Source organism: Telmatherina bonti, assembly GCF_933228915.1.
Source record: "Telmatherina bonti genome assembly, chromosome: 2".
In the NCBI taxonomy this organism is placed as follows: domain Eukaryota; kingdom Metazoa; phylum Chordata; class Actinopteri; order Atheriniformes; family Telmatherinidae; genus Telmatherina; species Telmatherina bonti.
This window is the reverse complement of record NC_136620.1, coordinates 39,093,568-39,165,656: the sequence shown is the minus strand read 5'-3', so window position 1 is coordinate 39,165,656 and position 72,089 is coordinate 39,093,568. Positions and strand designations below refer to the sequence as shown.

Below are 72,089 nucleotides of genomic sequence, written 5' to 3'. Positions count from 1 at the left end.
ATAATGTAGGTTCTCCACTGGAACCCATCTGAATCCAAAACGTATGGCTGACATTTTCAAGAAGAGATGAATCTTCCTCATAAACCAACAGTCTTTGCTGGTTTATTAAGTACTCATTATTTATTTATCTATTTGTAATACAGATCAAACATGTAATACCAAAGTTAAAATACTTGTGCGAATAATTAACTGAGCTGAACTGTTTTTAAATGAACATAAATCGCTTTGGATAAAAGCATCTGCTAAATGACTGTAGAATAGAATAAATAATACACAGGCGATGCGGCAACAATATACATACAGCAATAACAACAAATATGTTTTTTATTGCAAAAGAGCTTCTGCAATAGCAGAAATGCCAAATGTAAAGTTCACTACAATAATTTGCTGAATGTATAAATGTTATAAAACAGAGTCACCCTCAGATGTCAGTCTGAGCCAAATCAGTGACCCAGATCTGATGAAGAAAAGTGTGCCACCATCTGCCAGCTCCTGGATAACATTTTGTGTAATAAGCAGGAGACTGGCTTGCTAAAGATCCAGCAGGGCAGGAGGGAGACCGCTTCAGGGCTTTTCGATAGCAACACAAGAGCAAAACTACCAGGATGAAAAGGAAATGCTTATTCTTCTGACAGAAGGCTTCTGGGGAAACCTGGTCGTATTAGGAGAGACGGGATTCATCCCACAGTGGAGCATCTCTAATTTCTAGGAACATGGATCATTTTATTAGTCAATTAAACCCATGACTGTTCAGGACTGAGACCAGGAAGCAGAGTTGTAGTCTCACATGCTTTTCTGTAATCTCACCCCTGTCGCCACCCTCTCCAAAACCCATAATGATTGTGTCTGCCCCCCCCCCCCCGATTGTATCTGGTTTATTGAATATCAGATCTCTTGTGTCTAAGTCTCTGTTAATCAATAATCTGATTACTGATCATTATATGGATCTATTTTGTCTTATGGAAACATGGCTGCAGCATGTCAGTATTAATAAATTGATGATAAAAAATAAAAAAATATAAAATAAATGATCAATTTTTATGTTCCTAGAACTACAGGCTGAGGAGGAGGTGTGGCAGCTATCTTTAAATCAGAGCTATTGATTAGTCATAGACATAAAAATAGTTACAATAGCTTTGAACACCAACTCTTAGTCTATCGCCGCCAAGATGGAAATCAGAGAAGCCACTTCTCCTAGTAGTAGTCTACCGTCCACCTGGATCTTCCTCACAGTTCCTAACTGACTTCTCAGACCTCTTATCAGATTTAGTCTAAGTACCCCTTCTTCAATGAAGTGTGGAAAAATTCACTTTAAGGGGTGTGTAGCCCTCACCCTTCCCCCTTAGCCTTTGTCCAAAGGAGAATTGGGATACCCCTTCCCCCCACATGATTGCACAATACGGAGGGATAGGGCTAAGTGGAAGGGGGAAGGGGGAGAATTGAGAATGACGCTTAGTGCTGAATACTGATAAAGTTGGGGGATTTTAACATTCACGTTGGTTATGAATATGACAGTTTAAACCATAGATCGTATAAGAAAGATGGACGGAGCCTTCGGCTGTAAAAAGTGAAGCCCATGCAGAAGTGCATAAAACTGCAGTTCCCCCTTCATCCACTAGGGGCTGCAAAACAGAGCAAATCCCCATAGACTCCCATGTTAAAAAGACCAACTTCACGGCAGAAATAAACATGTTTACATCCTGGTTGTTATCTTCAGGCCTGAAAAACAACACAAAATGATGCAATAATTTAATTAATCTGATGGCATTAATCTGGCCTCCAGCACCACTGTGAGAAATCTTGGAGTCATTATTGACCAGGACTTGTCTTTTAGCTCACATTTCAAACAGGTTTCTAGAACCGCCTTCTTCCACCTGCGTAATATTGCAAAAATCAGGAGCATCTTGTCTCAGAAAGATGCAGAAAAATTAGTTCATGCCTTTATTACTTCCAGACTGGATTACTGCAATTCCTTATTTATGGGTTGTCCCAAATATGCCCTGAAAAGTCTCCAGCTGATCCAAAATGCTGCAGCGAGGGTTCTGATGAGGACTAGCAGGAGAGATCATATTTCACCAGTTTTAGCCTCTCTACACTGGCTCCCTGTTAAATCCGGGATAAAGTTTCAAATTCTTCTCCTCACATATAAAGCTCTCCATGACCAAGCTCCATTGTACATAAAAGATCTTATAGTTCCATATATTCCAAATAGAGGACTTCGCTCTCAGACTGCAGGTTTACTGGTGGTTCCCAGAGTCTCAGAGAGTCCTATGGGAGGAAGAGCCTTTATCTATCAGGCCCCTCTCTTATGGAACCAGCTCCCACCGTGGGTTCGGGAGGCAGACTCCCTCCACACCTTTAAGATGGAGCTGAAAACCTTCCTTTTCCATGATTCTTATAGTTAGGATATGAGCATCTCCTGAGTTGGAGTCTGCATGTACGGGACCCAACTGTCCAGGTTATGCTTTTAGAGTTAGGGGTAGTCTGGACATCCATTTCTCATGTTGGCATCGCTAATATATTTCTCCTTTTTTCCACAGGTCTTGGTCTGAATAAGTGCAATTGTACATGTTGATCTGGCTTTCCTGTCCTCTTCACCCCAACCAGTCGAGGCAGATGGCTGCCCTCCCTGAGCCGGGTTCTGCTGGAGGCTGTCTTCCTGTTAAAGGGGAGTTTTTTCCTTCCCACTGTCGCCTTGTGCAGCTCAGGATGGGGGATTGGATCCAAGTCATGATTCGATGCAGTCAGTTGGTTTCTATTATGAGCTATGCATGAATTGGCTTAAAATGATGTGGATGTAAAGTACCCTGCGACAACAGTGTTGTGAAGTGGTGCTATACAAATAAAGCTGAATTAAATGGAATTGACTTCACCTCTAAAATACTGTACATGCTGTTCTTGCCAAGCTCATCCAGAAAATATCTTTGAGTTATGGCTCGCAGGTTAACATTTACAGTTATAATCTTAAGCCAGAAGTTCATCTGCTTCCCAACTGTCTTAAATCATCTTTCATGCTCTCGGTTGGACCAATGGACAGCATCCTAAATCATGACTTGCATGGATAAGAGAATGTTTTTGGTATAAAGTACTGTGGAAAATGGACTGACCTCATGGAACGCCTTGCTGCCATCTATTCCAGACATCTGAGTGGGAAATCTATCAGCTATGCTCTACAGCGATGGGACGTATGAGGGATTACATTAGTAAAACACACACCATTCTACATTAGGAAGAACTTCCATGAACAACAATATTAAAGGGCAACACTTGTTTGAGTCCAAATGAAAATCATCCTGAAGTATTTCCTCCAGCCGCAGAGAGGATATAATGACAACCTGCTGCGAGTTAGCCTTGGGCGAGGTTGTGAAAGCTTCCTTCTTCAGTCTGACTGATGCCGTGGCCTTCAGAGAGCCTGGCCAGACACATGGCAGCACCGCTGTGCTATTTCACTTCTGGTCTGCTGACGTTTTACTGGTCTGCCACCCAGTAAGAGCACAGTGCCCATTCAGCACAGTGATTATCTCTGGGAGGTCCCGTCTCTCTCTCTCTCATTACCTCTCTTAATTTACATAAATTATGATATTGTGATTGAAAAAAGCTACCAAACTGGTTTTTAGTTATTTATTTATTTATTTTTCATGGGTGTGTTACTGTGTCTTTGTGTTTATGTGCCTTAAAAACTGAGCATGTTTGTGGGGGAAATGCACTTATGAACACGAAACATTACGGCAGACATTATTCCTCCTCTCAGGACATTTTCTTTCTTTTTTTGTGCGTGCCAACTGATATTCTTAAGGAATTTAATACCTCATGTCGTTATTGGCACTTGATACTTTTTTGTAAACACTGTTAAAACTGGAAAACAATAAATAAACAAGGTAAAAAAAAAAAAAAAAAAGAAAAGCTACCAAACTGGACACTGGACAACCTGTGAGCTCCTAACCTTTCTGCATGCCGTTCTCTGCGTTTTTCACCATGTGAACACGTCTTTTGGCTGGACTGCCAGCAGAACACCAGGATGGAAAGTATCAGGAGGATTCTGGCCGGCGAAGAGGAGGTGTCGCTCCCAACCGAAGGCTCCTGATTGCTTTAGGAAAATGCAGCTTTTGCCATTTTGTTGATTTGCTGAACTTTAGGATATTAAATTTTGTTATTCAGAAATTTATAATCTGCCTTTGTAGCCACATTTAAAGAAACGTCGGGAATAAATGATTAGCTTTCAGATACACATGGTGCGATGATTATAATACCACAAACTGCTGGAAAACTCAGTGACATGTTAATGCATCCAGTGTGCAGTTTATCTGAAATGATGACATTTATGTTAAGATCTTTTCACATATGAAGAGGAAATAACAAGTAAAATGTCACACATTATGCCTTACATGCTCATCAAATTATATTTTTTTCTTCTTTTGAACAATTACCAGACACCTGGAAAAATCTAAAACCACACAGAAAAGAAAGAAATTAGTAACATTTACAGCAGAAAATTACATCTATACACTATGAATAATCACAAGCCAGGGGAAAATAAGAATAAAAGAGATTAAATTTAAGTGCTTATTGTGTTTAAAAGTTTTCTGCTTTAACAGCTGAATGTATGAAGCCATTAATGGATCATCAATACAAATAACCAGATTTATATACAAACAGCTGGTAATAAAAGCTGCTAGTTATGAGTTATTAATACATCAAGACGTCTGCAGATAATGCGTACTGACCACCATCCGCCCCCCATCCTCTATAAAAGTTGATGAAAATAGTGTCAGTCGTTTGTGCTGAAAAAATGGTTGTTTTTAGATATGTAAACATTCTTCATATGGTTACTCTGACGTCACGCTTCATTCGGACGACAACGGGGGCTGCATGCGCTCATATTAACCATAAACCACAAATGTTTTAATATCTCAACAGCGCAAACAGATGAGACCATTTTTATACATTTTATTTTTATTAACTTCACGCAGGTCGTTTCCCTGAAGTTTTTTTCTTTATCTTGCTTCTGTGTCATTTTGTTCATCCAATCATGTGAATTTTGGGCCTTTTTCTGTCATTAACACATCCTCAGATAGGATGAAGGTGTTATACTGTAAAAAAAAAAAAAAAAAAGGATGTGGTCAACATGACTAAACCTAGAGGAGGTAACTGAACGTGATCCGGGCAGCAGGAAGATATTTACTGCAGGTCTGGAAGTTTACGTTTGCACATAAACATCACATGTTCTGCGGTTCAGGTGTTTATTAGAAAAGCTCAGAACATCCAGAGCTCTTTAGTAGAAGAGAAAACACCTTGATGCATATTGTGCTTTTATCAGAGGAGGCAATTCCTGGTCCAGAAAGTAAATATACCTCACGAATATGAGGTATTGGCTGCTCTTGCTTGAAATGTTGCTGCAGCTTAAAAAAAAACAAACAAAAAAAAAACCTCATATCAGAAAATAATTTAGTTTGTGGTGAATTAAATTTAAGTACCTGTGCTTTTTGCCACATTTTTTTTTGATGACCTCTCCCAGCTTAAATTTACTTTAACCTTTTATTTTCTTTCTAATGATGACATGCATGCAAAGTAGCTGGTTAGATACTCTGAGTTCTTCAGTTTGCATTGGGTCAGAATCAAAAACATGGATGCTTCTGCAAAAATAAGATGACAATCTAAACTACCAAACAATTATGCAGCCTGTGCAAAAAGTTTTTTTTTTATTTGCAAAAGCTTAAGCATCCTAATGTGCAATCATACCTGCAGTTTTCAGATGGAATTTTGAGCCTTTAATATGAATGAAAAGGTTTATAGTACTTAGCTGAAGGAACGTTTGAAGTACTAAAACAACAAATATTTTAAAACCATAAAAACAGTGTAACTGAAGGCTGTTATATGTGAATTTTACATCTTATTATTGTTGGGGTGTTTTAAAGCAGAACATTGACTGTATCTAAATCACTTCTCACACACAACCAAGCGACGCATCACCTCAGATTATTCCTTTTTTTCCTCTTTTCCACCAGACTGAGAAATAAATCCAATAACACAAGACGCTTTGCATGAACAGAATGACACGTTTTAAAGATGTGAAAAAGGTTCATCAAGCTATTTTTCCGTAAAAATTCTGTTAACTTTCCTTCAGCATGGGTGGAGTTCACACTCTGCAGTGTGAGCTACACCGTTTTACAAACTTACTTGTCTCTCTTTTCTGTTTAGACAACAACAAGAATCTGCGCTCAGCTCCCTTTAACACAGATTCCAGTTCATTCTAACAGATCCATGGCACGATTGAAAGGATACCTACAATTCCTTTTCACCAGTAGCATTTATCCCGAAGTGGTGTGGGCCAGAAGTTTGGCCTTTTTCTTCCTTTGGGCACCGAATTCAACTCTTGTGGGTTGTAAAATGTGTAAAAGCCCAAGCCAATAAAAGATGAAAAAAGATGTTTTCACGTGGGCCGGTTATGAAAGCCAGTCAGCAGCGACACGTTTGCATCACATTCAGTCAGGAATGATTTTGCAAGGCTCAAGTTTTCTTTTTTAATATGAAAAGATTTTTTATTATGGGACTAAAAATCCAGTTTCTTCTTTCAAATCATATTTCAGTCTCAGCAGTGACAGTAAGTCCACTTGAGTGGAAGATTATGGGGTTTAAACAGCTAGTTTGCTGACATGTTTTATGAGGAGATTCATATCTCGCCCTTTTCTAGACAACAAAACTTGTCTTGTTCAAAACTTTTAAAAATGTCCCCAGAATGCACTTCCATATTTTACTGAAACCAGAAACAGAATTAGTTAAAGGACGAAGTGGTCGGGTCAGGCAGACACCGTATGGAGCAGCGATGCTGAAAGAACTGCTGGGACAAAAGCTAACGCACAAAACCCAAAGCTGAATGAAAACAAAATAGGAAAAGTTCAAAGTAAATTCATAGAAATAAAAATAAAAACTTGGTGATTTTAACACTTAACTGAGCAGGAAAAGTTAAAAGTTTGCAGATTTCATGTATGAAAACGTTTTAACCTGATTTACAGTGTCTGGATGAGAGTTTCTGGTCTGGACTCTGGTCTGGTTCCTGGTCTGGACTCTGGTCTGGACTGTGGTCTGGACTCTGGTCTGGACTCTGGTCTGGATTCTGGTCTGAACTCTGGTCTGGACTCTGGTCTGGTCTGTGGTCTGGACTCTGATCTGGTCTCTGGTCTGGTCTCTGGTCTGGACTCTGGTCTGGTCTCTGGTCTGGACTCCGGTCTAGATTCTGCTCTGAAATCTGGTCTGGATTCTGGTCTGAACTCTGGTCTGGACTCTGGTCTGGTCTCTGGTCTGGACTCTGTTCTGGACTCTGGTCTGGTCTGTGGTCTGGACTCTGATCTGGTCTCTGGTCTGGTCTCTGGTCTGGACTCTGGTCTGGACTCTGATCTGGACTCTGATCTGGTCTCTGGTCTGGACTCTGGTCTGGTCTCTGGTCTGGATTCTGGTCTGGACTCTGGTCTGGTCTCTGGTCTGGACTCTGGTCTGGACTCTGATCTGGTCTCTGGTCTGGACTCTGGTCTGGACTCTGGTCTGGACTCTGGTCTGGACTCTGGCATGGTCTGTGGTCTGGACTCTGGTCTGGTCTCTGGTCTGGATTCTGGTCTGGTCTCTGGTCTGGTCTCTGGTCTGGACTCTGGCATGGTCTGTGGTCTGGACTCTGGTCTGGTCTCTGGTCTGGATTCTGGTCTGGTCTCTGGTCTGGACTCTGGCATGGTCTGTGGTCTGGACTCTGGTCTGGTCTCCGGTCTGGATTCTGGTCTGGTCTCTGGTCTGGACTCTGGCATGGTCTGTGGTCTGGACTCTGGTCTGGTCTCTGGTCTGGATTCTGGTCTGGTCTCTGGTCTGGACTCTGGTCTGGTCTCTGGTCTGGACTCTGGCATGGTCTGTGGTCTGGACTCTGGTCTGGACTCTGGTCTGGTCTCTGGTCTGGACTCTGGCATGGTCTGTGGTCTGGACTCTGGTCTGGTCTCTGGTCTGGATTCTGGTCTGGTCTCTGGTCTGGACTCTGGTCTGGTCTCTGGTCTGGACTCTGGCATGGTCTGTGGTCTGGACTCTGGTCTGGTCTCTGGTCTGGACTCTGGCATGGTCTGTGGTCTGGACTCTGGTCTGGTCTCTGGTCTGGATTCTGGTCTGGTCTCTGGTCTGGACTCTGGTCTGGACTCTGGTCTGGACTCTGGCATGGTCTGTGGTCTGGACTCTGGTCTGGTCTCTGGTCTGGACTCTGGCATGGTCTGTGGTCTGGACTCTGGTCTGGACTCTGGCATGGTCTGTGGTCTGGACTCTGGTCTGGACTCTGGTCTGGTCTCTGGTCTGGACTCTGGCATGGTCTGTGGTCTGGACTCTGGTCTGGTCTCTGGTCTGGATTCTGGTCTGGTCTCTGGTCTGGACTCTGGTCTGGTCTCTGGTCTGGACTCTGGCATGGTCTGTGGTCTGGACTCTGGTCTGGTCTCTGGTCTGGACTCTGGCATGGTCTGTGGTCTGGACTCTGGTCTGGTCTCTGGTCTGGATTCTGGTCTGGTCTCTGGTCTGGACTCTGGTCTGGTCTCTGGTCTGGACTCTGGCATGGTCTGTGGTCTGGACTCTGGTCTGGTCTCTGGTCTGGACTCTGGCATGGTCTGTGGTCTGGACTCTGGTCTGGACTCTGGCATGGTCTGTGGTCTGGACTCTGGCATGGTCTGTGGTCTGGACTCTGGTCTGGTCTCTGGTCTGGACTCTGGTCTGGACTCTGGTCTGGTCTCTGGTCTGGACTCTGGCATGGTCTGTGGTCTGGACTCTGGTCTGGTCTCTGGTCTGGACTCTGGTCTGGACTCTGGTCTGGTCTGTGGTCTGGACTCTGGTCTGGTCTCTGGTCTGGACTCTGGTCTGAACTCTGGTCCTGTCTTGGATCTAGCCCCTCTGCTTGGTTTACATCCTCTAAAAAACCTAAACTGGTTTCTGTAAAACCATCAGCAGGGTTTTAAAACCCGTCCTGTGACTGACTGGGAACCAGTGTGAAGACTTAAACTGGTGTGATGTGTTCTCACCAGTCCCAGTACAGCTCCAGCAGCAGAGGTCTGGACGAGCTGGTCTTAGTGCCAAGCTGCACAGTTGGACCGGCAAGACCCCGGAAGGTCCTAAAACAGGAGGGACTGGTTTGACTGGTTGTTCTGGTTTTGAACACAGCAAACCAAACAGACTAGCTGGTGGAAACTGGGCTGACAGAAACCAGTTCAGCAAAGCAAACATTTCCATGTATTCCTGAGGCAGCCGAGCTGCAGGAGGACAGAAAACCTGCATTTTTCATGAGGAAAGACCGGACCGGTCCTGGGAGGGAATGGGAACCCAAACTGGTTTCTCCAAGCTTTAAGCACCAGCAGCTGCTCTGCAAATGGAGCACGTAATGGCTTGTCTTGCACAATAAGCCTCCGTGTGATAAGCAGCGATACCATCGGCATGCTTGCTTTGCATGCACACCATGTGCTTCCAACTCTGCAACAGTCTGAGGCCAGCTCTGCCACATGACGACACGCCAACCGCCATAAAACCAGTCCCACTGGTCAGCTCTTTCACCACTGGAATTTCAGAATACACCGGAATCACAGGGGACGTGAGGAGATCATGAAGAAAAAAAGGTTGTTTGTGACAGAATTGTGCACAACGAGGTGTTTTGCTGCAACGGTAATTAACTTGGCTGGAGCTCCCAGACAACAACACATTAAAAACAAATCAACTTTTCCACTTTGCTCATTGCATAATGTACCTCCAGTGTGTGCAACATGAGCTCCTCTCTGCTCAGGTTACCAGGTCTAAAAATAGCACCTGTTCCTTTTTCTTTTTCACTCATTAAATTAGCTGATTATAAACCGACCATTGAGTCATTTAGAAGATAAACCATCCATAAATTCGATAGTAAAAGGTTTTTCCAGCAAAATAAGCCTACACGGATCGAACTGGATGCTTTCAGCACATGTAGACATGTGTTAACGTAGCGCCACCTAGAGGTTCTCATACACACGCAAACTCAAGCAGAGGCAAGTGCTGAATACAATACTGCACCTTAGATTAAAAAAAATAATAAAAATTCAGGTAACATTTCTTAAAAACCTAGAATTTCTGGCACCAGTTCACAGGTAACACTTCATGCAAAGACAACTATTTAATTACAACAAAAATAAGTGTCTGCGATGGCCTGGCGAGCTGTCTAGGGTGTACCCCGCCTTTAGCCCAAGGACTGCTGGGATAGGCTCCAGCTTCCCCACGACCCTTCATCGGACTAAACAGTTAGGATGATGAACGAATGAATGAAAAATAAGGAGTTTAAAGTCACAAAGAGGTAAATGAAGCCTGGTGGAAGAAAATACAAGCAGACACGCTGCAATAATGATCTAACTTAAGACTCTTTGAAGAGGACTTTAAACTGGATCCGTCCAGTCTGAATATCTCTGATAAAAGTTTAAAAAGTGTCAATAAATTTCCTCTTGAGACAAAATCTCAGACAGGATGCATAAAAAGACCCAGAAAGTCTCAGCAGAGGATTTAAATGTCCACACGCAGAGCTGCATCCAGGCAGACACATCGCTGATCATAACCGCGTAGCACAGTCCCAGAAACAGCAAAAGCCCACTAAAGCAGTGGCACACATGACTCCAAGCCCCCCGGCCACACACACTCCCTCGTGCTCTGAGATGCAGAGCAGAATGAAGCTCTCCAAGTGTGATGTCAGTCCTTCCAAGGCCTGGAACCAGAGCAGTGTGGTGACACTGGCTGCACGAGCCTCTGAACTTTAGTTTTATCTCTCCACTGCTGAAAATGACTGCAAGAAATCATTAAGATGCAAAACTTTGCTGCAGCTTCAGAGCTTGTGCATAGTCTTGTATATCTCCAAGCACACATGGACGAATGAGAAGAAAGAACCGCTTCACCCTGATTAGAAATTATGTATTTTTATATTTATCCAGCAGAAAAAATACAAAAGATTAGGAGAAACTATTTCTGTTGCACAAGCAGTGTGTGTGGTGTTAATGCTCATCACTCCACCCTCCCCAGTGTAAACACATCTGGCTCAGAAATCTCAACTGGAACATCTCCTCATGCACATCTGTTTGCTGCAAATCAGCCTTTCAAAAAGCAACTTGAAAAAGCTCGAGGGTCCTCATCGCTGCCACACATGTGGAACATTCATGTAGTTTCTGTCTGAAATGGGGAAGTGTGACAAAAGTGGCCTGCATAGGAGAGCGCTTTCACACCTGCTCGGCTGCTCTGCAATTATGGTTTGATGGCAGATTATGAGACTCTTCCCCGGCATGTTAAACCTGGTGTAGCCAAACTCATCTGCAGCATTTAAAGACTATAACAGGCCAGATGAAGAGTAAAAAACTTCAGAATATTTAATAGTCAATAAGTGGAATAATTACTTCTATAAAAGCAGATTATTAAACAAGTCTCCTGGTTTATGATGGAAAAATGTGTTTTTTTCCCCCCCAGTTTATGTAAGTGAATCCATAACAGGTCCTATACTGCCCTCCTCTGTGCAACGGTGGTATTACATGTGTGTAACCGCAAAGCCTCCGTTTTATATATATATATATATATATATATATGTATATATATATATATATATATATATATATATATATATATATATATATATATATATATATATATATATATATGTATATATATATATATATATATATATATATATATATATATATATATATATATATATATATATATGTATATATATATATATATATATATATATATATATATATATATATGTATATATATATATATATATATATATATATATATATATATATATATATATATATATATATATATATATATATATATATGTGTGTGTAACCGCAAAGCCTCCGTTTTATATATATATATATATATATATATATATATATATATATATAAAACGGAGGCTTTGCGGTTACACACATGTAATTTTTTTTTTTTGGGAAAACACCCATATATATATATATATATATATATATATATATATATATATATATATATATATATATATATATATATATATATATGGGTGTTTTCCAAAAAAATCCAAAAATGAGGAATTCCCATTTTTTTGGCTTGAGCTGATTATGTTTTCATTTTATATTATTTCATTTATACTTTATTACACCTTAGGCAGCATGCTACTTGACAGAGTCTTTTCAAAACTCTAGTTGCAACTTTGTTTAAGGGTGAAAATTTGTTCTTGTAAACAGAAAAAACAAACAAAAATCCTTTTTCTGCTCATTGTTATATACTTATAAACAGAGACGTATAAAGTAGAAGCAGAAAATAGAAGTCTTGCTGGCAGCTCTTTCCAGTTTACAATGTTGATGTTAATGTTTTTTTAAAGGTGTGTTAAAAAAGAAAAAAGAAAAAAAAAGATACTGTCACAACAGTTTTCCAATATGAAATGAATTATAAATTATTTGTCAGGACCAGAGGCTGGAAGATGGAGCAGGATTAGTTACATTAAGTAGATTTATTAGAAACACATGTCGTTTTTCTGCAGTAACACATGAGATTAAAGCTACTGACAAGTGCAGACAATCCTGGTCAAACAGGGATGGCCACCTCCGGTCCTCGAGACTCGGTGTGCTGCAGGTTCTGAAAGTTTCCCTGCTGCAGAGGCGCCATATGGGGGGGAAGTTAGGAAGATTCTAAGGGTCCCATGACTTGATAGGGGCCCAAAAAGATGTACAAACTAAATAAAAAAAATAATTAAACCTTCATTAAAAATAATAAATACTTATTTTTCAAAGGTTGTAATAAAATATAGCAGTAATATAAACTGACGGCCCATTTATATTAAAATAAACTAGTTAGTAAGTCAAGTAAGAAGAACGTAGAACAACCACGGTTTTTAGCCAGTTAACAACGTGACTTAGCTTTAGTCTGCTTACCTCTGTTAGCTGGTTAGCTCCCGTTATCTCGGGGTTAGCTCAGTTAGTTTTTTAGCTACAGAAAGCTCGGAGTTCGCTCGATGTCAATCATCCACCATGACGCTCACAGCCCCCCTCTCAGCTCCACCTCTTTGCCCATATTTGCATTTTCCAGGAGAGACGACACGCATGCCCCTGCCAACATGGTGATGGTAGGAACCGCCCACTGAGCTTCAATTCAGCTCCTCAGAAATCTATGGGTGACGTCACGGAGGCTCCGTCCATCTCTTTATGTACAGTCTATGGTTGCAGCAGAGAAACTTCTAGAGCCTGCAGGCCACTCGTGGACCACAGTTGCCCACCAGCCCATCATTTATTGAGACGAGTCATTCTTTAAGTTACAGATCAACTCACTGACCACATCACACAGACACACACACACACAGACACACACACACACACACACACACACACACACACAGATCACATTAGGTATCAGTGCACGGCCCTATATACCAGAAGGGGGTGGAGACTGAAGGGGGGGCCGAGACACACATAATATAATAATTCTGCTGCCAGTTTAGCAAACGCATTTTAATCAAAAACAGTTTTTGTTGGTAATAAGTAAGTGAGTAATAAATAACCATAAGTGTATGACAAGTTTTATGGGGCCCTGCAGAAATGGGGTCCCTAGTTTTTCCTAATGGTAAGTCCGCCCCTGCCTGCTTTAAAATGTCCTTTAAAAATAGTTACGTCACCAGTTGCACGCGCTCCTTTGTTATCTTACGAGGAACAACTTAGCATTTACATCTTAGCTTGTAACTTTTTCCTCATACTTCATGACAGAGGTGTAACCAGAGGGTTTTCCACGGCAGCGCACGCGCCTGTGGGGGGTTTACCGTGCGCGGCGACGCGGCGCGTCGCGGCACGGCAGACTTCCTTGTTAGCGTCGCCATGGCGACCGCTGTTGACCCGGCTGGAGTCCCTCCCTCCGTGTTCGCCTGGCAGCGCTGCTGCTGGTGAAATTCCTGCGCTCTCTCAGACCAGTAAAGAGAGAAGAAGACAAGAAGCGGCTGGTCCATGTTTCCCTCCAACTTCAGCAGGTGCGTACCTGACTTTTAACCCCTCTCGTGCACTTTCAGCTCAGCATCTGCCACGAAATACTCACAAGGAAGTACTTTGAGCTACCTTAGAAAGTAAAAGTTAAGGTTTATCTCAGTTTCAGGGCAATGACGAGGTGGTTTTATTGCTGACAGGAAGTTTCCAAACAGTAGAGGAAGCTGGTGTTTTTATTTAAAGTTGCTTTAAACTAGAACCTGTGCCTGGATGTAGAGTTCTGTTTTTACCCTTTTCCTTGTCTTCTGAACACGTGTCAGGTAATGGGACGCTTCTTCATGTCACATATGTTGACATAACGCTTCATTGTTGTGGCTTTTCTTGTTTTACCAGATCTAAATGAGCTTTTGAGTCTTCAGCAGATGCTTGCAGGATAATAAATGTGCACGTAACTCCACGCAAACACGAGATATGAAGATACAGGTGCAAAAGAAAAACACTGCAACATGAACATGGACACAGTTCATTCATCTAAGTGGGCAAGTTTAAAAGAGTTTTAGGAGAGAAAATGCAAACAAAAAACACATGGAAATCTTTTAACTGTGTCTTTTTCTTGAGTTGATCTTTGCCAGGTTTTATAATAATGTGGAAAGGTGACTTTGCACATGAATTTTGTGGTTTGTTAGTCTGCAAAATAATCAAGAAAGCCCCCTGTTGTGGTCAGGAAGCTAGAAGTGGGTTGTCTTCTCATGCTCCAAACCACAATGCTGCGACTGCAATCAGCAGCATTGTGGTCTGGACCCAACAGCTGTTATGTGTCAAACCCTGAAACAGATAAGCTGAATGCAAAGCAGGCCACCCCTGCAGTTAAACCCAGGATCTTTGGGCAATTATGGATCGTTGGGTTCATTTAAAAAAAAAAAAAAAAAAACCCAAACTAAAATATAGAAATAAAGATAAGCTGTAGTATTTGGACAAAGTGTTTCAAATGCAAATTAAAAAGCCTTCTGTTACAGTCTGGTCCAAGGTCACCGATGCACCTGCACACTTCCCACATTTCCACAGAGGAGTCATTAACCTCTCTGCTTTGAGTCAGTTAGGAAGTGTGATGGGGAATTTGGGAACTTTGATTAGAACAACTTTGCAACAGGATCTCCTAGCTGGAAGTTTAGCAGTTTGTGAGAGTTTCCTTTAAAATGAAGCCACCAATGAAATGTAAAAGTTTTTGTTTGTTAGTTTAGACTGGATATGTTTCCCATTTTCAGCAACAAACACCTTCTGTGCTAAATAATAAAATGCATAGTTAGTCCCGGAGGCTTTAAAACCCTGAATCACTCTGTATAAACAGCCGTTCATCAAAGTTCCCTTTCCTGTTCCCTCCCCGGTACACGCCGCCTCGTGTCTTCTTGGTCACTCTGTTGCAGTCTTTCCTCGTGAGGCTCGTCATGCTTTTAAACCTTGACGAACTTCATCGTGTGATGCATTTACATAGAGGAAATAATTAACAAAAAAGCAGAAACTGTCACCTTTTTTGACAAAAAATAGCTGAGAGGAAAAAGTTAAGGTGTTTAAAGACATCTGGAATTTCTGACACCAGTTTAGGTGAAATGTTCCCGATAAAAAGCTTAATGAAGGGAGGAGATGGATTCTACTTAGATCCTTGTCCACCTGCCAGTTATGTCCTCATGTTTGTCCACCGTCTCCATTTGGGTCACACACACACACACACACACACACACATACACACGTCACGAATCAACCAAGCAAAGCTTCGATGCACAAGTGGGAGCCGCTCTTCCAAACCAGTAGCTGCAGGTCTGTGGTCTGCATAGAGTCATTTTAATCAATAGCATCCTGGTCATATTATGACTTTCTTTGGGTTTGCTTGTCAGCTGACGTTAGTCTCAGGGAATGACGGGGAAAGATGAGCAACGGTTGTTTGAGGTGTGAAACTGACTGCTTATATCCACATGAAGTATGTTGCGTTCACTGACCTTTTATTCCTTTTAAACCAGCAGAGTTTTCTCTGACAAGTCTCCTTTTTTAATGCGTTGATATTAAACATGCAGCAGTGTTGTGATTATTTCTATTCAGCGGACAAGTTGCGGTAACTGAGGACTCTCCTGTGTCTCTCATAGGTTTCATCTCCTAATTAAAGAGGTGGTTGCTAAGAGATGAAAATCAGTGACATTGGTGAAAGCCTCGGATGCACGACAGCCTGAAGCTCGACTTGTCTGAGCTCACTTTCCTCCAGCTCTCTTCCTGCGCCTGCCTCATGTGAAGGACGTTGGAAACGGTCTCATATCAACACACACGTCGCAGAGAAGATGGCAGCTTCTGCTGCTCCATGTGGCGCCGCTGTGACCCAGACCGCATGGCAGAGGCACGGGAGCTGCACAGAGGTGCGCTCACAGAAGCGGGGAGTGGGACAAAGCACCATCCTGGAGAAAACCCGCGACTTCTTCCAGATGTGTGACATCGAGAGCAAAGGCTTCATCACCCAGCAGGACATGCAGGTGACAGAAATGACTAACTTTAGATGTTTTAAAACAAGTGTGCTGAATATTTTATTGTTGTAATTTACTTTAAACATCTCTGATTTCCTGTTAGATTAGGTTTAGATGTGTTTTATACTGCAGATAAAAACCAAATGCATGATTCCCACCAACTCTAAGAACTCCTAATCTGTCGTTTCTGCTCTTTCTGGAGTGTTTCCCCACTTTGTACCTTCACATTGTTGTTGCTTTGTAGAGATGAAGGCTTTTTCTTCATCAGAGCACAATGCGGTGCTTCTCTACGTGCTCATTAATGATGTGGAACAGGAGACGGACGCCGTGGTCAGAGCGGCTCAGAAGAGGCTGAGACACATGGGAGCTTTGTCATGCTGCATTGTTAAGCAGATTCACCGGCCCTCACATATTCATCTGATCCTTTTGATGAGGCACTTCTAGGCTCTCGCTCTGAGCATAAAAACATGCAGGACGAGCTTTGATCCGGTGTTTATGATAATGGTTGGAAATTAGACGGCTGTCCAGTTCCTCTCATCGCCGTGTGTCCATCTGTACCGGAGTGTACAAACCGGACTTAAACGTGGGCCGCCGTACCTGATACGTCTTCCTCTATCTCTGATATTCCAGCTTAAAACAGCAGGTTTAATGTGAATCTAGTCTGATGAGGAACAGCTGAAAGTCCGTTTCACACCACGACCAACAACAGGATCGCTTTACAGTTCCTCTGTTTGCTGACATTATAACATATGTTGGGTCTAGATAACACATTTAATAAGAACAGCTGATGGTGTGAAGCAGATGACAGCCTTTCTGGATTGTCAGGCTGCCTTCTGTCAACATTTACTGCAGTGTAAACAGTGTATGGAAACCAGTCTGCTTACAGAGGTGTGAGGATCTCACTTTGTCATGTTTATTTGGACAAAACGTCTTGGTTAAGAATCCGTCACACCTGAAACGTTGTGTCCAGTCAGACTCTGCTTATCAGACACTGGAACTGCACCCGTGGACTAAATGTCTTACTTTGACCAGTGAGGTTTAAATGTGTGGAAATATTTGGTTTATGTTGTTTTTATTGTGATTTTAACCTATGTCTGCCTGATTTATTATTTATTTTTAATACGCACTTGTGAGAGGTGGAAGTGTGTTTTTATTGAGTTTCCCTTTTAGGGATGAATAAAGTCCTATCTATCTTATCTATCTTATCTATGCGAAGCAACTTTCCTGAAGCCCACCGTGGCCACTGTGCCGAGGCGGCTTCACGTGCCAGTTGTTATAGCTACAGCTGTTGTCCTTGAAAGTTGCTTCTTTCCAAGCTGTGTTTTGTGTTTGTAAAGCAGAGACTGAATGGTGAGCTTCCTCTCAGCGCGGAGGAGCTGGAGAACGTATTTTCCACCCTCGATTCAGATGGAAACGGGTACCTGACCCTCGACGAGTTCTCCTCAGGGTTCAGTATGTTTTCACTCTGTTTCAGCTCTAAACGTTACCGGTAAATCATTATATGCTCGTTTTATTAAAGCCTGCCGTCTCCGCTTGTAGGCGCGTTTCTGTTTGGCCAGAGTGTTTCTGTGGTAGACGACGTAGGGGGGAGGGCGCCCGCCAGCCTGCCGGAAGTCCTGTACCAGTCGCAGTGGGGGGAAATCCCAGCTAAAGGAGACGAGGATGAAGAGGAGAAGCACTTCTCGATGCTCATGGAGAGCCTCGGAGCCAACAGCGTATTGGAAGAGTGAGTATTTAATGTGTTCACATCTCAACACACTTTGTGTCTTACTTCCAGTTAGAGCCTGGGACTGCCGTCAGCTGTGCAAAGTAAACACCAGCTGCAAGTTTCCACTTGTTCCTGTCCTCCTCCTGGACACTTTAAAGTTCCACATACTGCTTTCCAAGCATGGCAATTAACTTTTAGAATACCAATATATCATTAAAATGCTCTGTATTAGTCGTTTTTACACGATTACCTGGCCCTCCGTGTTGGTCAGACTTTTCTTAGACTGAAACGTAGAAAGTAACGATGTCGTATGAAATCATGAGTTGACTCACCTTTAACGGGAAACTCGGTGAAAGTGAAGCGTAATGGAGGTGGATGCCGTATGAACAGTCGGTTGGCTTCCTCCTGCCTGGCCACGCTGACATTTTGAAACGCATCAGCTTGTGCGGCACAAACTGGCATCGATTTGGCCAGAGCTGCAGGACGTAATGGATTTCCTAACATTTACCTCACACGCACTTCCACTTCTTACGATTAAAAACTTTCATTTGTGATGAAATGTTCATAATCATTGTTACAACACTTAATCTATTTACTTTAATTATTTACTTATGTTTTTTCCATTAGTAATGAGAAAACACTTATTTTAGAAGTAAATAATATAAAATCTTGTCACTACCGTCTTTACCTGTCTTATAGCCACATTATTTTTAAGCTTCACTGGGTCAGTTTTCCTGCATTCTGAACTTTTTTCTGTTTGCTTTGTAGGAAAATTGATCTGCAAGTCTGACTTTCACATTCCAGTTTGTGTCTTTATAATACCTGGCAGCATTCGCCAGTGTTATATCTGCAGGATTTTACCATGTTATGTGGCAAACTCCCACTCAGAGACATATTTGTTGAAGGGCTCCATGTTAGCGGACGAAAGGTAAATGACAGCAGAACACTTTAAAGAGATTATTTAGTCTGCCTCTCTCTCAACATTTACTGCAATGTAAACAGTGTATGGAAACCAGTCTGCTTACAGAGGTGTGGCTGTGTGAGGATCTCACTTTGTCATGTTTATTTGGACATGACAAAGTGTCCAAATAAATAAATATCTCAGTCCTCTGAGATAAGTTCACGTTTTTATGATTGATATTTTTGCTCTAGATGTTTCTGCACGTCTTACGAGCTCCAGGCTTTTCTTCAAGAAGAAACTGTAGAATAACTTCCTCATACTTTATATTCTGTGTGTTTGGTGACGGTAGACGTGGGGAACCACGTTGTGTGGGATTGTAACACGTTCATGAGTGGGCCGAGTGTCCAGCAGCCTTACAGGAACTATGACCGACTGAACAGCTGCAGATGTTTCCTAGAAAAGCCACGAGTGGGATGAGTGCATGAAACTAAGGGCCTTACGTGTCTTTTAGTTGTAGTAGGTGATAATTATTTGGTTTGCGTAACAGGAGAGGTAAGAACGCTGCAAGAGAGAAAGAATGGCCAGGGAATAAATGCATCATTATTTCATTTCTTCTGTTTAAAGTCTGCATCTGCTCCTTACTTCTGTCCCATCAGCCCTGCGGAGGTGCGGACTCTGTGGGCCCAGCTACGCCGCGACGAACCACATCTCCTGTCTAATTTTGAGGACTTCCTGGCGAGAGTGACATCGCAGATTATTGAAGCCAACAAAGAGAAGAAGGAGATGGAAAGTGCTCTCATTAGGTGCATGAACATAATATTCAGTCGATGTGGAGGTTGCAACATGTCCTGGTCTCTCCGACGGGTTCCCGTCGCCACAGATGTCCTGTTCTCACCGTGGTTTTGTGTTAATCAGCTGTTTCTGCCAGGATGTCTCTACTTCTAAGGCTTTTTGTTACATCTCCATATCATCAACACAGGAAAGCAGCGACACATGATGATGAGATCCAGCGCCTGTATGAGGAAATGGAGCAGCAAATAAAAAGTGAGAAGGACCGGATTGTGCTGCAGGTACTCTCCCACACCCGCTTCTGCTCAATTAGCCAGGAAAGTATTTTCATTCTTGATTTTATTTCCTCGTGTGTCGTCTCATTGCATCTTTTAAAACCCGTGCTGAAGGACTACGAGCGGTTTCTGTTCCGCAGTCAGGAGCTGGAGCTGCAGCTCTCCAGTAAGGAGAAGGAATTGGAGCAGCTCTTCCGAAAGCAGAGGAAGGTAAGCAGGAATACAGAGACGTGCTTCCCTCACAGCGCACGTTTAAAGCACCACAGATAAACTCCAGCAGGATAGGAGAACATCCTACAGGATAACTGATAACAGAAGCAGTGAAAAGTGAATAAAGTGATTAAGCAGCGCTTTGCTAACAACTCACCCATTTAAATATCTCTAATAAACTCATAAAAGTCAGCTGAGTTTTCTTCTATATAAATACATTCACCGTACCTTCCTGAAGTCCTGAGCCACTCCTCACTGCTTGTGATGACTGAAAGTGGCGATGAGAGATGATTCCCAGGTTTTCTGAAGCTGTTTTCAGCTTTTCTCAGGAGACTGACCTGTAGAAAGGACACAACTGTTCCATGTGAGCTGCTTTTTCCTTTGACACTCTATTTATAGATGCTCTGACGTTGCCACATGTGGTCTTATCAATGTTTCCCCAGTGAGAAGCAAAGCTTGTATTAATAAAATCACCACATATGTGATAATAGGCTTTATCACACTTCCATGTAGAGACTTGCACCTTTTCTCTCAAAAGCTGTATTAAAGTCTTTTCCTTCTGGTGGTCTTTAGCTGAGATGTCAGCAGTTTGCTGAGGGTTTGTGCAGAGCCAGCAGCCATGCAGTGACACCAGGCCTGCAGCAGCTTTACAGTCAGACCATGCTGATTTCTGCAACTTGCTGACCACAGTGTCAGATGTCTGGGTATTTAGTGTGAACACGGTGCGTTACAGTAGACTGTCAGCTGATCAGGAGATTTCATGCACAGGTACTGGGATTGTACTGTGAATGTGTGCTATCAGGACTCACCCAGGTCAAATTTTCTCTGACAAAAAGGAAATATTGAATGAAAACACAGAAACTGGGCATATCCAGGCTTCAGTTCTGGTTGTCAGAGACAAACCCTTGTAAGACCTCCTGGTTCCTGTGCTTACCTTGTTTCCTCACATCTCCGTGTGCCTCTCCGTCTCCAGCTGGAAAGCCAGTGCCAGGAGCTTCATAGTGAGCAACACGTCACCAAAGTGGAGAACGTGAAGCTGAAGCAGACAAATGACGAACTGGCCCGAGAGCTGGAGCACATCAGCCAGGAGCTGATCCTGGCGCAGGAACAGCTGCGTTTGCTGCAGGAGCAGTCCACGTTACTCCACGAGGAGAAGGAGATGTGAGTGATGGATGTGTTAAATGCCTCACAGTTAAACACGGCTGTGAAGCTGATTTAACGCTTCAGGACAAATGAACCGGCTCTGCAGCCGGCATCTGCAGACAAGGATGCTACGTAAGACACCAAATAATCCCTAAAACCCCCCCGGTCCGCCGGGTCAGGTGTTCTGCAGAGGACAGGAAGATGTCTCTGAAAGAGTGAAACATGAATAATGTTACCTGCATGTGAAGTTTAGTTTTCAGTAATGACCTGAGGTAGCTGGAATATCTGAGATATTTCTGTTTGAGGCATAAAAACCTTTCCCGTCTCGGTGACGTCGGGATGTTTGCTTTAAGCTACATGTAGTTCAGTCTTCTGATCTTAAAGCTGAATTTACTCCAATCTGTCGTTGAACACGGAGCATATTCTGATTGTTTATCATCATGATGTGGTGGTTGTTTACCAGGGAGATATACCGAGTTACTGAAGGACTGCAGAGAGAGCGAGCGAGTCTTCTCAAACAGCTGGACCTCTTCAGGTACGGATCTGTTTAAAGAACTAACATCACCTGCTACTACTGGTAATGTTAGTTACTCTGATGTATTTCACTGCGTATGAAATTCATTATCTTTGGAAAGAAAAGTAAAAAGAAATAAAAACTTTAGAAGCCAAAGTGATGATTCCCACCTGCTGAACATTCGCACTCGTCCATATTCACGTCTTTTTCTCCATTTTCAGCTGAATGTCTGGAGAAAGTTTTTATTCTAATTACAGTCCAGGATATAAAACCTGGAAAGTTCCCAGCTTGGTTCCTCCAAGTTCTGCTGAACTCTTCAATTTAAAAGAAAATTTAAGTCACGTTGTCTTCGGCTCCTTTTGACAAACCTGAATAACTAAAGCTGCTAAACGCAGAATAAATGATCAAAACTGGTTTCATGCAGTTTTCCCATCATTCATGTGTGAAGTTTTCCAGTTGCCTGCTGGAACTGCAGCTCTGGTTATTCACACAGCGGATCGAGTCTCATCGTTCAGCTGGATGCGAGTGGAAACATGAGTCCAGAACATTTCGCTGTGAACAAGTAAAATATTCTAAACTGGTTAATTATGTGATTCAGACTGAAGGTCGCAACAAGAAAGATGAGAAAACACCGCCTGTGAATTTTATTATCTTCTTTTTCCCCTTTTCCATCTTCAAACGTGTCCAAATGTCTAAACCTTCAACATGCTGCCGGTGTGTTCAGGCGCCTGATTGTTGCAACCTCTCGACGGCTGCCGGCGCATGAATGCACTGGAATACAGCAACACGGTTCACTGCTGGTGAACCTGCAGCGCCACATTTAGAGGACACGATGGGTCTGAAGGGGAATGTTTGAGTGATTCTTCACCGAAGTGATCATCGCTCTGATCGTCCGCCAGACTAATCGATATGCAGACCGAGTAAAAGATGCAAACGGGGACGGAGCAGGACGATCAGGTCGTGTTGAGAATACAGCCCTGATCTTCACCTGTAAAAAGTTCCAAAGAAAAGCTGTAAATACGTTTTTGTTTTTTTTTTTATTCACAAAATATATGCAAAAGACAATGAATTGAAATTTTTTCATGATTTATTACAACAATAAACAAGAAAGATGTGCTTTTGAAACAGGTAGGCATGATTTTTTTTTCTGTTTGGGAAAAATAATGCAGTTTTATAAGGAAAACATTTTTATGAAGGTTAAATTGTCTTCAAGATGGGGGGGAAGTGCAGCGGCTTCTGTTGCTGCTTTGACTTGTTTACAGTCAGTAACATAGATTCTGCACCTCTGCATGCATCATAACTCACATTTAACAGATTGAAAAGAAGAAGGAAAAAAAAGTGATATTTTTGCCAGTGCCTCATCCTTTAAAGTGGAACTATTATGTGCATTTCAGGCTAATTTATTTTTATTTCTGAGACCAGAAGGGCTGGGATTGATGGAGTTATTGTCACAAATGGCTTTATTTACTTCAGACCGACCCTCTCCGTAGGCTGTCAGATCAGCCTGTGGGCAAAACGAGTGGATTGAGACTCTTCTGCATTAAGCCCCGCCTCCCGCCACTGCACTACATCAGGAGCGCGCACCGCACCTGCTTTCACCGTCATTGTAACATATCATAACAAAAGGATTAGGCTCATATGAACTCAATAAAAAAACAAAATACCATGTCAACACATAGCATACAGCCCTACATGTTGGAACCTGAATCAGAGCCTGAAAACGAAGTGGAAAACAGCAACCCACAGCAACGAATGCAGCAGGATGTCTCTCTTTGGTAAACTCACCAGCCATCGTTGGGAATAACTTTATCCCACGTTTTCCACCCGCCTGATGTATTTGTACATGCCCTTGTTAACCAGTAGAAGGTAACCAATCCCCGAACCTTATCCCCCGGGACGTCACAAGGATTACCACGTAGAAAAAACTCTCTAAAGCGACACGTTTTTTGTCGCCATGGAAACCGAACGGAGAGAGTGCTGAAACTCAAACATGCATTTAGGTGATAAAAAACAGTGTCGTTCACATGTCTGATGAGGATTCAACACTGTAACACTGTAGAAAGCTCAGAAAACTCCAAATACCATCATAGCATCCCTTTAAAGTCCCGTCATGGTGAGATGCTGTTCGAGGAGGCAGCAGGAGAAACAGTCAACCTGTGAACAGGAATCAGATCAGACTGTAAAGGCTTGTTTGACTTTCTGTCCAGTTATTTTAAACCCACATTTTGGACGGGTTTGGGAGGTTTATGCCTGACACGGTGCCTTTTATGCAGATACAAACTGAACTCTGCGCACGTTGTCTTGCTTCTTACACTCTGGAGGAGCAGCAGGATGTTGCTGTAAGACGAGCAGAAGCATTCAGCGCGTTAAACCAGGCTGAGCGTTAAGGTCGTGCTCTCACCGTGTCCTCTGTGTGTCTCTTTTCCAGAGAAATAAACAAAAACCTGCGGGATGAGAGAGACATGTGTTATCAGGTGTGTGTCATGATTCATTCTGCATGTTGCATTCCTCATGAAATTTCCTGCCACATTAAACACACCAAACTTCATCTTCTGACGCCGTAGAAACCAAATCCTGGCAGGAACTCATCGGGCTTGAAGCAGAGGCCTTCAGCCGACGCCGTGAAACACACAGACGTCTTCAGAAGGTAAACCATGCAGATCTGACACCTTCAACACGGATTGTTTAAAGCTGCCTCGTGCTGCAGGAGTGTTGTAATGTCATCTGCAGTGAGGATGAGGAGGAGCTGACCTCCAGCTCTGCCAGGCAGAGCGTCGGTAACGGGCCAAACCAGCCATCTCTCCCAGCGAGGAGAAGGGGACACTTCCAGAGGATCATATCAATAGAGGAAGACCACCTCCCCCACCTGCTGCACGACTGTCAGTCACAAAACCTTCCTCACGTTTATAATCAAGAGGAGGAAGACTCCGGCAGCGAAGATGCTGCAGACCTGGTGATGAGTGATATTTACCCGTGTGCATCACCGGTTCGCCCGCAGCAGTCAGAGGAAAGTGTGGAGCGAATCCCCACATCTCCGCGGGGTCAGCCCGTTGGCAAGGAGACCAGCATCAATGTGAGGACGCAGACGGACGTTCTGTCTTTTTTATTCTTCTGTGGTTTAAAACCGGCGAATAAAAACACGTCTTCCTTTCTGCTGTTCGCTCAGGAGGAAGGCGCTCCTTCAGCACCGGACCGCCTCTTCAAGATCGTCCTGGTGGGGAACTCGAGCGTCGGAAAGACCTCCCTGCTGCAGCGGTTTTGTGACGGCAGCTTCCACCCTGGCACCTCTGCCACCGTGGGTAGGTAGCGTGTAGCATGTAGTGTGTAGCGTGTAGCGCAGACGGACTCCTGCCAGCTCCTGTGAGCCGACACGTGGAATAAGTCGTCGCCGTTGTTGCCCGAAGGTGTTGTGTTTGCTTACACTGCTGTAAAACCCACCAGGCGGTCACCACCCTGAACAGATGTCAAGAAGGATCTGCTGATGCAAAGGATGTTGTTCGCCGTAAAACTTAAACACATCCAGGCGTTCGTTGTGATGACTGGTTTCACACATTTATTTATTATTGTTATTACTATTATTTGGATTTATTTCTGACTAAAAAAAACTTTAAAACCATAATATTTGTTAGAACAAACAAAACAATCTTCTGAAAAGCGGTTTGGAAGACGTTGAGCTCTTATGAAAAACACCCTAAAACTTCCACAGGATCTCTGATATTAATACACATTATGTTTTATTACAATAAAACTTACACAGTGGAAATATACACTATAAATCACAATATACCATATATATTTCTTTAAAAAGTAGACTTAAATCTTTGAATCATTTCATGCTTTTAGTTTTTTCTACTGATTGATATGTTTTTATGTGTTCAGAGAGCTGAACTCCTAGAAATAAAATGTTTGCCGTTTATTTTTACATTTTTTGTTTTTTTAAAAACATTTTTTTATGCATGTTTGTTCCTTTCAGCCTCAATTTACTCTTAACTGGAAAAGCTTTAGGATGCTGTTGGGTAGTCGATCATTTTTAACTTTATACATAATTTAAAGGATCTTACATTTTAACAGGTCATCAAATTTCAATATTTTTTATTTAAATAAATTTGAGTTTGTTGTTTTTCTAATGGCTTTTTTTTTAAAGAAGAAAGACAGACATGAAACTAATGTGGAGATGATGACTAGCTTGAAGCCTTTTCTTATTTTCTTTAGCTTTATTCTGGTTCAGGTTGATCTTCATTTAGTTTTTTCCCATTAAAAAGGATTTTTTTCAGCTCATGAGGTTTAGAGATTATGAAAGGAACTCTGTTGGCTTCAGAATAAACCTGATCGTACACCTGCTGTAAGCAGCGTTCCTCTCATGACTGGATGTTTAGGTGGGCTTTGTTTCTTTTGGACAGAGTCCTGGATCATCTGCCGTTACATACATGTACATCCTACGTACATGTATGTGACTGATTTTATTTCACGTTTCTACCAGATTGGAATGAAATGGTTAATTTGCCCTCATGGTTCACAGTCTTCACACCTTTTCTCTGTTATCTGCTGATGGAGCCCTTTCAGCCATGTTTATGAAATCATTTTAACTTGGTTTGGTAAACAGGGGAAATAAAAGCTCGACTGTATTCGGGTTATTAGAATATGTCCTGTCTGCCAACGCAGACACTGCTAATAAAGCTAATAATATACTTTAGTTTGTCCTTGAAAAGGTTTTGCCTGAATAATAAAAGTACTTTATTAATGTCAGAAAGGAAATTAGAACGTTTCTTCTTTCAAGGCAGCACAGATACTGTTTTTTAATGTATTATTTTCAATATTTAGCCTTTATAATCTTATTTGTTTTAATCCTGTAAACCAGTTTGTATCTCTGTCCAACATTTTAATATTAACAGTTTTTCTCCTGAGATTTTATAGATTACAGTATAAAACTTACTGCACATGTTGCTGTTTTCTCATATTTTTTAAAAATTCTTTTCTATTTTATCATTTGTAATTTTGTGTATGAATATAATAAATGCACAGAGTGCTGAACGACTTGTTTACCATGTGCAGGTATAGACTACAGTGTGAAGACGATAACGGTGGATAACAGCCAGGTGGCCTTGCAGCTGTGGGACACAGCAGGACAGGAGCGGTAAGCACACAGTCCACAGCAAAACGTGGGAAAAGCCAGTAAGCTGTGGTTCTTCTGACCATTAAATCATGTCTTCAGTTATATCTGTGGTTTTATGTCACATTTAGCTCAAACAGATGGTGTGTAAGATCAGAAACACACAGATTTCCCTGTTTGCAGATTAACACATGTTTATAATTGATCCAGTGGTAATCAAGAGAAGATCTTTTGGTTTTCTGCAGCACCTGAAGCACCAGGAGGTTTGTGCTTTATTCCACTTTTTCCTTCCTTCCTTCAGGTATCGAAGCATCACTAAACAGTTCGTCCGTAAAGCAGACGGAGTGGTGGTGATGTACGACATCACTGCGGAGGAGAGTTTCACAGCCGTCAGACAGTGGCTGACCAGTGTCAAAGTAAGAGACAGACACGTGTCCACTCTGTTCCACTTTGTTCCACTCTGTTTCACTTTGTTCCACTCTTTCACTTTGTTCCACTCTGTTTCACTTTGTTCCACTCTGTTCCACTTTGTTTCACTCTGTTCCACTCTGTTTCACTTTGTTCCACTCTGTTTCACTTTGTTCCACTCTGTTCCATTTTGTTTCACTCTGTTCCACTTTGTTCCACTCTTTCACTTTGTTTCACTCTGTTCCACTCTGTTTCACTTTGTTCCACTCTGTTCCACTTTGTTTCACTTTGTTCCACTTTGTTCCACTCTGTTCCACTTTGTTCCACTCTGTTCCACTTTGTTCCACTCTGTTCCACTTTGTTTCACTCTGTTCCACTTTGTTCCACTCTGTTCCACTTTGTTTCACTCTGTTCCATTTTGTTTCACTCTGTTCCATTTTGTTTCACTCTGTTCCATTTTGTTTCACTCTGTTTCACTTTGTTCCACTCTGTTCCATTTTGTTCCACTCTGTTCCATTTTGTTCCACTTTGTTTCACTCTGTTCCACTTTGTTTCACTCTGTTTCACTTTGTTCCACTCTGTTCCATTTTGTTTCACTCTGTTTCACTCTTTTTCACGTTGTTCCACTCTGTTTCACTTTGTTCCACTCTGGTCCATTTTGTTTCACTCTGTTTCACTTTGTTCCACTCTGTTCCACTTTGTTCCACTCTGTTCCAATTTGTTTCACTTTGTTCCACTCTGTTCCACTTTGTTCCAATTTGTTTCACTTTGTTTCACTCTGTTCCACTCTTTCACTTTGTTCCACTTTTTCACTGCGTTTCACTTTGTTTCACTTTGTTCCACTCTGCTCTACTTTGTTTCACTTTGTTCCACTTTGTTTCACTCTGTTCCACTCTGTTTCACTTTGTTCCACTCTGTTCGATTTTGTTTCACTCTGTTCCACTTTGTTCCACTCTGTTCCACTTTGTTTCACTTTGTTCCACTCTTTCACTCTGTTCCACTCTGTTTCACTTTGTTCCACTCTGTTCGATTTTGTTTCACTCTGTTCCACTTTGTTCCACTCTGTTCCACTCTGTTTCACTTTGTTCCACTTTGTTTCACTTTGTTCCACTCTTTCACTCTGTTCCACTTTGTTTCACTCTGTTCCACTTTGTTTCACTCTGTTCCACTTTGTTTCACTCTGTTCCACTTTGTTCCACTTTGTTTCACTCTGTTCCACTTTGTTTCACTTTGTTCCACTTTGTTTCACTCTGTTTCACTTTGTTTCACTCTGTTTCACTTTGTTTCACTCTGTTCCACTTTGTTTCACTCTGTTCCACTTTGTTCCACTCTGTTCCACTTTGTTCCACTTTGTTCCACTCTGTTTCACTTTGTTCCACTCTGTTCCATTTTGTTTCACTCTGTTTCACTTTGTTCCACTCTGTTCCACTTTGTTCCACTCTGTTCCAATTTGTTTCACTTTGTTTCACTCTGTTCCACTCTTTCACTTTGTTCCACTTTTTCACTGCGTTTCACTTTGTTTCACTTTGTTCCACTCTGCTCTACTTTGTTTCACTTTGTTCCACTTTGTTTCACTCTGTTCCACTCTGTTTCACTTTGTTCCACTCTGTTCGATTTTGTTTCACTCTGTTCCACTTTGTTCCACTCTGTTCCACTTTGTTTCACTTTGTTCCACTCTTTCACTCTGTTCCACTCTGTTTCACTTTGTTCCACTCTGTTCGATTTTGTTTCACTCTGTTCCACTTTGTTCCACTCTGTTCCACTCTGTTTCACTTTGTTCCACTTTGTTTCACTTTGTTCCACTCTTTCACTCTGTTCCACTTTGTTTCACTCTGTTCCACTTTGTTTCACTCTGTTCCACTTTTTTCCACTCTGTTCCACTTTGTTTCACTCTGTTCCACTTTGTTTCACTTTGTTCCACTTTGTTTCACTCTGTTTCACTTTGTTTCACTCTGTTTCACTTTGTTTCACTCTGTTCCACTTTGTTTCACTCTGTTCCACTTTGTTCCACTCTGTTCCACTTTGTTCCACTTTGTTCCACTTTGTTCCACTCTGTTTCACTTTGTTCCACTCTGTTCCATTTTGTTTCACTCTGTTTCACTTTGTTCCACTCTGTTCCACTTTGTTCCACTCTGTTCCAATTTGTTTCACTTTGTTTCACTCTGTTCCACTCTTTCACTTTGTTCCACTTTGTTTCACTGCGTTTCACTTTGTTTCACTGTGTTCCACTTTGTTTCACTCTGTTCCACTTTGTTTCACTTTGTTTCACTCTGTTCCACTCTGTTTCACTCTGTTCCACTCTGTTTCACTTTGTTCCACTCTGTTCCACTTTGTTTCACTTTGTTCCACTTTGTTTCACTTTGTTCCACTCTGTTTCACTTTGTTCCACTTTGTTTCACTTTGTTCCACTCTTTCACTCTGTTCCACTTTGTTCCACTCTGTTCCACTTTGTTTCACTCTGTTCCACTTTGTTCCACTCTTTCACTCTGTTCCAGTCTGTTTCACTTTGTTTCACTCTGTTTCACTTTGTTTCACTCTGTTCCACTTTGTTTCACTTTGTTCCACTTTGCACTGGATTTAGTAAAAAACAGAGCCATTGCTTTACTTCTGACGACACGCAGCTCCTTTTCTCCTCCCTGGCAGGAAGGAGCAGGTGAGGAGATCCCCATCATGCTGCTGGGGAATAAAACCGACAAAGACGTGCAGAGAGAAGTCCAGAGGAGGATGGGGGAAAGACTTGCCAAGGTCTGTGTGTTCCACATCAACGTTCCTGACAATCTGACTGAAGTTTTGTGTTTTATTATTTTAAATCATTAATTTTCCTTTTTTTTTTTTTTTGTCTTTTTAAAAAAAAAAAAAAAAAAAAAATTCTTTAAGCGACGTGTCCTGAAGTTTCACTGAAAAGCATCATGATATTTATTATTTTTCTGTTTTTAGATTGGTTCTGTAAAATATAAAAGATGTAGACAGATCATCTCTTCTTCTACCTTCTTTTCCTCGTCTTTATTTATCTCTTCCTGTTTTAGGACTGTCAGATGAGCTTCTACGAATGCAGCGCGCGCTCTGGATGCAACGTCGTGGAGTCCATGGTTCATTTAGCCAGGTGAGGACCTGCTTCTGGCAGCACAGGGAGGGGGGGCAGGGCTCCATATAACCCTCTAATGCAGGAATTAGTAAAAAACAAGCATTGTGTTTGGTGTTTTTAAATCTTACTTAGCTTATTTTCATCTATTATACGACATATTTACAAGTTAAAATGTTGTATTTAATATAACATATTAGGGCTATGACAATTTATTTTTGTCCCAATTTGATTCCAATTTTTTGGGTGCCGATTCAATTTAAACTGCCATTCTCACTATTTTTTATATTGCTGATTTTTGTAGGTCAAAAACAAAAATTATAAAACTTTTTTTTTTTTTTAACTCGTCATTTTTCTTGATTTTATTGAGGGGAAAAAAACAACACAGTAGCCAGACCATCATTCTGCTGCTATAAGGCCCAAGAAGACAAGTAATAAGATCATTAAAAACTATAAAAATGACAATAATTTATAATGGATTATTTTTATTTATTTGAAGGAAAAAAAAAAAAAAAACTTTAACAAAAAAATCAATTTTAAAATTGTGAAGCAAAAAATCTGATTTTTGATTTTTCAATTTGATTTTTCCATCCCTATTAGATATTTAATAAAAATACAGTTATATGATTTATTTTTTCCTGTTTCTCATTGAGGAAAATTCATATTACAGTCTATCACACATATTAGGAATATTTAGACTTTATGGACACCACCAGTCAAAGGTTTCCCTTTAAATCCAATGGTAAATGTGTGTCCAAACTTTTGGCTGTATGATGTCAGAGCGAGCTGAAATCCAGATGAATTTTTATAAGTGAAATTAATTTGTCCGTCTGTTTTATTCTAAACAAACTCTTTTCTAACACGATGATTCAGCAAAAAGAAACCAAAACAAGCGTCGGAACCACGACTGGACCAGTAAATGTTCTGGTTCCTGCAGCTTGTGTCCAAACTGTCTTTTTCATGCCGCTTTACACCTTAATGGTTTAATGTTGATGTTGAGATGAATTTCCATCATGACTGTACCGAAGCGTCGTACATTAATGATATGATATCAGTGAAACATGTTTTTACACTTTTACATTCATTTCACTCTGAGGCTGAATATCTAACTTTTTGTGAGTAGTTTATATTTATTTATTTATCCTTCAGGGAGTGGTCACATGACTCACTAATGTCCACTCAGGTTGCTTCTTTGCAAAGGTAGCTTCATCACTCATGCATGTGTAGAGTCCTGTGGTGGACGCGGTGCATTAAAGGGTTAAAGATCAGCTGCAGCCGTCTGTTTGCTGCTTCGCCGTTTGGTTCCGGAGGAGCAGATATGATGCTGCGTTCATGTTAACAGAAGCCAGGAAAATTCATTTTCCTCTCTCTGCAGATTAGATAAAAAATGTGCTTTAACTTTTTATTTTTTAACCTCTGTGAGGTAAAAAATTTACAATCTAAATAATGAATTTACATGAACGCCACTAGATTTCCACTACAGTGATTCTAAACTATCGCTCCAGAAAGAGCACAGCTCTGACTGCAGAACCTGCATGCCACTCACCAGAAATAAACTTTGTAGATTAACTGGGAAAAAAGTTCTGATCTACTTTTAGATTAGTCGTGGAAGTGGTGCGATACTTGCACTAGTAGATGTCTGCGTACTTGTACACATGTGGATATTATCCAGCCTGACTCAGCAGGATGGTCGTCTTTTCCAAGTGCTCCTCACAGCGCGGCCTCGTATACGTCGCAGAATGACAAATACTTCAGACAGCTTTAAAAATCATCCCTGTATGGGAGCTGAAGACAGCAGAACTACATGTGTGAGCTCGTACGCAGCAGCAGCAGCAGCAGCTGAACACATGTACGCACCGAGACACACGGAGACGTCCAACACAGCTGAACTGATTTATTCCGTTATGTCTCAGAATTCTGAAGGACCAAGAGGACCGGGAGAAGGAGAAGACGGTCCAGCTGGTCAGTAGCCCCTCAGAGAAGAAGAGATCCTGCTGCTGAAGGATCACACAGTAACACTACCCTTCGTTAAGTTTCCCAGTAAGATGGCGCCGCTGGCACAAACGCTTTCCAGCCTCTTTGACCTTAAACCCAACACCAGGATGGGAATCATCACGCTGCCACGTTGCAGATGCTGAAGATTTATTTCTCCCTGAAGGTTAAAATGAGCTGAACGATGTGTGAAGATGAACCGGATCTTTGTCAAACTAAAACTTCTTTTCTTTTAAACGTTTTAATGTCCTGCAGGAAATTTACCCAAACTTGAATGTAAGACTCAGAAACAACAAACGTGTTTACTCCAAAGCTCTCCTACCTGCCAGATATGGGCTTTTTATCATAAATATTAATATATATTAAATATTTGTGAAATGTTCCAGTTTTAAACTGTCGTTTCTTTACTTTTTTTGTACACATAAAAATGAGCACAGAAGCACAATTCCCTGGTAAATACTTCGGTCTCATGTCAGATTTGTTTATCAGACATCACAGTTGATGTTGTTTTGCTGTTTACTGTTAGAGGTGTAATAATTATATGTTTGCTCAGTCATGTTGTCATTTTTACTAGCAGCTGGAGTTATTTTGTACGACTGTAATCTGCCTCGATGCCAAGTATTTTATGTAAATATCACCGTGTTTTCTGTTGTGTGTTATGTATATGGATATTTTGTACTTCACTACTGCTAGAATCTGACGTGTCACCTTAATAAACGTATGAAGATGTAAATAGAAATAAATGTGCATGTATATTCTGCAGAAAGCCTGTAGTTTTTCCTGCCACCATGAATCAGCTGCACAGCATGACCCAGTGGACGGGCTGCAACACTGCAGTTTATCTGATATTTCATGTATTACAATGACTGTACTTTTTAAAAAAGTAAAGGTAATATTTGTGCAATCAGTTTGCCAAATTTATCATATTTATTTTTATGCTTAGAAATTAGAGAGGCTATTTGCAGGGACCACAGAATGACATGTACAGCTGACCATAATGCATCCAAACACCAGTAAAATACACAACTTTTAATCAAGTTTCTCACACAACGATTAAAGACGTGGTCACAGCATTTCCTCCAACAAAAAGCATCATTTATTTGTCTTTACTGTGGCTTCTAGTTGAGTTCTTGATGATTTATCTGCTTTGCATTTTTATTGTAGTGTTATAGTACATTGTAGTGTTACAGTAGCACCTGCCGTGGTCTTCTAACCAGTCAGACCTGGTCTTCTGACCAGTTAGACCTGGTCTTCTGACCAGTCAGACCTGGTCTTCTAACCAGTCAGACCTGGTCTTCTGACCAGTCAGACCTGGTCTTCTGACCAGTCAGACCTGGTCTTCTAACCAGTCAGACCTGGTCTTCTAACCAGTTAGACCTGGTCTTCTAACCAGTCAGACCTGGTCGTCTGACCAGTCAGACCTGGTCGTCTGACCAGTCAGACCTGGTCTTCTAACCAGTCAGACCTGGTCTTCTAACCAGTCAGACCTGGTCGTCTGACCAGTCAGAACTGGTCTTCTAACCAGTCAGACCTGGTCTTCTAACCAGTCAGACCTGGTCTTCTAACCAGTTAGACCTGGTCTTCTAACCAGTCAGACCTGGTCGTCTGACCAGTCAGAACTGGTCTTCTGACCAGTCAGACCTGGTCTTCTGGCCAGTCAGACCTGGTCGTCTGACCAGTCAGACCTGGTCGTCTGACCAGTCAGAACTGGTCTTCTGGCCAGTCAGAACTGGTCTTCTGGCCAGTCAGACCTGGTCGTCTGACCAGTCAGACCTGGTCTTCTGGCCAGTCAGAACTGGTCTTCTGACCAGTCAGACCTGGTCTTCTGGCCAGTCAGAACTGGTCTTCTGACCAGTCAGACCTGGTCTTCTGGCCAGTCAGACCTGGTCGTCTGACCAGTTAGACCTGGTCTTCTAACCAGTCAGACCTGGTCGTCTGACCAGTCAGACCTGGTCTTCTAACCAGTCAGACCTGGTCTTCTGGCCAGTCAGACCTGGTCTTCTAACCAGTTAGACCTGGTCTTCTAACCAGTCAGACCTGGTCGTCTGACCAGTCAGACCTGGTCTTCTAACCAGTCAGACCTGGTCGTCTGACCAGTCAGACCTGGTCTTCTAACCAGTCAGACCTGGTCGTCTGACCAGTTAGACCTGGTCTTCTAACCAGTCAGACCTGGTCGTCTGACCAGTCAGACCTGGTCTTCTAACCAGTCAGACCTGGTCGTCTGACCAGTCAGACCTGGTCTTCTAACCAGTCAGACCTGGTCTTCTGGCCAGTCAGACCTGGTCTTCTAACCAGTCAGACCTGGTCTTCTAACCAGTCAGACCTGGTCTTCTAACCAGTCAGACCTGGTCTTCTAACCTTAGAAGACCTGGTCTTCTAACCAGTCAGACCTGGTCTTCTAACCAGTCAGACCTGGTCGTCTGACCAGTCAGAACTGGTCTTCTGACCAGTCAGAACTGGTCTTCTGGCCAGTCAGACCTGGTCGTCTGACCAGTCAGACCTGGTCGTCTGACCAGTCAGACCTGGTCTTCTGGCCAGTCAGAACTGGTCTTCTGGCCAGTCAGACCTGGTCGTCTGACCAGTCAGAACTGGTCTTCTGGCCAGTCAGACCTGGTCTTCTGGCCAGTCAGAACTGGTCTTCTGGCCAGTCAGAACTGGTCTTCTGACCAGTCAGACCTGGTCTTCTGGCCAGTCAGACCTGGTCTTCTGGCCAGTCAGAACTGGTCTTCTGACCAGTCAGACCTGGTCTTCTGGCCAGTCAGAACTGGTCGTCTGACCAGTCAGACCTGGTCGTCTGACCAGTCAGACCTGGTCTTCTGGCCAGTCAGACCTGGTCTTCTGGCCAGTCAGACCTGGTCTTCTAACCAGTCAGACCTGGTCTTCTAACCAGTCAGACCTGGTCTGATTACCTGGAAGTGCTGTTCAGTGTGGTGATGATGCTGAACCAGATGTAGACTGAAAAAGAAGCATTAAGTCCATCTTGAAGCATCCAACAGTTAATATGCAGCAGTGCAGAAAAGAAGTAGGAACATTTGGGCACTTAGTCGAGGCATTTAGGAAACACTGGGACGGTGGGGGGGGGGGGCATGTTAACATCACAGCTCAAACTGATGTATAAAAGTACACGAGGAGTCTGGGCTGCTCCACTGAACGAGCCTTCTACTGCACACACACACACACACACAAACACGAGACGTACACCGACGATGCAGACACGTTACCTTCCACGTTGTACGTTTGTTTGTCCTTGGCTCTGCTGATCCGTCACCGTTAATTCTATCATTGCTTAAGGTGTACAACTATGAATACAACTTTATTGCGTTCCTATGATATGATAAATAGATTTTATCTCATTAAAAACATTTAATCTGCCTCTATCAGCTCCAAGTTGATGCAATACACACACAGGTACGTCACTCCATGTCACACATAAACATAACGGAGCCGCTAAGAACATTCATCAGCTCCAGAAAGTATTCCTGACCTGTTTGTGTTACATTCAGAAGTGACCTCTGTCTGTCATTATACAAAGTTGTGACTCTGATGGGGCCGCCTGTGGCTGGTCTTTGGCCTGTTAGTTTTCTCTCTGACCCTCTCGCATCCTGCCGTGCATCTGGTGAGAAAGCCTCCACCTCCCCCCCGGTGTGCAGGGGTCAGATTTAGCGCATCTTGTAGTCGTGGGATATGGCCGCTTCACACAGCTGCCCTTTGAAATCCAACTCAAAAGTAAAGTCCAAGTCGCGCTGCAGGTGAGGAGAGGGGGGAGAGACGAGTGATCAGGAGGAGAGAAGGAATGGAAGACTGGAGAGAACAATCAGATTTTCATTTGGACATGACAGCAGGATGTGCTGGTAGATAAACAGAGTATTAGTGTCAGACACCAGAAGAAAGCAAACACCCCCTCCTGCATCCCGCAGGGGCGGGGGAGGACACCCGCAAGGTCAACAACAGAGTCTGTTTGTTCAAGTCGCTGCGGTGCAGCTGCCTGCCTGGCCGCTACGCAGGAGAGAAAACAGCCTCTTTGTTTAGGTTGTTTTAATCCAACTGCAAGGAAGTCTGCAGAAATAATCCACGTGTGCATTTCTAATCACTTGCATGCACATCTAAACAAGACGCATGAGAGGCAATACTCACAATGTTCTTCTCATTGGGCTTCATTGCAATGCTGCCAATGATCTCTTCTCCTCTTCGCACGGTGAGATAATCCTCCAGGTAAAAAACCGTCTGCTTCCAGTGAGTGTACGGAGCATCTGGAGCTGAATACACCCAAAAAACACACACATTCAGTCGTAATGAAGTGCTTTTGGCAGTAGCAGGTAAAATCTTTCCTATCAGCAGCTGTCAGACTGATTGATACATTTCCACTCTGTAAAAAGGCCATCATTCCAGATCCTGTTTACCTAACACGGTTTCAATGCTTTAATATTTACAGCTGCTGGCTGGTGAGAAAGGAAAAGACGCACAATGCTGGATCACTAAAAGCAGTTTACATAACCTGGCAACCTGAAAGTTCTGACTCACTAAAGCTTTAATACATAAAAGTTAAAACATGTGAAGCAGATTGTCTGAACCATGAAAAGCCGACAGTTTGTCGTCTTCTTCTCACGCTGAGTCGCTTTTCTTCCAGCGCTGCATCGTTGCGTGTGTGTGTGTGTGTGTGTGTGTGTGTGTGTGTGTGTGTGTGTGTGTGTGTTGTATAGAGGTGCTTGTCTGAGTGCACGCAGATGTAATGTAGATAGGTAGACCCTGATATCGCCGGTATTCCCCAGAGCTCTGACTATCACTGATGACTGGGCTGAGATTGGAAAGGTCAATACGATTAAATTGAATATCTGTCAGCTTTCCTGGAGCAGCTTGGGTGCTCTGGCTTCATGCACAACTTCTTTTGGTGTTGATAGATAAAAGCAGCTGCCAATCAGCTTGGCGGCTGCACACAAAAGCCTCTCAGCTCTTTGGCCATACTTCAGCTCAGACGCTGACATGCTAAGTCTGCTTCTCATGTTGCTGCAGCAGATAAAATGCACGGATCTGACCTCCCGTTCCCTTTTTCTTTGGGCCTGAGAGTCATATCTGATATGGTTCTCTGTCAGGACTTTTCTATTGACTCTCTCTGTGAAAGTTTAGATGCGTATCTTAGTTTCTGGCAGGCGAGTCTCCAGGTTCGACATTGGGAAACGTACATGACAGTCAAACTTACAGAAAATCAATAGAAGAGCAGCAAAAGGAATGAAAAATGCTGACACTGTACATCTTTTAGTGTTGACGTTACCAAGTCCTTGTGATGGTGTTCTTGATGAATAAAAGATGATGTGTTTCTATCTTGCGAGCCCAAAGATCCGTCTCCCTTTAATGTGACTTTATTCTGAAGGGTCTCTCCTACCAAACACCACTAGAGGTCAGGAACACACCAGTTTTAACACAGTCCTAACCTTCAACGTTTGGATTCTGCTAGTTGATCTAATTAGGCGGTTCTGTTATCAGAGAAACCTGCATTTAAAGGCTGAACACAAACATTTCCTGTAACAAAGAAGCACAATAGGAAGAAAAGGTGGTTTAGGATATATTTTATGTCCGAAGCTTCCAGTCTACCAGGTCCAAACCTTGACATTTATTCAGTTCAGTGTCTGTCTGACTGAATTATAGTGCCCTGAAATTAGTTTCACATGAATGTCAATAAGGGGGGACTCTTTCCACGTGCGCTGGATGCAAATGAAAGCTGAGCAGGTACTGCCAGCAGAGCCATGTTTTAAATATAACGGCAAGGAAGACGGCAGCAGACTCAGAGGTCATAAAAAATTCCATTTAAATCCTCTCCAACGAGCTTGTGAAGCAGCAGCTCACCTGTGGAGAATCCGGTCTTCTTGTGACACTTTGTGAACTCTATGTTGAAGTAAGTCACCAGTGCGTGGATGTAATCGTTCCTCAGGATTTGCAAGCAAAATGCAGAGGTGAAGGAGAGGTCTTCGGGCTTGACTGTGTAGATATCCACCTCCTGGAATGAGAAAGACTCTTAACTCCTCTCAAAGCAAAAGTCCCCGTAAACAAACAAACAGAATCTCACCTTTTAACTTAGTTTCATTTGACCTAAAGCAGCTCAATTAAAAAATGGAAATCCACCAATCTGCAGGAATATTCCAATGTGTCAAGGACACCAAGGAACCTGAAATGCTTCGTAAAGAGGCCAGAAACACCTGTCAAAGATGGATGACAGGAAGCAACCAGCGTAGTTTGAGGGCTTTAATTTGTGGCAGGTTTCAGGCTATCTGATGCAACATCTTCCCACTGTGTCATCTTCAGAGCAGAACAACTTGTTCAGCATGTCATCTAAGCTTAGATGTCTAAGACACAGACTGGAATTTACCTCAAACCTCTGCTGCAGGATGAACACGGCGGCATAATCCCATTACATGTACCATCAGTGCTAATAGATATTCGCTTCTAGCCTGCGGAATCTGCCGCCAGATGTCACGATGTCAGGAGAAATCAGACTTATATAAAGCATATATCATATATGATTATTGGTGTTGTAGAGGTGAATAAGAGAAAATCTCTCCCAGAAGTAATAAATATATGTTTTGTTGCATAAAAACCTCTAAAAGTCACATTTTCAACTTTCAGACAGAATCATAAAACTGTGGATTTAAAACTCAAATTAGTCTAAAGACTAAATAAAAGTATTTAAAGCTTTTGAATGCAGGCTGTTGAAATATTTTAGTTAAGATGATACTGGTTAATGATCCTCGCAGCTTCATAGCATGTGATCCTGTGAGTACAGCTACTCAGTTATACAACTTTAATGAGGACATTTGACAAACCATTTAAATATAATGTAAGTTTCCAGCAGGGAATCGCTGCTGTAAAGCAACAATATCCTAAGGCAAGCACCCCCCCCCCCCCCACCCCCCATCATATTCATGCAAATGGATTTTCAGATTTCACAGACGGAAAGGCCGACTTCATATAAAAATGAAGGAATGACCCGACGGTATTCCACTGGGACCGAGGTGAGACGGGACAGAGCCGTGCAATCAGCACCAGAGACGAGAAGGTCACCACGGCAACGAGGACAATCAGGGAAACGAGACAGGCTGCCATTGACATGCAAGTCACAGCAGCCGGATGAGTCTGGAGGCGCAGACGGGGCGACCACCGCACGTCAAGGTCAAACTCCTTCCAGCCTCACGCCAAGCCCGACAGGATGGTAAGCACATTAACGTCTTTGTTTGGTTGTTTTAAACACAACTAATGTGTTTGCTCCTCAGCGCAGAGTTTACCAGACAATGTAATAAAAAGATAAAACATTGATTTTATGAGACTATAAAAAGTCCCTCGTATCACCGGCTCATTTGTTGGATGTTGCTGCTGGAGAAAATAGCAGAAACGCTTGTTTTTGTCATTTTTTTTTAGAGAAATTCACTAATATTGTGTATTATCTGAAATAATTTAAAAGATGAAAATAAGAAAACATTAAGACTGTAAAAAAAAAAAAAACCTGGGATCATGAGGATCATGAGGAGCGTCTCAGGGAGGCGGAGACTCTCAGATGAGAAACGATCACCTCTCCATAAACAAATACATCTCTGGTCACGTTACTGAGCTTGTGAAAATACGTGTGAATCTTTAGGTTGGTTTTTTTTTGTTTGTTTTTTGTTTTTGGGTTATTTTTCTTTTTTAGGGTTCTTTTTTTTTCTTCATTCCTCTCCCTTTGTCTCTTTCACGTTTCCTATGAGGTGTTTTCTCTTCTTTCTCTTTCTGTCTTTCTTCTGTCCTCTCCGGTCCGGTCCAGCAGTACAAACTCTATAATCCAAACAATAACGCAAAATAAATATAGAAATAAGATAAAAATTCAGAAAGCCAAGGGGATCATTATATCCATAAAGTTTCTCTTGGCAAAGTAAATTTGCTCAGCAGAACACAGCATCCAGACCATCAATCTGCTTGCCTAAATGCTGGACAAAAAAAAAAGGAAAATAATTATGAATGATTTTATGCATAAAAAAACACAACACTCTAACTTTATGCTAACAAACACAGCCGACATGCTTATCATCTGATCCAGGTGAAGGTGTTCCCTCAGGACAACAGCTGGGAACATGTGCTCAGATTATCCCGACAGTCTGAGGATCTCCTGGTGAGTTCAGCTCCTCAGTTTTCCTTCCACAGTCCAGAAGATGTGCATGTGAGTAAAACCTGACTGCTGGACTGGCAACCTGCCATGCTCTAACCCTCTTTTAAAAGCTTTTGGAAGCATGCATGTTCATTTTACCACTGTTTCCTTGGCATCATCAAAAAGTCCTTTACCTATTAATTTAGACACCCTGTGGAGAAATCATATTCCCGAGTGTTTCCACGGATAAAATGAAATCTGATCCAGCGCAGTAATTATCTGTTTATGGCTTTCTGTTCCATGAGGTAGTTATCACCAGGCAGTCTGATGCTGATCACACTCTGCCTGCAGCATCACAAATAGTTTTATTACATCAGGTTTAAAGCAAAGTGTGTGCGCCAAGCTGACTTTATGAAAACCATCAGCCAATAAACGATCAATAGCTTATCGTACTAACCTTGACCAGGCAGGAGTTGGTCACCACCTGCTTCGGGTCCACCACATCCACCAGGGGTTCCTTCATGGCCACGTTGCGAATGCAGGTCATGTCAAAGCCGTACACGTTCTCCCACCCTGGTTGGTACAACATCGTCGGGTTACTTAGCCATTGTGTTTTCAGTTAGTGTTCATTAACTGCAAACATGTGGAGCTTTCTTGTCTTTGTTCTGGATTTTTATCCGTTTTTTAGGGTGGGAAAAGCATCAGGAGGTGTAAACAGTTGGGCTGCAGCTGTAAAACAACACCACTTGGATGATCTATGACCCTGAAGATAATTCCTGTCACTCCCGATTATTCCTTTTTTTCATTCTGACATATGAAAAGTCACATTGTGTTTGGCAACGATTTGTAAACATGTGCTTCTCTGAACTCAGGCTCCAGCCTCGCCTCATTGTTGTCGAAGCTAAAATCCCCCCATGCATTATTCATGCAGCCTCCTAGGACGGTGTGAAAACAACAAATATCTTTGTCGTGACCTAAAATGGGAGAACAAGTCGAGTGCTTCGGAGAAGCAGTGATAATGAACAGGTCACAAACCCTCTGGGTCTTCCTGCTCTGGTGTTTTTGCATTTCTGGCCGCCCACTCATCTCGGTGAGAGTGCAGCCCAGAGTGGCAGCAAAGACCACTGAAGTACTGGAATCCTTTAGAGGGCCACTTCTAACTGTATAAAAGCCCTTCCAGACCCTTTCCAGTGGAGAGAGATATGTCCACATCTCAGCACGACACCGTGTTTACTTTATATCAGAATTATTTCGAGCTTTTCTAACACTGCAGGAAAACTGCAGAGAACTGATCTAATATCACTTTTTCTGCGTTATTATGTGGTGGACTGCGGTTGTGTAATCTCCCACATGTGTAGGAGAATATGAGTACTTGCTATTGTTTGTGTGTGTTTGTATCTGGGCTGTGCAACAGATTTACAGTGGATTTTGAAGTCTTTGTACTGCCGGTCCTCTATGGCCACCACATACAGCGAGGCTCGGTCAGGAAACATCAATCCTCCGGGTTTCTGTTTGGCAAAAGAACACGTTACAAAAAGTCTGCAATACCGCAACGGTGACATTTAATTCCACACCAAGGACAAATTGTTCTGGTTCAGTAATAAAGCAGCTGCACTGTTTATGAGTTATGCTGTTTGTCCTCTCTAAAACATGATTAAGATTTAAAGTTCATTTAAAAGATCTGTAAAGACTCTTCTCAGCGTGATTCACTATTACAATATTACCCACCACAGCGTGGTTTTATTATTAGCATGATTATATCCTGAAACCGGAGGGGACTCGCTCAGACTGTGACCCACATCGTGGTTTCCAAAAGGACAGAAAGGACGATGCTAATATAGCTAGCAATTAGATTAATGGATCCTATAATAGACATCAAAGTCTTCTTAATAAGTATGCAGTAAATGTAAGTAGTATAGTGTAAACCAGCTCTTTTATTGAATGGAAGTTGGTAAATTCAGGCGAAGCAGATGGTTAAGATGAAATGCAGAGTCATAAAATGAAAGACCCAGTGAGATGAAATAATCCCTTTCTATCATGTCCGATGACCTGCTGGTGGGTGTGTTGGACTGTTTCTCTGCAGGGACCCCCTCTTCTCCTTATTTCTTATTATTTTACTGTGTTTGGGATTATTTTTTAGCAGTGACCTTCAGACAGAGGATGTGCAGCCAATGGCTGTGGTGCAAACACACACACTGTGCTCAGCATGCAGGCCAAATGTAGACGTTATCTCAGAATCAGACGCAGCGAAGAAACAGACAAGTTTTACCAACAGAGGCTGCTTCTAACGCCGTTCCAGAGAGGCATCCATTTCTAATCTGCATCCAAAGAATTATTGGATATTTTTGATCAAGTGGATTTAGTCCGCTTACATTTAGCATTGTTAACTGGTTTACATGGTTTAACTGGTTTAACTGGTGATGTAAAATGTAAAGGATTAAAAGACAGAGTCCTCATGTCATACCAGCCATTTGTCCCTGGCAAAGATGACCGTGTTGAGCATGGATTCGTAGAACAGGCAGTAGCCCATCCACTCGGATATGATGATGTCAACCTTCTCGACCGGAAGCTCCACCTCCTCCACCTTTCCTTTAAAGATGGTGATTACTGAAAAACAAAGCATTTATTTTTACCACAAATAAAGAAAAAAAAAAACAAAACCCAAAAATACCAGGGTGAAGCACAAACAGAAAAACCACCACGTGTCAGATACATGTGATTCACATATGATTCACATGTGTAAACATGTGTTATTGGAAGGATTCTATGTGATTCCCATGTGATTCACATATTAAAACACATGTGGTCTTGGACCGATTCTATTTGAATCACATGTGATTCACATGTAAAAATGTGGTCGTGGAATGATTATATGTGATTCACATGTGATTCACATGTAGAATCTTGGAACGATTCTACGTGATTCACGTGTTAAAACACATGTGGTCTTGGAATAATTCTATTTGATTCACATTTGATTCACATGTATAAACACGTGTGTTCTTGGAACGATTCTATGCGATTTACACGTAAAAACGTGTTGTTTTTGGAACGATTCTATTTGATTCACATGTATAAACACGTGTGATTCACATGTATAAACACGTGTGATTCACATGTATAAACACGTGTTTTCTTGGAACGATTCTATTTGATTCACATGTGATTCACATGTAAAAACACGTGTGTTCTTGGAACGATTCTATGCGATTTACACGTAAAAACGTGTTGTTTTTGGACAGTTCTATTTGATTCACATGTATAAACACGTGTGATTCACATGTATAAACACGTGTGATTCACATGTATAAACATGTGTGATTCACATGTATAAACACATGTTTTCTTGGAACGATTCTATGTGATTCACATGTGATTCACATGTATAAACACGTGTGATTCACATGTATAAACACGTGTGTTCTTGGAACAATTCTATGTGATTCACATGTGATTCACATGTTAAAACACGTGTGTTCTTGGAACAATTCTATGCGATTCACATGTAAAAACGTGTTGTTTTTGGACAATTCTATTTGATTCACATGTGATTCACATGTATAAACACGTGTGTTCTTGGAACAATTCTATGCGATTCACATGTAAAAACGTGTTGTTTTTGGACAATTCTATTTGATTCACATGTGATTCACATGTATAAACACGTGTGTTCTTGGAACAATTCTATGCGATTCACATGTAAAAACGTGTTGTTTTTGGACAATTCTATTTGATTCACATGTATAAACACGTGTGATTCACATGTATAAACAAGTGTGATTCACATGTATAAACACGTGTGTTCTTGGAACGATTCTATTTGATTCACATGTGATTCACATGTAAAAACACGTGTGTTCTTGGAACGATTCTATGCGATTTACACGTAAAAACGTGTTGTTTTTGGACAATTCTATTTGATTCACATGTATAAACATGTGTGATTCACATGTATAAACACGTGTGATTCACATGTATAAACACGTGTTTTCTTGGAACGATTCTATTTGATTCACATGTGATTCACATGTAAAAACACGTGTGTTCTTGGAACGATTCTATGCGATTTACACGTAAAAACGTGTTGTTTTTGGACAATTCTATTTGATTCACATGTATAAACACATGTGATTCACATGTATAAACACGTGTGATTCACATGTATAAACACGTGTTTTCTTGGAACGATTCTATGTGATTCACATGTGATTCACATGTATAAACACGTGTGATTCACATGTATAAACACGTGTGTTCTTGGAACAATTCTATGTGATTCACATGTGATTCACATGTTAAAACACGTGTGTTCTTGGAACAATTCTATGCGATTCACATGTAAAAACGTGTTGTTTTTGGACAATTCTATTTGATTCACATGTGATTCACATGTATAAACACGTGTGTTCTTGGAACAATTCTATGCGATTCACATGTAAAAACGTGTTGTTTTTGGACAATTCTATTTGATTCACATGTGATTCACATGTATAAACACGTGTGTTCTTGGAACAATTCTATGCGATTCACATGTAAAAACGTGTTGTTTTTGGACAATTCTATTTGATTCACATGTGATTCACATGTATAAACACGTGTGTTCTTGGAACAATTCTATGTGATTCACATGTGATTCACATGTATAAACACGTGTGTTCTTGGAACAATTCTATGCGATTCACATGTAAAAACGTGTTGTTTTTGGACAATTCTATTTGATTCACATGTATAAACATGTGTGATTCACATGTATAAACAAGTGTGATTCACATGTATAAACACGTGTGATTCACATGTATAAACACGTGTGTTCTTGGAACAAATTCTATGTGATTTACACGTGAGGAAAATGTTGATCACATGTGGATCACATACAGTTTACACGTAAACCCTGTGTCAAACACAGATGATTCACATGTGTAAGCAAGAGGTTTCAGATAAATTTTATGTGATTCACATGTGAATCATATGAGTGCAACACATGTAATTTAATTTAAACCATATGTAGTTCACATGATTTACATATCAACCATGTGATTTACATGGTATTCACATGTGGACTGCATGAAAATGTTCTGAAACAACATGATTGCACATGTGGTTCACATGGAACATGTGGTTTTTCTGTAAGGGGAAAACCTTTTAGAACTGTGTAAAATCACACATATGTACATACAGTACATACATAGTGTGTTACATACATGTTCCATCTGACAGGATGTGTTACATGATGTGACATGACCATTTCTTTACATTTATATCAGCGTGTTCACACGGAAACCCTGCACACGCTGTCAGCAGAACGTAGAGGGAGTTTCCACGCCGTCCATTCAGCTGCTGGAAAATAAAACCTGCAGTTATGATGCTCACTGAATAATTTAGGAAGGAAAAAGAAAGACGGTGTGATGATACATCACTTCGTACATCATGTGCTCCATATTCCAGCCATGTAGTTCCGGCTGGACAAAGCATGGCGGACTGGATCCGTCTCCCTGCTGGGGATTAGCTGACTTCCGCTCTGTTTGCGCTACTTTGGCAGGAAATTACTGAGAAGTTTCATGCAAGCGTCAGAATGACATGTGAACGTTGTTCCTCCAAGTGCTGATTGCTTTCTGTTATTAACTGTCCACAACTCATAGCAGACACAGCGATACGTCTTACTTCAAGAGCATATTTGATATTCATGGCTTTATAGATACGATATTTGCTGACAGGGTGGTTTATGGAGCTATTATTTGGTAGGTACATAGTCAGTGACTTGGAGGGGAATTTGTTTTCTGTCAGACGGCTGTTATGATTAAAACATACGCTTTGAAGTGGTGAAAGATGGAAGCCTGTTGGTGCAAATGAATACAAATGAGCAACTGCAGAGCAGTACGATAAAGGAATGACAGAGGTCTTGGTTTGACCGTTTTCATCCTTCATAACTGCAGGCAGGGCCTCCTCCTTCTGTTCCTCTGCTCGCCTTCCCTCCTTCATCTTCATCCTCCATCATGATTAGAACTTAACTTATTGCTTCCTTAATGCTAATCATGTGCACATTCATCAAAATGAGACGTGGAGGAACAGCTGCATCTCTTACCACTGTCAAGATGATTAGATTTGATGATCCTTTCTGAGTACTCGGATATGCTGGAACATTCAATCTGCCAAATAAAGAGAGAGAAAAGTTAATGAGCAAAGATCTGAGATGGAATGTCTATTTCCTCCATAACAACATGCCTCATTTTACAAAATTATTGAAATGTTGCTGATGTACTGACAGGGCCTGAATTTAAAGTGCAGAGGCCCCTGGGCCCAGAGTGTCCCATGGCCCTCCTTCCCCACTGCAACATTGTGAAAATTGTGAATGATACACTGTAAAATGTCATTTCTAACATCTCTCAGCCAGTGGTACCAGTAGCAACACACTAGATACTGTGGTGTAACTATCTGGCTTTTATCTACATTTAGTTTCATGTCCAAACTGCTGGTGTTTGTCCCACTGGACCCCAAGTGGGCCCCTAGTGGGCCCTCTGAGCCTGTGCCCATAATGTCCATTAGATAATCCAGCTTTGTGTACTTTAATTTTAAGAAAATTACACATTGATATTATTGTGTTGTTTTGGGCGGTTTGTGTAACACCAACATTTAGTTCCTTCCCCGCAGCAACTTCAAATTAAAATTAAAATTTATTTATATAGGACATTTAATAACAGCCCATGCTGACTAAAGTACTTGAAAATAGAAAATACAGATAAAATGATCACATGTATGATAAAAACAGAAAAATAAAACAAGAAAAAACAAGAAAAACTACTAATAAAATAACAATAAAACAAAATGCAAGTAAAAATAAAAAAAAATACAAACTATAATTCAGTATAAAAAAAACCAAGGTGTACACCAAAAAGTTAGTTTAAATGATGAAAGGCGAAGGAAACGAATGAGTTTTCAGTCTGGACTGAGAAGACTGACAGACAGAGGAAGAAACTCAAAAGTCTGATGAAACTCCCGCTTTTATTTTACACATAATGAACACCAGCGATGTTCTGTTCCACAAGGTCCACAATCCAGCTGGTTTTTCATGTTTTTCTGCTTCAACACACCTGAATCAAATTACCTGGATCCAACAGCCAATCAGGTTCAGGTCCGATGTAAGACTGAAAGATACAGAAGATCATTCCTGCTGGCAGCCATCTGCCTCCGGAACAACACCTCCTCAGGTTAATTATTATCTACTACAATATAATATAAAGTATTTTTCATTTCATTTCTGCACAATGACTCGTTAATTTGAGTCAGCTGTGTTGGAGCAGGGATACAAGGAAAACCAGCTGGACTGCGGCCCTTGTAGGACCGAACTGAGTACCCCTGACGTACACTTTACAGACAGACTCCAGTCATTGCTGAACCTTACAGGCATCCATACTTTTCAGACTTATCAAAATTTTCTGTTACATGACTGAGATTTTATTTTCAAGTCAATGCTGAGGGCAGTCATGTCTGTCTCACACCATCACAAGGCTCCCTAGAGAGCAGTTAAAGGAAAAATAAGGTTATTTTGTTTAGTATCTTGATGTGGATGCCACCCATTCCTCCCATTCCACCCATTCCTCCCATTCCTCCCATTCCACCCATTCCTCCCATTCCACCCATTCCTCCCATTCCACCCATTCCTCCCATTCCTCCCATTCCACCCATTCCACCCATTCCTCCCATTCCTCCCATTCCACCCATTCCACCCATTCCTCCCATTCCTCCCATTCCACCCATTCCTCCCATTCCACCCATTCCTCCCATTCCACCCATTCCACCCATTCCTCCCATTCCACCCATTCCACCCATTCCACCCATTCCTCCCATTCCTCCCATTCCACCCATTCCTCCCATTCCTCCCATTCCACCCATTTCACCCATTCCACCCATTCCTCCCATTCCACCCATTCCACCCATTCCACCCATTCCTCCCATTCCACCCATTCCACCCATTCCTCCCATTCCACCCATTCCACCCATTCCTCCCATTCCTCCCATTCCACCCATTCCTCCCATTCCTCCCATTCCACCCATTCCACCCATTCCACCCATTCCTCCCATTCCTCCCATTCCACCCATTCCTCCCATTCCACCCATTCCACAGCTGACAGAAACACTGTAAACCTGCACCTGGCTAAAATCAGTCAACTTTTAAATCCCCTTTTTAACACAAAACATGGTTGTAGATGTAAATGTAATAATAGAGCAGATGGAAAAGGGAGGAAATAAGATTGACCAGGCCTGAGTGTGTGAAGTCACGCTGCTAAAGGATGTTATTTTATCCTGTTTTTGTCTGATAGCAGTGAGTTTTTATCGCTCATGTTTATGGCTTGCATGCCTGACAGCAGTAGGTAACTAGCAAGGGAAGGATTATCACCTGACATCATGCACTGAGGTTAATTTATTTCTGCAGGACATGCCCCGGAGTCAAGCTGAACACAAAGGGATGGCAGCAGAACATAAAGGGAAGCTGTTTACAAGGTGACATGCCGCCTCCACCGAAGGGCTGCCAGTGCTCATTTAAAGTCTTTAAGGTTAAGAGTATTTAGTGCTGAAGTCAGGGAACTGGATGGGATCTTACAAATCCAGTTTTCTGATGCTTCAGATTGCTTCAAACCATCTGTAGCCCTCTGGGTTTTTCTGGTCCAGTCCTTAAAATGACACCAGTCTCATCGATTCTGTGTGATTCTGGTTGATTTATTTTTTATTCAGGAGCTTCTTGTTCTGTCCACATGATGTACTGGTTTAAGCTCAGTCTCATAGCAAGTTTCATGTGTTTGTCAGACACTTGTCAGCCTAATCCATGGCTGTAAAATACAAGATGGGAATATATCGGGAGGATGTTTCTTTCTCCAAGGCAGCATTCATGACAGGGATGATATCCTCCTGACTACCAGTAGTTCAACTTGTCCTCTGTGGAGGACCTTTGTAAACCTAAATATTTTCATCTCCCTGAATGCTACTGAACTAACACCTTTTGATCTTTAAAGAGGACATTTTCTGCAAAAGTGCAGAATACTTTTCTTTGTGCTGATTTTTACTTGAAATTTTGTAGTTATATTTTCATTGAATATCTTATAAACACATTGAATTGTTTCTAAGATAAATATAACTATATTTTACCACAATATTTCAAAGTTTAAGCAGTGTCCTCCGTAGTGGACATTTGTTGTTACACATTTTTTTTTCTGGTAGTCAGAAGGATAATTTCAGTTCTACATATTCTGAATCACATGTATCACCTGGAAGGCCGTTGTCCTGCTGGCGATTGGCTTTTTCTGCATTTGTGTTTCTTGTCGGATTTTGTTGGACGTTGTTTTCTTTCCTTTCTGTTCTGGACACCTGGTTGGATTTGCTGATTCGCTTCACCTGCTCCTCCTCGGTTCTTGTCAGTATATAAACCTCTTGGTTTCTGCTGGATCAGCGTTGTATTTCATCTGCTTTTGTCCGGTAGTTCAGCCGTCTACACTGAACCCTGCATCGCGGCACTCATTTGCCTCTTTAGTCTGTTTTTCAGGGATTTTTTAAACATTTTCCTGCTTCTTCATACCGACCCAAACGAAAGGCCTGGAAGTTCATCAAGTTGGACATGAGAAACGTCTTAAATCCTTTTGGCCACCGATGATTTGAATTGTTCGGGAACTCGTCTCCCTTCTTTTAAGCATGTGCGTCCATATGAACTCCAGGATGTGAATCGTGGGCGTCAGAATGCCATAAGATAGATGCAATATGATGCAAGACACTGAGCTTGTTGCGATTCTAGAATGAACATAGAAAAAAACCTTGAGAAATGACCATGTCTGCACGTGGACCAAGCGGCAACCTCTGGCGGTTAAAAGTGAAGCCTATGCAGAAGTGCATAAAAGTGCAGTTCCCCCTTCATCCACTAGGGGCTGCAAAACAGAGCAAATCCCCATAGACTCCCATGTTAAAAAGACCAACTTCACAGCAGGAATAAACATGATTACAGCAGAAATAAACATATTAACAGCAGAAATAAACATGTTTACAGCAGGAATAAACATGTTTACAGCAGAAATAAACATGTTTACAGCAGAAATAAACATGTTTACAGCAGAAATAAACATGTTTACAGCAGGAATAAACATGTTTACAGCAGAAATAAACATGTTTACAGCAGGAATAAACATGTTTACAGCAGAAATAAACATGTTTACAGCAGGAATAAACATGTTTACAGCAGAAATAAACATGTTTACAGCAGGAATAAACATGTTTACAGCAGGAATAAACATGTTTACAGCAGAAATAAACATGTTTACAGCCTGGTTCAGAAATCCATTTTCGGTTTATAGATCAGGTTTACCTTCATGACAACTGTGGGGGCAGTGAATTTTTTTCTAACTCGCCCATTTAAAAGAAATTTAATCTCAAAGTTCAACATATTTAGGGGCGTGTCCTTTTGATTGACAGGTACCCGATCTCCCGCTTCAAGTCAGAAGAACGTAGAACAACCGCGGTTTTTAGCCGGTTAACAACGTGACTTAGCTTTAGGCCGCTTACCTCTGTTAGCTCCTGTTATCTCCGGGTTAGCTCGGTTAGCTCTTAGCTACAGAAAGCTCGGAGTTTGCTCAATGTCAATCATCCGCCATGACGCTCACAGCCCCCCTCTCAGCTCCACCTCTTTGCCAATATTTGTATTTTCGGGGCGAGACGACACGTATGCCCCTGCCAAGATGGTGACGATAGGAACCGCCCACCGAGCTTCAATTCAGCTCTTCAGAAACCTACGGGTGATGTCACGGAGGCTCCGCCCATCTCTTTATATACAGTCTATGACATGGACCAACGCTTCAGGGTTGCTAAAGTGCCCCCTCCATCATCATCGTAACTTCTGAAGGTTCAGCTACTTATAAGAAGCTCTGAAACAAAATAAAAAGAATAATTTATTCACCAAACCTGGAGGAGCGTCGGTGAGAAGGAGAAAGTGTTTCCACCTGAGTGTGTGCGTTCAGCTCCACTTGCTGAGAGACTTATTCCTGCTGCTGAAGATGCCTCTGGTCGGAATAAGCTGCAGAACTCTCAGAGTGATCCTTAACAGTTCTGGATCATGAAACAGCTGAGCTGCTCTGAAAACTTCGTTCTTCCACATTCTGTCATGGAAGAAGGGAATTTTTGAGGGGCTGAACTTTTGAAAGGAAACAAATTGATTGGTCACGCTTCATGTGCAACAACTTAACTGATAGATGGACAAATTAAAAGGTTTCATCTGGGGATAGTCCTGTTTGCAGCGTAACCCACACAAAGATGTGGCTACGTTCTCGCGGAGGTCATCAGTTCCTCCATCGTTAAAGCATGCAGGATGCAGGAATTTCACAGTGACACGGCTTCCCTGGAGCAGCCTGGCTGTTTGCTGGGTATCAGCAGAGGACTGCTCAGGGGGTGGGGGGTTCTGGTGCCAAACATCAGGTTGCCTAAACATCCAGCAATGTTCCCGTTGCACCAGATGTTAGTGTGTCTGGGCTTGCAGGCACACATATGCTATTGTTACAGTGCTGCTGTCAATAAGACTGCTAATGCCAGCGCTGCATCTCCTTCTGAAGCTCACTGTGAGAGTTCCCCATTAGCCATGTATCCATTAGCATCACACTTCACTGGGAATACTCAACCCTGCAGGCTTGTTGACAAAGACGCTCCCACTCGCATCGCCTCTTGCACATCCCACTAGTGTCAGGGAGAGTTTCTGTCACCATGGTTATCCCTGTGGGTTCTATCTTGTCCTCTACTCTCAAACACAGCAAGCTTGCCTTTCTAATTTTGTCCAGATGCCATGGCACCCCCCCCGCAGCTAGACTCTTAACCTTTGACTCATACATCTGAAATAAGTTCAGCAAAGCAGGAGCAAAAGTTGTGAATGTCAAAGTTATTTTAGCTTCAGTCTCTCCACTTTCAGCTTGGTTTAGTTTCAAAGACTTTAGAGATGCTCGTTTCTGCTGCGGACGATGGAGCACGAGTTCCTGAAGGTGGAGACGCTGAGTGACGCGGAAAGGAAGCAGAAACCTCGTTTCCACGTCATTTTAACCATAATTCAGCTTTAAATTCTGCAAACACAAATAAGAAAATGTAATTTTTTAGGAAATGCATGCAGATCTTTTGTTAAGCAGCAACAGATACTATGATGAATCACCTGATGATAACTGTAAATATTGTTGCAGCTTTAAAAGCAATCTTCATTTCTTCCTGCTGCAGATTCATATTCAGTTTCATATTTTCCACATTTTTGGGTCTTTTGACTCATTTATTGGTTTTAAATTACCTCTGCCTTAAAGGCAAGGACAACAGCATTTCTCCATCTCATGCAAAATGTTTATTTTTCTTTTCAATGTCAGTTTCGTTCTCTTCCTTCGCTTGCGCCGACAGACTGACCTGTCAGACAAAGTTGTCTGTTTTTCATATAATGCAGCCCAAGGACCCAAAAAGCACGACCAATCAATGTTAGTTTCTGGCCTTACCCTCTACACACACAGATTTAACTGAATTATTGAATTTTTTATCATCTTTTGATAGTTATGCCATTTTTGCTGGGAATTTAGTTATTCTAACATTGCTTAACTTTTTAATGCAAACTTTCTCCGAGAAGTTAACTCCTGCCAATCTTCATTTCTAGGACGATGGAATGAATCTGTGGGGAAATGACTGGTTGTGTGTGTGTGTGTGTGTGTGTGTGTGTGTGTGTGTGTGTGTGTGTGTGTGTGTGTGTGTGTGCGTGCGCACCCTCCTGGAACACTAGTACCATCTTTGCCAACACAATACGTTGCAGCTGTACAGCTGCAGTTTATTGGGAGAAGGAAAGAAGTCATTATAACAGGAATCTCATCTCAATTTTGAGTCCTCCAAGTATGCCTGCTTATGTACATGTATGTAGGTTGTTTTCTCTCTTGTTTTTTCTCTCTCTCTCTTTCTCTACAAGGTATTTTTCTGTTTTCTTTTCTTTTCCATTCTCTTTCTCTCCCTCTTCTATCCTCTCCGGTCCGGACCTGCAGTGCAAACTACAAACAATTATGCAAATAGTAAATAGAAAAATAAAATAAGAATCCAAAATATCAAGGAGAACATTATAGTTTATCTATAATGCTTCCTTTGGCAAAGTAAATTTGCTCAGCAGAATAGATAATCATTCTGCTTGCTGAAATGCTGGACAAGACAAAAAAAAGAAACTTGGGTCCTTCAGGGTCCCCATCCTGCAGGTTTTAGATGTTTCCCTGCTTCAACATGCCTGTCTCAAATTAAGGGTCACTGTACAGAACTTGACAACAGTAGTTAGGCTGATGTTAGGGGGATCCATTTAACTGCCGCACCTAAAACTTGCAGAAAAGTGGTCTCAGTGTTTTGTGTCTTCATTAACCCTTTATGTTTTAATCAATTAGTGTTTTTCTATCAAAATGTAATATAATGGTCTGTATTCCAGATTCCAGGGATGCAGCACGCATCAAACTTAAAGCTTTGCTTCTGGCTTACAAAACAATAACTCCAACAGCTCCAGTCTACCTTCACTCCCTAATCCAGACCTACACTCCCTCTCCACAGCTACGTTGCACCAGTTAAAGACGCCTCGTGTTACCACCACTTTGTGGGACTAAATCACCAGCCAGACTCGTTTCCTCTGTTGTGCCACGATGGTGGAATGATCTCCCAAACTCTGTCCGCTCTGCAGAGTCCCTGTCTACTTTTAGGAGCAAGCTGAAGACTCAGCTCTTCAAGGAGAACTTCAACACTTAGTTTAGCTGTATTTGTTGGAAAGTTGGAGAACTTAGCCCAGTTCTTTGCAACAAACATGATGGTATTAATTCTTTGTATTTTAACATAGGTTATATTATGTGGGAAGGGAGAAAACAAAAAAATAAAAGCCTGTAGCACTTCATGGAAGGACCTGCGTCCAACTGGACAGTCCACCAGCACCTTCCTACGATGTCCTCTACAGTTTGATTTCGTACTTATGTTGTTCTCAGTCAGATCTAAGTCGCTTTGGATAAAAGCATCTGCTAAATGACTGTAGAATAGAATCTGGAGCCCATACAAACCTGTGTGTAATCCCTCTGCAGGAACAGTCTGAGCAACCAGCATATCGTTGCCACATGTGACCTACTGGACTTCACTGATTTTACTTTGTATCAGATGTTCCCAAAAGCTGTGGAACATTTCTGTAAAAACTATTTTGCACTTTGCTGCATATTTTTATGGCTCTAATCTGTATCCTCACACCAAAGGCAAAAAACATGCAGGGAAACTATGAATCTGGTTCTCTGATCCTGTAAAATGGATTCTTTGCTGCACAGAAAGCCAGAGTCTTTGTGAACCAAAGAACTGATTTTAAAACGTCGCTGCTGGTGCGGACGGCATGACAAGGTTCTGGTGTGAAATATGTCTCAGATCTGCTGATGCTGCACGAGCCACAGACACTTCTCAGATCATCTCTGTCAATTTACATCCTGAGAGTTTAAACCAAACAAGAAGCATCTGCTTTTAGTTTTTATGATCCTAATTTCTGGAACAAACTACTAGAAAAAATCTGAAGTCTGCTCTGAACTATTGTTTTTTTAAAGGTACAGTTTGCAAGTTTTACTGACATCTAGTGGTGAAGATGTGTGTAGAGAAGAGTCAAACCCCGTGCTAGGTTGTGAGTGTACGGTAGCCATCACAGGCCAAAATACTTCCTATAAAAACAGGTTGTCTTTTACTGTGTACCGTTCAGACATGACTTATCACACACGGTGCTCTACCTGCTTCACAGTTGTTTGTCCCTTCACAGACACCGTAGAAAACAAGCAGCTACCATGTCTGTGGACTCAGTGAGTGGAAATAAATGTTTTAGTAAAGTCAGCAGAGGCTGATAGAAACAGTTTGTAATGATTTATTATATTTTTCTGACACTGACCTTTTGATTTTGTGACACACTGAACCTGAAATGTCTTATTTGTTATCACTTTAAATTAATATAAAGACTGATTTATATATATATATATATATATATATATATATACATATATATATATATATATATATATATATATATATATATATATATATATATATATATATATATATATATATATATATATTTTGTTGCATATGGACATTGATGCTGATGGTTATCATCCCTGTAGATGTTTGAATCAGACTGAATGTAACTCATCACAGCAGAAATTCCAAATTTCCCTGTACAATTTACTCCAAAATGTTTTAAAGTTAATTTTATGTCTTCAGTGGTGAGGAATAATCTGTTTTCACTTTTGTCTGAGAATGTGACTTCTAAATGTCCGTTCAATAACAGCAGAGAGACTTTTATGAGTTCTCTGTGGACCCAGAACTGTGAAGATCACTTCTTTTTTCTTTCTTTAATAGGATCCATATGATGGAGAGATGGTCTCGCTGGCCTGGAGCCCAGCATTTCCACCTCACATCTTATCCCTCATATCAACCTTTACAAGCTTAGGGTATGATAAAGGTATTGCGTTTGGTGCAGAACTCATGCTGGGAGGCTTTAGGCTGAAGATAAACTAAATCTCTGAAATCAGCGACGTTTAGGTGGAGAAAACCCTGCCGGATGGAAAGCAGAAACACCAATGTAAAAAGCATCTAAATACAACAAAACAGACTGAAACTGAAGAGAGGAGGCAAACGAGCTCAGGACTCAAGGTAAAGTCATACACACACACACACAGAATGTCAACCAGTAGCACAGAAAAAGTCTCCATGCAGTTCCAAGTTAATCACTTCTCCCCCTGAAGCACCAGCACTCCATGTGGAGCCTGCAGACAACAATAAGCTCCGCTCGGTCATCCTGAGCCGGCTGTGAGTATGCAGCGTGTGTTCTCAGACATGTCCTGACTAACAACTACTTCTGCGTTGAAAACACAATAACAAATCCAACTAAAAAACACACAAATCCTCTGAAAAACGTGCATGTAAAATCATTACAAATGGCGAGTAAGAAAAGAAGTTTTAAGGTTGTAGAAACAGGAGAGAACAGAGATGGAAAGTCGGTGTGTGTGTGTGTGTGTGTGTGTACCAGTTAAAAGTCTGGACATTGAATCAAATGACAAAATGTGTGTTTATGTGTGTGTGGGATGGTTAACAAGCTGCATCATCGGTGGTAATCTGTTGCAACTTAAAGACACTGCAGAACTGTTGCCATTTGCCCACCAAGCCCCCTTCCCCCAATCGATGGCTAACTTACATCCTACCTGACCTGTTAGCTCTCTCCAACCAGCAGAAGACCATCTTACCATGACTCTTGTTTTCTCTCTTTCCATCTTTTAATCTTGCGTTTTTTTGCTGAATCAGCGACGTTGTGTGTTCAAACAGCCGGTTCCTTATTATACCGTGAAGCTGGCGTGGACGACAGGTGAGGAAGAGATCTGAAGGGAGGACCAGCCCAACAATCTGCACAGATCACGGTGCGCTAGCAGCAAAACGAACAGCGGAGTGATGTGTCTGGTTTACTGGCAGCAGGGTTTCATGCCGTCTTCTTGGCCGAGTGAGGAAATGAAAGTTTATTGCAGAATAGAAAAGCTTTGACTTTGGTCTGAAGGTTGTTGATGTGTGTGGGAAATTATTTGTAAATGAATCCAGGGTGGACCCACCAGCCAGCAGCAGGTAAAGGCATCATTTCTCCATTCAGTGATGAGGCATTTGGCCTTTTTTACTGTAAGATATAAAAGTCTGAGCTCTCAGATTTCTCCCCAGCCGATGTCGAGACAGAGGTTAAAGTGCACAATAAGGTCTGAAGCAGCAGCAGACACGTGCTGCTTCTACAGAATGTCAGCCTGAGCAGCATCACGGCTTCATCCTGGTGGATTACAACGAAAACAAATGCATCTTACCCCGTAAACATGCTTGGCTCCTGCTTTGGCTGCAAACATGGACAGGATCCCAGTCCCGCTTCCAACGTCCAACACTATTTTGTCCTTGAAGACATGCTTGTTGTGGTACATGGAGTTCCTGTAGGTAAGCGTCCTCACCTCATCCTTCAGCATTTCCTGGATTAGCACAAAATAAATCATGTTAGGAGGAAGTAGCCACTGAGGTGGTCGCTGAGGTTCTGGATCTGCTGTGACATGTACAGTGGCAAGGTGACAGAAAGAAGCCCAGGATTCGGCTAATCTCACTGCATTCGCTCTCAGCTGTGCAGTTTTCCATTCAAAGCCGCTGCTACTACTCCTGAAAAAGCCCTGTGAGCCTCCAAGGCCAGACTGTCTGTGTCGCTCTCGCTTCCTGCATTGTGCATGCATGTGTGAGAAGAAAAGGCAGAAATGCCAAAAATACACCTGACCTATATTCCAAAAATATGAAAATTTCATCTCACAGGTCACAAGAGGAACTTATTTCCCCCCTTTTGAGTCAACCTGAGACTGGAGATGATGAACACACATAATGATAAGAACATCATACTGAATGGTGGAGACATCCATCCATCTCCTGCCACTTATCCGGGGTCGGGTCGCGGGGGCAGCAGCCTAAGCAGGGAAGCCCAGACTTCCCTCTCCCCAGCCACATTTGCCAACTCTGCGGGGGGGATCCCGAGGCGTTCCCAGGCCAGCCGAGAGATATAATCCCTCCAGCGTGTCCTGGGTCTTCCCCGGGGTCTCCTCCCAGAGGGACGTGCCTGGAACACCTCACCAGGGAGGTCCAGGAGGCATCCTGACCAGATGCCCGAGCCACCTCAACTGGTTCCTCTCGATGCGGAGGAGCAGCGGCTCTACTCTGATCTCCTCCCGGATGACCGAGCTCCTCACCCTATCTCTAAGGGAGAGCCCGGCCACCCTGCGGAGGAAACTCATTTCAGCCGCCTGTATACGAGATCTTGTTCTTTCAGTCACGACCCACAGCTCATGACCATAGGTGAGGGTAGGAACGTAGATCGACTGGTAAATCGAGAGCTTCGCCTTCTGGCTCAGCTCCTTCTTCACCACGACAGACCGGCGCAGAGTCCGCATTACTGCAGACGCCGCACTGATCCGTCTGTCCATCTCACGCTCCATCCTTCCCTCACTCGTGAACAAGACCCCGAGATATTTAAACTCCTCCACTTGAGGCAGGACCTGACTCCCGACCCGGAGAGGACAATCCACCCTATTCCGGCTGAGGACCATGGTCTCAGATTTGGAGGTGCTGATTCTCATCCCAGCCGCTTCACACTCGGCCGCGAATCGCTCAAGCAAGAGCTGGAGATCACGACCAGATGAAGCCAACAGGACCACGTCATCCGCAAAAAGCAGGGACCCAATCCTGAGGCCACCAAGCCGGATCCCCTCAACACCTCGGCTGCACCTAGAAATTCTGTCCATATAAGTTATGAACAGAATCGGTGATAAAGGGCAGCCTTGGCGGAGTCCAACCCTCACCGGAAACGAATCCGACTTACTACCGGCAATGCGGACCAAGCTCTGACACCTGTCGTACAGGGACCGGACAGCTCGTACAAGGAGGTCCGGTACCCCATACTCTCGGAGTACCCCCCACAGGAGCCCCCGGGGGACACGGTCAAACGCCTTCGCCAAGTCCCGGTGGAGACACGACACTCCTAAAGATTTCAAACATCTGTGACGATGGTTTGCAGCTGATGAAGCATAAAAAAACTAAATTTTGAAAATGTTCACATCCTTTTGCTTTCTCCATCAAATTGTGGATTGACCTCAGCAGGACACGAGCTGTGGCAGAAAATCCTCTCAGGAAACGTTCTGAGCTGCGGACCACTCCAGCACAGCCATCGTAATAACTCTCTATGACACAAAAATCTTGGTGAAAAGGTTGCTGGAGCAGTTCAGGGCAGGAGGCTAAGCTACCTGGGAGGCTCCCCTCAGGAAAAGAAGTCACATAAAATCATCTTTAGGTACCTTTCCAACACACGACGTGAGACGGTTTGGTTTTAAAGGAACAGAACCGACATGCATGGAGACGGAAACCTGGTTTCACAGCCTGGAGCTGACGTTCAGGAACTTACCAGAACTCACATTTCTGCAGGTTTTGCAGACATTTCAACCACAGATTTTTTATGATTTCTCTCATTTCCACACAACATCCACTAACCAGCTAACGTCTAACGAGCTGCAGTGCAGAAATCCCATCGCTGAGCTCTTCCACTGACATGTTCCAGTCTAAGGGACATAAAACGCTGCAGAACGACGGTGCTGGTTGTTACACAGTCGTACCTCGTGAATGCCGAAATGAGCGTAGGAGTCAAAGTAGTAGTCTCGAGAGGTCATCTCCTCCGGGCTGAGAAACTTGGCCATCTTGCCCCGTCCTGGACAGCTGGGCAGGTTTGCAGCATGGGGAGTGTGTGGTGGGAGGGGAGGCCGGGGGGCTGGCTGGATCGAAGGCACGGGCTTGGGCAGCGAGGTGGGCTGCGCCGACTGAGAGGGAATGATGCGGATTGGCTGCGGCTGCGACTCTGGTTGCTTTAAAGAAGAAAAGCAAGATGGTTAATATTTCTGGTTTTTGGAAGAAACAAGTGGAGACTGAGCAGCAGCATCAGGTTGTATGTGCATTCATGACTCTTTGTACGTTCATTTAAGCCTCTCAGATCATGTTCCCGTCAGCCTGGTGGCGAGTTCACAGAAGGAGGATGGAGGACATGCGGACAGCCAACAGGAAGTCTGTCTGTCAGCAGAAGATAGAAAGCTCTGCAGTGCACAGATGATCACCTACAGGCCTGCTGGGAAGGTCCTGCCATGGTGAGCAGGAGCTGGTTTGTGAGGGAGTGACGGAGAAACAGACACATGCATCTCAGTGTAGAGCCACTAATCCACTCTGGTGTTTATTCTCATTCCAAGTTTCAGGCTTCTAAAAATACATGCTGAAGAAATACTTGTGGAGATGGAAAATAGGAGGGTTTGTTTGTGTATTTCCTGGCAACTCGTACGCGACTGACACGGCTGTAATATTTGCGTGCCTCTCTGGTTGCTATTTATTCTCTATTTATCCATAAAAACTTTCAGATGTCATGCTACAGCGTGTTAATTATGCTGCTTCATCTTCGGCGTTCCAAACAGCCAGTTTCTCCTGCAGAGTTCAGGTTATGAGATGATGCAATCACAGAGACCTGACAGAAATCACTGTAACAGGATGTAGATTCACTTAAATGTCTTCATTTAAATATATTTTCAATAATACAGAAGTCGACAAAGTGGCTCATTAATCATTTCAGCTCTCTGCTGTGACGGTCAGTGAGGTGGATAATCTGCTGCAGAGATGAAGTTGTGTTGTTGGATCTCACAGTGACAGCTCCAAGGTTGAGTCTTTCCTCCCATTCCACCGTCTCCTCCTGCACATGTCTATGCTTCTATGCATTATTTATCTTTTCACCCGTCCTGCTGGGATTAAATGGCACAGACCTGGACTCAGTGTGAGCGGACAGTAATGTATAAAAGGTTTAGATCCATGCATGACACCGTCGCGAAGCTGTTGGTTTTAATGCTTCGGTCCAGACTTAAATAGGTTAGATCTGCACAGACAGTTCTGTTCTCTGCTGCCGTCATGAAGCATTTAACAGACTAAAAAAACATCTCAATAATGCTGACATTAAGTCTTTTCATGACTTCTGTCTCATGTTATCATCATGTCAAACCTTTAATTTCTCACCTGTTAAATAAATGACTGAAAGTAAAAGTTAGCAGCAGCGTAACGGGGAGCATTTTGTCGTGCCTGCATGGTAACTTTACACAAAAACAGGCATGTATCGTATCATAGAGTACGTTCTAAATATAAGCACAAATTAGCACAGTTATATGGTTCCTGCTAACATCAATCTGCTGCTAAATCACAAGCAGAAAAAGTAGCACAGAAATAGAAAAAAGTGATTATTTGAGCCATTCATTCTTTCATGATCTGAACCTCTTAATCTGATCAAGGGTCGCGGGGGGGCTGGAGTCTATCCCAGCAGCCTGTGGGCGAGAGGCGGGGTACATCCTGGACAGGTCGCCAGGACATCGCAGGGATATTTGAATCATTAGAAAAACCAGATTTGGTCCAAACTCTGCAGGAGAAGTTGGTCCGGGCATGTCGGTGTGATCTTAGTTTTAAACAAAATCCACAAAAAAAACACTTTAACCTTCTTATTTATGAAGATTCAGATTAAAACTTTTACATTTATTTTCATCTTCACCATCACCATCATCATCAGATGTCCAGAAACTATGGTATTTATATAATCCCGGTGCAAAAACACCACTTTATCCTCCTTATTTATAAAGATTCTGACAGTTTTCTCGCTGCACGTTTAGATGACCCGTCTGAGTTATCACACCTGACATTCTGGTCTACACTGCTTCCCAGTAAACTATAACAGGATTTATTAGTAGTTATACTGATACGTATCTGCAAGTACTTTAGACAAAGTACTGTGGTATCACCTCCTGTTTTTTTAAAGAAACATCAGGAAGTTTATGAAAACATGAAATGGTTCCTGAAGGAGGGCTTTTTTTCAGAACTCTCCTTAGAGACTCAGCTGAATGTCTCTTCTGCGTTTCCCCATAAGTTCTCCAAGTTTGAGCCACGTTCAGCTTGAGGAGATTCAGAGTACTTTAACAGGAACATGTTTTTTTCCTCAGCTTGAGAGTTTTTACTATAGTTATGTCCAGATTCTAAACATTAATAAGCTGAATTGTTGCTCAACTTTGCCATTCAGACACTCTGTTTGTTCACAGCATGTTTCCACACCGTGGATGTTCCCGCAGGATAATCATTTGGATCATCAAGGAGACTTTCCACTAAGCTAAAATTACCCTGGTGTGTGATGAGCTGCATACCGCTGCAGGTGTAAAGGCTGCAGATTAAATGTTGGCATCATCTTAAAAACGGAAAATGAAAAGAGTCACATTAGGTGTCAGAGCCTCAAGATGTGGCCAAAGTAAAACACTTTCTGGCTGTTATGTCTGTTTGTAGAAACTTATGTGTATGTTTTAAAAGGAAGGATTCATTATGCAGCATATTATAGTAAACGTTGCGGTCAGTAAGCTCAGATGAGAGCAGATGGAGTGAGAATAACTCAGATGGCAGATAACAGGAAAGAAAGGGCCAAACATGTCCCTGCCTCTCACCCTCATAACGCATAAACACATCCAGGGTTGCATTTCTGAGTGGATGCAGATCTCTCCACTGAGGTGAAACTTGTTATCTGAGAAGGACATCTCTGTGCTTCCTTCTGTTACATTTCCATAACTTTCCACATGGTTGGCTGTTAAAACTGGACCCCAAGTTCCTAAATATCTAGTTTTCTGCAAATATACTGAAATGTTTAGCTGAATAATTCAGCAGTTTCACAATAATGAGTAATTTTTTTTAACCTTAATCCATAATTTTTATATATATATATATATATATATATATTAAAAAAAACTCTCCAGGAAGGATAAACTTGTGTCATTTGGTTGCAGGAGCACCGGCAGAAGAAAACATCACTTATTTTCTCCCTCAGATGAAAAATGAGAAAATGTTTGGAGTTTGAAGCCTCTTCCAAGAACTTGTTTGAAGGAACTTTTTATGTGATGAATAATATATAAGGAAGCAACATGAGGCTGCCTCCAACTTCAGCATCACTTCCGCATGAATCAACGTATCCTCCGCTGCGCGCGCTCCCGCCATGAATACAGATGTGGCGCGCGGCTCAGTAGGACTAGAGGAGCAGAGCCAGATCTCAGACTCTCATAAGACTGAGTCACAGAGGATGAGTTCTGCAAAGGGAACCCGCATAGAGCAGCGTGCGTGAGAAAGCTTCAGTGCAACCTTACTTTCTGCAAACTGCTCCGTTTGGTGTGCACGCCACTGCAGCACCTTGGACAGCGCTGGTGATCCCTGCACCCAGCCCACCGTCCCACCGACTCCTGGGGGCTCAGTGGGTCCGGATGGTGCAGGAAAACGGTTTTTATGATGCTGACATCCATTTACATGCCGACCACACTGCTTTATGATGAGCGGAGAAAGTGATGTCATTCAGCTCAGAGTGTCCTCACCATGCAGATGTGGTGTGTTGCTAAATAACCAGGGAGCATCCTGACACACAGTGAGACTGAATCAGATTGATGTCTCGCGCTCCGGACTGTCAGCATCCTTCAGTTTGTCCGAGATGCAACTTCAGCATCAGGACGCATTTCTGAGCAAAGCGCGCTCTGCTGTGAAACGAAGACAATAAAATGTTTCTTTACTCTTACCTCGCTGCTGTCCGACTCCGCCATCTTTCTCCTGAGGAGCATGCAGCGGGACGAGTGTTTAATTCCCATAAGAGCCCGCAAAAATGTGCACGTGCACCTGACACAAGTAGAGCAAACAGTCCTGCGAGGCGCCTCTGATTTCCACACAGCCGTCAGGTTTCACCACCAGATCTCCCTCATTCCCTTCACAAAGAGCAAAGCTCTGCGCGGATTCTGACACTGTGGAGAGACAGCAAACCACACGAGGTCCCAGAAGCGACGCAGCCACTGCTGGAGTCCATGCCGGAGAAGTTTGCAGCCCAGCCGGTTCCTGCGCCGGAGAGCGCGCGAGGAGAAGGTGGCATCATCTGGGAAGATCTGGACACATCTCGTTCCGGGTCTGGGCACGCGCAGAGGAGGCTCAGGGAAAAGGAAAGACACTTTGTCACGTACACAGGGGGGCTTTTTTTTTTTTTTTTTTAAGCCCCCACTTTGATTGATTCACCCACCGCAACGTTGTTACTAAAAATAGAAGCGCTGCTGCCTCGCGCCGCTGAGTGCGTGCATGCGCACACATCTGATGGCTTCAAATGTGCAGGAGAATTTCTCATCATGTCCTCGTCTCCAATGGAGCCGCACTCATGCTGCACGTGAAGTGCTGAAGGCTCCTGCAGAGAAAGTTTTACACACACACACACACACACACACACGCACACACACACACACACACACACACACACGCTTCAGAGGAAGTTCCAAGCAGTCGCAGGTTAACATGAGAGCTGTCTGCAGCTTGCATGTTGCTTCACCTGCTCCGTGCACTGCAGGGCTGAACCCAGAGGAACACACACACTTACACACCCATTGTGTCTCTGTGCTGTTTATCACAACTCCCAGTGCAGTAAAACCAGTTTGCAGCTGCATTATTCTACTTTTCCACCTCTCAGCAGCCATTCTTCTCCTGCTGGAGAGCAAACATGGAGAAGAGTTTCTCATCATGATGCTACTGTATCTTCTCTCTGGGGTCTTTTCTGCGTTTTGCACTGAGGTCTATTTTGAGGTAAGGCCATCCCTCTCTGCCACCCACACCACTCACCACTTGTTACATTATTCAACAGAGAGGGTAGGCAGACACACACACACCAGGCACTAAGATAGAAAGCTGGCCAAAGGCTCCGTTTTCTGCCCACACTGTGTTCTCACGCCCATGCATGTGTTCTAGAGATGCACAGCAGCAGTTGGGACAAAGAGTTAAGAGGTTGGATGTTTGCTGTGCTGGTTGAGATACTTCCGGACGTGACTGCAGGTCATATTCAGAGATCATATGACAAAAGTCAGACACACCTTGTATCTAGACACAGTATATGTCCTCATGCAGTATCTCATGTCCGTATATCACCAGACATGAAACATGTCTCAATATGCACCAGAAATGGTCCGGATTATTCCAATATTTAGGGAAATATTTCCCCGACAGATATGTCAGGCCCTTCTGGCCCTTTTCACGCAGTGAGTTGGGACAAAGAGTTAAGAGGTTGGATGTTTGCTGTGCTGGTTGAGATACTTCCGGACGTGACTGCAGGTCATATTCAGAGATCATATGACAAAAGTCAGACACACCTTGTATCTAGACACAGTATATGTCCTCATGCAGTATCTCATGTCCGTATATCACCAGACATGAAACATGTCTCAATATGCACCAGAAATGGTCCGGATTATTCCAATATTTAGGGAAATATTTCCCCGACAGATATGTCAGGCCCTTCTGGCCCTTTTCACGCAGTGAGTTGGGACAAAGAGTTAAGAGGCTGGATGTTTGCTGTGCTGGTTGAGTGTTTAACTTTTAACACATCAGTTGATGAACCTTCAGCTGATCCAGAATTCTGCAGCCAGAGTCCTGACCAGAACCAGCAGGAGAGATCATATTTCTCCAGTTTTAGCCTCTCTTCATTGGCTGCCTGTTGAATCTAGAATAGAATTTAAAATCCTTCTCCTTACATATAAAGCCCTCCACAACCAGGCACCACTATATATCAAAGACCTCATTGTTCCTTATATACCAAGCAGAGTACTTCGTTCGCAGACTGCAGGCTACTTGTGGTTCCTAGAGTCTCAAAGAGCCGAGCAGGAGGCAGAGCCTTTGGTTATCAGGCCCCTCTCTTATGGAATAAGCTCCCAGTTAGTGTTAGGGAAGCAGACACCCTCCCCACCTTTAAGACTAGGCTGAAGACTTATCTTTTTGATAAGTCCTATAGCTAGGGATGGTTAGCATCCCTTAGTTATGCTGCTATAGGTTTAGACTGCTGAGGGACATTTCCTGATACACTGAGCTTCTTTCTTTTTCTCTTTTTCTCTCTCTTTTACCCCCCCCCCCCCCCCCCCCCCCCATAACAGTGTTGCATCATTAACATGTATGTCAGCAGTTCCTGTTGTCTGTTGTCTTTCTGTCCTCTTCCCCCCACACAGCAGAGGCAGATGGCTGCCTGTCCTGAGCCGGGTTCTGCCGGAGGTTTCCTTCCCGTTAAAAGGGAGTTTTTTCCTTCCCACTGTCGCCAGTGTGCTTGCTCAGGATGGGAGATTGAGTTGGACTCAACTCAATCTGTTGGTTTCCTTATATAGGCTGTTATGAATTGGCCTTCATTATGTTTTCCCCTCTGTCTGTAAAGCGCCTTGAGATGGCATTGCCGTGATTTGACGCTATATAAATAAAGTTGAATTGAATTGAATTGAGGACTGCTGGAGGACTGAGCCAACAGTGGTGAAGATGCCCCGCTGTTAGCAACGCTTCAGCATGAACTGCAGCACCTGCAGGCATCCTAATCAATATTTCCTCCCATAGATGATTGATCTCACAGTGAAGCTGATCACTGCAGAAATGTACTTTGATCTCAGTCTAATTGCTCTCTTATGAACCTGCTGTATCACATCTGTCCATTGGCTTTCTGGCGTTTCGCTCCTCGTCACGTGCACACGATCTGAATGGACGGACTGGAACGTCTTCACTTTTTTTGTTTTCCTTCACTTTGACGTGATGTTTCCTCTGATGAAGCAGTTGTGCTAATATTAGTCGTAACTGAGCGTGTGCGATGTAATTCCTCTGTGATGAGGCACAAGCTGTCTTTTTCCTGGTGGCTGAGTGTGGGAATACAGTAAGAGAGGTCATTATGTATGAGTAGACAGCTTCTAGAGTTTAATTAGGCAATTCTGCCTCTTTTATTCAAACATTGGAGCGCTGAACTGCAGTTAAACCCACCAGCATGTAAAATAAGCAGAGGTGGCAGCGTATGGTGAGGAACAGATGTCACATGTTGCATTTTCTTCTGCTTCATGACTGTTTGGAGTCATGTTCCTGTATTTGCTTCTCTTTACGTATCGCTAAGTAAGATGACAGAAAATCAAGTTTAATCTTTATTCAGATTGTTTTCTATTTATAATCCACCCACTCTCCCCTGTTTGTCTTTGGTGTTGATTTCCCATTTGTTGTGTTTCTTCACACTGATGCGAATTCATCTTCAGGCACTTTTCTCCAACTGTCTTTTTGTCAGAAAGAACTTTATTTTCAGGGAAAATAATGAGAATGATAGAAAAAGAGGTTTTTGTTCACTCTTTTAAGTGTAACCGGGTATCAGCTACTGGTACCAGTTTAACCATATCAGCTTCATGTCAGCATTTCTGGATATATTTTTTCATAAACAGATAAAATAACACGTCTTTCTCCAGAAAGAGTGACAGTCAAAGCTTTTCATGTTTAATATATTGACTTTTGGGGCCTTTTTAATGGCGAATGCAGCGATCACCAACTCTGGACCTCCTGGGTCACTGTGCTGCAGGTGTCCCACGCTGGTTTCTTTCTGTTATATACATCATCATCCTGTAAGTGCACTACTAACATTAATTACTGTAATGCTGCAACACATACATCATTTGAAAACACTTGAAGAAATATTATTTAAAAGGAGTACAACGCCCCAACAAGATCTCTTTTCCTTCAATTATTTCTCCTCTGAATCACATCATTTTATAATGGCTGTATGATGCACCAAACTGTATGAGATGCATGAGATTGTTCTGCTTGGTGCTCTTTGGCATGAGAAAGATACCAGGAATGAAACATCTAATTACTGGTTAGTAAAAGGAGGCTGAGAAGAACAACCTGCATCTCGCATGCAGTTGACAGCAGATCTGGAACGAGCTCGATGAGAGTTTAAAAGTGGTGAAGTTCATCTCGACCAATAAAAAAACAGCTAAAGATGACATTTTAATTCTTACAGGTCTGCAATTTCTACTGATCAATAGATAGCTGAATGTAAATTCTATTTCTGACCATCTCATTGATTGATGAACTAAATGAAAACGCCTTCAATTTCCAGAGGAAATGATTTGCGATGATGGAAAGAACTGCTGGTTGCAGCACTATATTTACTTAATGACATATGTAACTACTATGTAACACATACAATTACTAAGTAACATATATAATTACTATGTAGCATATATAACGTCTATGTAACATATATAACTACTATGTAACATATACAACTATTATGTAACATATAAAAATACTATGTAACATATATGATTACTCTGTAACATATATAACCATTATGTAATATATAAAGCTACTATGTAATATATATAACTACTATGTAACATATATAACTACGTAACATACAGCTACTATGTAACATATAAAAATACTATGTAACATATATGATTACTCTGTAACATATATAACCATTATGTAATATATAAAACTACTATGTTATATATATAACTACTATGTAACACATAATTACAACGTAACATATATATAAATACTATGTAACATATACAACTACTATGTGACACAAAATTACTATGTAACATATAAAAATACTATGTAACATATATGATTACTCTGTAACATATATAACCATTGTGTAATATATAAAGCTAGTATGTAATATATATAACTACTATGTAACATATATAACTACTATGTAACACAAAATTACTATGTAACATATACAACTATTATGTACCATATAAAAATACTATGTAACATATGTGATTACTCTGTGACATATATAACCCATATGTAATACATAAAGCTAGTATATAATATATATAACTACTATGTAACACATAATTACTATGTAACATATACAACTATTATGTAACATATAAAAATACTATGTAACATATATGATTACTCTGTAACATATATAACCATTATGTAGTATATAAAGCTAGTATGTAATATATAAACTACTATGTAACATATATAACTACTATGTAACACATAATTACTATGTAACATATACAACTACTATGTAACATATAAAAATACTATGTAACATATATGATTACTCTGTAACATATATAACCATTATGTAGTATATAAAGCTAGTATGTAATATATAAACTACTATGTAACATATATAACTACTATGTAACACATAATTACTATGTAACATATACAACTATTATGTACCATATAAAAATACTATGTAACATATGTGATTACTCTGTAACATATATAACCATTATGTAATACATAAAGCTAGTATATAATATATATAACTACTATGTAACACATAATTACTATGTAACATATACAACTATTATGTTACATATAAAAATACTATGTAACATATATGATTACTCTGTAACATATATAACCATTATGTAGTATATAAAGCTAGTATGTAATATATAAACTACTATGTAACATATATAACTACTATGTAACACATAATTACTATGTAACATATACAACTACTATGTAACATATAAAAATACTATGTAACATATATGATTACTCTGTAACATATATAACCATTATGTAATACACAAAGCTAGTATGTAATATATATATATAACTACTATGTAACACATAATTACTATGTAACATATACAACTATTATGTAACATATAAAAAATACTATGTAACATATATGATTACTCTGTAACATATATAACCATTATGTAATATATAAAGCTAGTATGTAATATATATAACTACTATGTAACATATATAACTACTATGTAACACATAATTACTATGTAACATATACAACTATTATGTTACATATAAAAATACTATGTAACATATGTGATTACTCTGTAACATATATAACCCATATGTAATACATAAACCTAGTATGTAATATATATATATATATATATAACTACTATGTAACACATAATTACTATGTAACATATACAACTATTATGTAACATATAAAAATACTATGTAACATATATGATTACTCTGTAACATATATAACCATTATGTAGTATATAACGCTAGTATGTAATATATAAACTACTATGTAACATATATAACTACTATGTAACACATAATTACTATGTAACATATACAACTACTATGTAACATATAAAAATACTATGTAACATATATGATTACTCTGTAACATATATAACCATTATGTAATACATAAAGCTAGTATGTAATATATATAACTACTATGTAACACATAATTACTATGTAACATATACAACTATTATGTAACATATAAAAATACTATGTAACATATATGATTAACATATATAAACATTATTTAATATGTAAAGCTAGTATGTAATATATAAACTACTATGTAACATATATAACTACTATGTAACACATAATTACTATGTAACATATACAACTATTATGTAACATATAAAAATACTATGTAACATATATGATTACTCTAACATATATAAACATTATTTAATATGTAAAGCTAGTATGTAATATATAAACTACTATGTAACATATATAACTACTATGTAACACATAATTACTATGTAACATATACAACTATTATGTAACATATAAAAATACTATGTAACATATATGATTACTCTGTAACATATATAACCATTATGTAATATATAAAGCTACTATGTAATATATATAACTACTATGTAACATATAATTACTATGTAACATATATATAAATACTATGTAACATATACAACTACTATGTGACACAAAATTACTATGTAACATATATAACTACTACGTAACATACAACTACTATGTAACATATAAAACTACCTTGTAACATCCTACACACGCATGTTGGAAGATCAGGGCTCCATGATTGTCTTCATCTTCATGTTTAATATACGGTTTTGTTTTGTTTCTACTTATCCAAACTCGCTCAATATGCTTCCACAGAATACCTGATTCTCACAAAGTTACATAACTCTTCTGAAGTTTAACTAATGACAACTTTTAAATGTCAACATGCTGAGCATGTGTGTGAACAAATGGAAACTAAAACACCAAGTTCAGCACAAGCCTCTTCATGATTGGTTGACTTGAGTCAGGTGTGCTGCAGCAGGGAAACATCTAAAACCTGCAGGGCATTGCCCAGCACGTCTGGAGTTGGTAACAGAGCAGCATTTCATTCATCACATGACATGTAAGAAGTGACGCAGCACTTTTAGCAGTTTATTCAGGCTCATTTGAAATTGATCTTAAACTCTGCACAGATTTGCATAAAGTTAAACATTTGCACACAAGATCTCTGAACTACTGAATACATGTTGCATGTTTTCCATGGTTAAGAGAAAAGGATGTAGGAGCCAATGGCAGGACTATGAGGCCGGAAGACGAAGGAACTAGGAATCATTCAAGGAAACAAAAGTGACTGAACTAAACCAAAACTAACAAACAAAGATAACAATAGGAAAAAGAGAAAATAATAAACTAAGCAATGATCAATGAGAAAAGGCAAACCTGGAGCATATAGGCAAGAGGAAAGTGGCAGATGCAGAGCTTCAGTGGATGGGAGCAGGAGATGAACGCTAGCTAGAAGGGAAGGGACATGAGCAAGGAGATGATGAGAGAGAAGCCAGGTAGCGGCTGAGTCTGCATGGCCAGCTGCCATCATGGCGATACTAAAACAAAACCCTGCAGTTTGGGAAAGATTAGATGATCCTTGTGATATTGATGCAGGCTGCAAGACATCCTCACCGGGATGTTTAGACAAATTCTCCACCATGGATCTGAGGAGCAGTTGAGGCTCTGGGAGGTGATGGGAGACGTGGTCGGGAGAGACTCGTTGGACGAAACCGAAGCTCCCTCTTTGTTCTTTTAGTGCTGTCTGCTGACGCAGGCTGAGCATGCCTATCAACACCACAATGCAAGCACCTCTTCTGCATTCATATTTTACATAGTGTTTTATGCCATATTCTGCCTGTTTTGCTGTCCCAGATGTTCTCCAG

General features: G+C 41.7%; 2 protein-coding genes across 6 annotated transcripts; one reads left to right on the top strand and one right to left on the bottom strand.

Moving 5' to 3' along the window:
• Positions 1–16,279: 16,279 nt before the first annotated feature.
• On the top strand, positions 16,280–32,600 carry cracr2aa (calcium release activated channel regulator 2Aa; the record flags this gene model as incomplete). Its single annotated transcript, XM_079258263.1, has 17 exons — positions 16,280–16,468; positions 17,800–17,911; positions 17,999–18,185; positions 19,725–19,871; positions 20,048–20,138; positions 20,247–20,342; positions 21,316–21,503; positions 21,949–22,020; positions 24,428–24,473; positions 24,564–24,646; positions 24,730–25,072; positions 25,166–25,298; positions 27,052–27,133; positions 27,411–27,525; positions 30,161–30,262; positions 30,544–30,620; positions 32,513–32,600. 17 exons carry the CDS (start codon positions 16,280–16,282, stop codon positions 32,598–32,600), a joined length of 2,151 nt encoding a protein of 716 aa, XP_079114389.1.
• Positions 32,601–36,250: 3,650 nt separating this feature from the next.
• LOC306766797 (protein arginine N-methyltransferase 8-B) lies at positions 36,251–63,953 on the bottom strand (the record flags this gene model as incomplete). 5 transcript variants are annotated; one of them, XM_079254643.1, is made up of 10 exons in its annotated part: positions 36,251–36,334; positions 36,726–36,847; positions 38,433–38,583; positions 41,156–41,271; positions 42,119–42,206; positions 43,163–43,305; positions 46,781–46,844; positions 57,561–57,716; positions 59,889–60,134; positions 63,879–63,953. In XM_079254643.1, the coding sequence occupies 10 exons, from the start codon at positions 63,951–63,953 to the stop codon at positions 36,251–36,253; spliced, it is 1,245 nt and encodes a 414-aa protein (XP_079110769.1). The 5 variants fall into 5 exon arrangements, with proteins under 5 accessions (XP_079110769.1, XP_079110771.1, XP_079110772.1 ...); XM_079254645.1 differs by having other exon boundaries at positions 59,889–60,125; XM_079254646.1 differs by having other exon boundaries at positions 59,889–60,119.
• Between the last annotated feature and the right edge of the window lie 8,136 nt (positions 63,954–72,089).